Source organism: Pristiophorus japonicus, chromosome 12, assembly GCF_044704955.1.
Source record: "Pristiophorus japonicus isolate sPriJap1 chromosome 12, sPriJap1.hap1, whole genome shotgun sequence".
NCBI lineage: Eukaryota > Metazoa > Chordata > Chondrichthyes > Pristiophoridae > Pristiophorus > Pristiophorus japonicus.
In genome coordinates, this window is record NC_091988.1 from 52,153,805 (window position 1) to 52,225,893 (window position 72,089).

At 44.8% G+C, this 72,089-nt stretch overlaps 1 protein-coding gene and 1 non-coding gene across 2 annotated transcripts; one reads left to right on the forward strand and one right to left on the reverse strand.

Annotated features, from left to right (window-relative positions):
* The first annotated feature begins 10,229 nt into the window (after nucleotides 1–10,229).
* Nucleotides 10,230–51,815, forward strand: LOC139276852 (coiled-coil domain-containing protein 3-like). Its single transcript, XM_070894850.1, has 3 exons — nucleotides 10,230–10,852; nucleotides 29,633–29,807; nucleotides 48,205–51,815. The coding sequence occupies exons 1-3, from the start codon at nucleotides 10,497–10,499 to the stop codon at nucleotides 48,496–48,498; spliced, it is 825 nt and encodes a 274-aa protein (XP_070750951.1). The 5' UTR covers nucleotides 10,230–10,496; the 3' UTR covers nucleotides 48,499–51,815.
* trnap-ugg (transfer RNA proline (anticodon UGG)) lies at nucleotides 24,210–24,281 on the reverse strand. Its single transcript has one exon. It is a non-coding gene; the product is annotated as a tRNA-Pro (tRNA).
* Nucleotides 51,816–72,089: the final 20,274 nt, after the last annotated feature.

The following is a 72,089-nucleotide window of genomic DNA, read 5'->3' on the forward strand; positions in this document are numbered from 1 at the left end:
TGGATCTTGATGATGTCACTCTTCACAGTCGTCGCCCTCCTGCACCAACTCACGCTGTACCATGAAGTGGCATGCCTCCACCCTGCCCATGGCCGCCGCTCGTTTTACGGCCCCGACCTGCTGCTGATGTTCCCTCACAGGTCGGGGCCTCCATGCTGCCCATGGCCACCAATCCCCATTCCTTTAATGGCCCCGACCTGCTGCTGATGTGCCACAATCCACAAGTTCAGGGAAAGAACTTAGACTGGATAACCTCTTGTTGGCAGGCGCAGATATGATGGTAAGTACTTCAGAGAATCGAATGCGGCCAGAGTGATCTCCTGGAGTAGTTTCGATCACCTGGATGGGTCGGAAAGGAATTTTCCCTGATTTTTTTCCCCAATTGGTCTGGGTTTTTATCTGTTTTTTTTGCCTCTCCCAGGAGATCACATGGCTCCATGTGGGGTGGAGTGTAAAATGTTGCAATGCATGGGGTGGCGCGGTTGTGTGGGGACGGACTGGTTGGGCCAGGCGCTCTTTACCTGTCTGCCATTGTACATTGTTCATAGGTTTATATGTAACCTTCAGGTCTGCTGACTGAGGGCCGTGTGGCTCTTTGTCGGCCGGCGCGGACATGATGGACCGAAATGGCCTCCTTCTGCGCTGTAAATTTCTATGTTTCTCTGTTTCTACGTTATGCTGATAGGGTTAGATGAAGGGTGGGGGGAAACTCGTGTGGAACATAAGCACCTGCATGATCTAGTTGGGCCAAATGGCCGTTTTCTGTGCTATACATTCTATGTAATGCAAAGTGAATGTGCCATGATAATATGAACCTGAAAATGAGACAAGATAGTCCATGAATCTAATAATGATTTGTTGATTAAAATTGCCATTCTATTTTGGTTTCAAGACTTTGACATCATGTGCCTCTGGATTTGCCTGACCTCATCTGATCTATGAAACTAAGCAGAGTCAGATTTGATTAGTACTTGGTTAGGATACTGTAAGCTTTGCCTGTGGCCACACTGCTCTGAATGTGTCTGATCTCTGAAAGTAATCAGAGTCAGGCCTGTTCGGTATTCAGTTACGAAATACTGCCTGTGAATATCAAATGCCGCAGCCTTTATTCCTTCACCCTAATGTGACAAATGTAATTTAAAATACCTTATGTTTAATTTGGACAGACCATCTGTCATTGTTAGTGGTGCCACTTTCATGTGCAGGAAGAGGGAAGAGATTGTAAATGCTTCTGATGGCATTGGGGAAGCACAGTGTACAACAACAACAACACCACCTTGCATTTATATAGCACCTTTAACGATGCAAAACATCCCAAGCTGCTTCACAGGAGCCTTATCAAACAACCGTTGACACTAAGCCACATAAGGAGATATTAGGAGAGATGACCAAAGGCTTCGTGAAAGAGGTATGTTTTAAGGAGTATCTTAAAAGAGGAGAGAGAGGGAGACAGGCGGTGAGATATAGGGAGGGAATTCCAGAGATTAGGGCCTAGGCAACTGAAAGCACGATCGCCAATGGTGAAGTGATTAAAATCAAGGATGCATGAATTGATAGAGCTCAGAGATCTCGGAGGGATATAGGGCTGGAGGAGGTTCATCACCATAGGCAGTTCCTCGGAATCGAGGAAGACTTGCTTTCACTCCTGAAGTAAATTCTTTGGTGGCTGAACAGTCCAACACGAGAGCCACAGACTCTGTCACAGGTGGGGCAGACAGTCGCCGAGGGAAGGGGTGGCTGGGACTGGTTTGCCGCACGCTCCTTCTGCTGCCTTCGCTTGACTTCTTCACGCTCTCGGCGTTGAGTCACGAAGTGCTCAGCGCTCTCTCGGATGCACTTTCTCCACTTAGGGCGGTCTTTGGCCAGGCATTCCCAGGTGTCAGTGGTGATGTCGCACTTTGTCAGGGCGGCTTTGAGGGTGTCCTTGTAACGTTTTCGCTGCCCACCTTTGGCTTGTTTGCCATGAAGGAGCTCCGCATAGAGCACTTGCTTTGGGAGACTCGCGTCTGGCATGCGAACTATGTGGCCTGCCCAGCAAAGCTGATCGAGTGTGGTCAGTGCTTCAATGCTGGGGATGTTAGCCTGGACGAGGACATTGATGTTGGTGCACCTGTCCTCCCAGGGATTTGTAGGATCTTGCGAAGACATCGTTGGTGATATATCTCCAGCGACTTGAGGTGTTTTCTGTACATCGTCCATGCCTCTGAGCCATACAGGAGGGCAGGTATTACTGAGCTTGGTGGTAGATTTGAGGGCCTGGTCTTCGAACACTCTTTTCCTCAGGCAGCCGAAGGCTGCACTGGCGCACTGGAGACGAAGTTGAATCTCCGGATCAATGTCTGCTTTTGTTGATAAGAGGCTCCCAAGGTATGGGAAATGGTCCACGCTGTCAAGGTCCGTGCCGTGGATCTTGATGACTGGGGGGCAGTGCTGTGCAGCGAGAACAGGTTGGTAGAGGACCTTTGTCTTACGGATTTTAGCGTAAGGCCCATGCTTTCATATGCCTCAGTAAATACATCGACTATATCCTGGCGTTCAGCCTCAGAATATGCGCAGACGCAGGCGTCGTCTGTGTACTGTAGCTCAACGACAGAGGTTGGGGTGATCTTGGACCTTGCCTGGAGGCGGCGTAGGTTAAACAGCTTCCCACTGGTTCTGTAGTTTAGTTCCACTCCCGCGGGGAGCTTGTTGACTGCGAGGTGGAAAATGGCAGTGAAGATTGAGAAGAGAGTTGGAGCAATGACGCAGCCCTGTTTGACCCCGGTCCGGGCGTGGATTGGGTTTGTAATGGATGCATTGGTAAGGATCACGGCCTGCACGTTGTCGTGGAGCAGGCGAAGGATGACACAGAGATTAGTGGGAAAGTGGGTTGTATAGAGGACACAGAGAGGTTGCAAAGAGATTTGGATAGGTTAAGCGAATGGGCTAAGATTTGGCAGATGGAATACAATGTCGGAAAATGTGAGGACATTCACCTTGGAAAAAAAAACAGTAAAAGGGAATATTATTTGAATGGGGAGAAATTACAACATGCTGCGGTGCAGAGGGACCTGGGGGTCCTTGTGCATGAATCCCAAAAAGTTAGTTTGCAGGTGCAGCAGGTAATCAGGAAGGCGAATGGAATGTTGGCCTTCATTGCGAGAGGGATGGAGTACAAAAGCAGGGAGGTCCTGCTGCAACTGTACAGGCTATTGGTGAGGCCGCACCTGGAGTACTGCGTGCAGTTTTGGTCACCTTACTTAAGGAAGGATATACTAGCTTTGGAGGGGGTACAGAGACGATTCATTAGGCTGATTCCGGAGATGAGGGGGTTACCTTATGATGATAGATTGAGTAGACTGGGTCTTTACTCGTTGGAGTTCAGAAGGATGAGAGGTGATCTTATAGAAACATTTAAAATAATGAAAGGGATAGACAAGATAGAGGCAGAGAGCTTGTTTCCACTGGTCGGGGAGACTAGAACTAGGGGGCACAGCCTCAAAATACGGGGGAGCCAATTTAAAACCGAGTTGAGAAGGAATTTCTTCTCCCAGAGGGTTGTGAATCTGTGGAATTCTCTGCCCAAGGAAGCAGTTGAGGCAAGCTCACTGAATGTATTCAAATCACAGATAGATAGATTTTTAACTAATCGGGGAATTAAGGGTTATGAGGAGCGGGCGGGTAAGTGGAGCTGAGTCCATGGCCAGATCAGCCATGATCTTATTGAATGGCGGAGCAGGCTCGAGGGGCTAGATGGCCTACTCCTGTTCCTAATTCTTATGTTCATATGTTGACAAACATTTGGGGGTATCTAAAACGGAGGAGGACGCTCCATAAACCCTCGCGATTGACAGTGTCAAAGGCCTTTGTAAGGTCGAAAAAGGCCTATATAAGGGCTGGCTCCCTGCACTTTTCCTGCAGTTGTCGCGCTGCAAAGATCTTGTCCGTTGTACCCCGTAGCGATAGGGAGGGGCCATGGAGGGATTTGAAAACAAGGATGGAGAATTTTAAAAGTGAAGCATTGTCGGACCAGGAGCTAATGTAGGTTAGCGAGCACAGGGCTGATGGTTGAATGGCCTTTGTACTGGCTTTTACAAAGCAGAAAAGGGTGCAACAAAAACTTACTTTCCTCCCATTAGATTCATAATCCTAAATCTTAGACGATTACTTCTGATTATTTCCATTTCTTCCTGTTTTGCAAATTAAAAGCATTATCTTCCTGACTACATCCAAAACAAACATTTTATTTATAATATACCCATTTTGTTTCCTCAAAGGATTAAATTTAATGGAACTTTATCTGCTATGAATTCAGAGCTAATAAGAAAGCAGAGTAATTGAATGGAAAGAAAATGGGGATGGACCAAAAGGAGATATTGAGAGTAGTCTACTGGGAAAGAGAATTAGCAAATGGGTTAAATTGTTCCCTGATGATTCAGCAGTGTAACAGTGAGTAAATGTACTCTAGTCTCTCAGGAGACTGCTCATTACAGTTTAATTATGTCTTAATGGCTTCACGTTTACTGGTTCAAGTGATATAATCCTTCAGTTCACAGTTTTAATATGCTAGTAACTTGTACAGAAAGCTTGGGAAATATCATTATGTAGCAAATATGTCTCCCAAAAACTTGACATAGAATAAATTATATTGTGCACTTTGTGCTGTTGTGTGTGTAAATACATCAGCCATTTTGTGCACAGAAAAGTCCCACAAACAACAATGAGGTAAAAAGAGAGTTGGGGCTGAAATTGCCCTGCACAAGATTTGCAGTGCATAATTCGAACTAATAGTTCATTTTGCGCCGGTGCAGAAAACTCTGGAGTCAGCACGAATTTGCCTTCTTTTGAAGAACAAAATGGTGGGGGCGGTAATCGTGTGTTCATGCGGCACGCTCGGGAGCATGTGACAATCAGTGCCGCGTTATTCACATCAGCACGGCGCTGATAACACTGATGCTGATGTCAGCACATCGCACCACAGAACCACAGCTGACACAAGTATATTCTGGCTAAATGGGATTTCTCCTCAGTACATCGGGTCAAGTTTTTAGGTTTGCTCAGCGACTAAGGGCAGTCTACAGAGGACTATGGTGGGCCCACTGCTATTGACATGAGCCATAAATGATTAGAAAAGGATACTTCTAGCAAGGTGAATCAAGAATGTTACTTCAAATTAAGCCAGGAAAATAGGACCAGAGAAGACATAAAGAAATGAGTGAAAAGTAAATTTAGAGACCATAAAAATCTTTACAAAGTGCGTAATGTTTGGAATACTTTACCAAGCAAAGAAGGTGATCTGAGCAGCACCTTTAGTGCTGTCCACTGGGCCACCAGGAAGGGTGTCAGCTGGGTCTTTAAGTGTGGCCGGGACACAACAGCCACCACAGCTTCTCGCACCGAGAAGATGAAAGTGAAAAAGCCCCGCGCAGGCCTCACTCCCGCAGGACAATTTCCCCCACGGGGCGCAAAGGGGTCGGCGCAGGGCAGTAAAGGGTCAGAACGCACGGCGATGACATCATCGCCGGAGCGCAGCACAAACCCCTATTTGCCCGCCGACCCCCAGGGGCAGTCTCGGGGGGAGCCCTCCATGCGCAGCCCGGGCAAAAACCTTTTAGTGCACCCTTATCGATGGCCACCGGCACTAACTGGCCTTTCGGGGCAATTTCGGCCCCTTAATCTTTCTGGTCGTGTTGGTTGAATGAGGAATCTTGGCCAGGAGAGAATTCTTTACTCTTCTTTGAATAATGCCATGGGATCTTTAATATCCACTTGTATCACACCACTGGAACCTCTTTTTAATGTTTCATCTGAAAGATAACACTATTAAAAATGTAGCACTTATGCAGTACTGCATTTAAGTGTCACCCTAGATTATGCGCTGGAGTCCTGAAGCAAAATTAGACCCACAATCTTCTGAATCGGAGCCGAACTGACACAGTAGAAATAATGTCCATAGTACTCCAGCTCTGGCCTGTTAGATTTGTGCTGGGTTTGGGTTGGATTTGGCTGGGAATGTGCTTGGGAATGGACGGTGTTGGATCCTCACCTCTAACCCCTTCTGCAGAGGGGAGTCCAGTAGTCTGCAATGCATTCCCCCATATGTGGGCAGGGACATGCAAAATAATTTAAAATGAGGGAAGCACAGCCTCCAGCATGCTTCGCTCTGCATGCCCTTTTTGAATTCTGGATGGAGCGGCTGTTTGTTAGGCCCCAACGCCCAACGTTTAAATTTAATCTCTGAGGGGGCTTGGACTTTACCTTGAGGGACCACTGTGCAGTCACTCTGACAGCACAGGCCCCGTGAGCAGCGAGACAGTTTTCAGCAGAAAGGAAATCTTAATTTTACGGAGGTTGGCTCAGAGGTTGCCTCTTTCTTGCTTTACAACAGGGCCCTGACGGCCTTTGTTGTCACTTTGTAATCCTAGTTCAGCACCTGCTGCGATCCCATATTGGATATGCTAATGAACTTGAGTCAGAAATGTGACGGACCGGGTGGATATCTTCAAGGCAGGTGAAAGTCCTACCCCTCTGGAGATACCTGTCAATCAGAAAGCCGAGGCTTTCCGTTAAGGTTGAAGGAGCTTTGAGATGCACAGAGATGACATAAAATGCAAGGTTGTCTGGGGTTAGATGAGGGTTTAGGTGAGGGTTATGTGCATTTGGAATTTTGTGCAAGATTATGAGTGTGGAATTGATTACAAGATTACATTGGATTAGGAATAAGAGCAAAAAGAATGTGCATAGGACAGCATCATATGGGCATTAGATGAGATGTAAGGTGATAGGAACATTGTAGTGTGGGATACAAAGTGCAGAGTAAGGTCGAGATAGAGGTGGAACTGGGTGATGTGGTGTGAATATAAAAGATGCGAGGGATGAGAAGCTATTTGGTTCATTGAAGTTCATCCTTCTAATAAATTAACTCTTCCAGCATGGCATTGAATTACATTTTGAAAGTGCCAGTGTTTTTTGCCTCTATTACTTTGCTTGGTAAAGCATTCCAAATATTACGAACTTTGTAAAGATTTTTTTTGGTCTCTGCTCTAAATTTACTTTTCACTCATTTCTATATGTCTTCTCTGGTCCTATTTTCCTGGCTTAATTTGAAGTAACATTCTTGGTTCACCTTCCTAGAAGTACCCTTTTCTACATCATTTATGGCTCATGTCAACAGAAGTGAATCCATATTAGTCCTCTATAGACCACCCTAAGTCGCTATCCCTCAAACAGGGCTTCAGCAACCAGCTAGACAGTGCAAATATAAAAACTTGACACTATGCACTGAGGAAAAAACCCATTTCACAGAATTAAGGGGCCATATGCATGTGTCAGCTGTGGCTCTGTGGGTAGCACTCACATGTCTGAGTCCAAAGGTTACCCCAGAGACTTGAGCGTAACAGTCTAGGATGACACTTCAGTGCAGTACTGAGGGAGTTCTGCACTGTCAGATGTGCTGTCTTTGGATGAGATGTTAAATCGAGACCCCATCTGCTCTCTCAGATGGACATAAAAGATCCCATGGCACTATTTTGAAGAAGAGCAGGGGAGTTATCTGGCCAATATTTATCCCTCAATCAACATCACAAAAATACAGATTATCTGGTCATTATCGCACTGCTGTTTGTGGGAGCTTACTGTGCACAAATTGACTGTCATGTCTCCTACATTATAACAGTGACTACACTTCATAAAAGTACTTCATTGGCTGTTACTGTGCTTTGGGAAGTCCAGTGGTCGTGAAAGGAACATAGGAACAGGAGTAGGCCACTGAACCCCTTGAGCCTGTTCTGCCGTTCAATGAGATTATGGCTGATTGCGACCTAACTCCATATACCCACCTTTGGCCCATATCCTTTAATACCTTTAGTTAATGAAAAGCTATTAATCTCCAATTTAAAATTAACAATTGATCTAGCATCAATTGCCATTTGCAGAAGAGAGTTCCAGGCTTCTACCACCCTTTGTTTATAAAAATGTTGCCTAATTTCATTCCTGAAAGGTCTGGCTCTAATTTGTAGACTGTGACCCCTGGTCCTGGAATCCACAACCTCTATCGACCTTATCTGTTCTCGTTAATATCTTGAAAGCTTTGATCAGATCGCCCCTTAACCTTCTAAAATCTAGGGAATACAAACCCTAATTTGTATAATTTCTCCTCATAATTTTTTAAAATTCATTCCTGGGATGTGGGTGTCACTGGTAAGGCCAACATTTATTGCCCATCCCTAATTGCCCCTGAGAATCCTTGAAGTCCAGGTATCATTCTGGTAAAGCTACACTGCACCCTCCAAAGTCGGTAAATCCTCCCTAAGGTGTGGTGCCCAGAATTGCTCACAGTACTCCAGGTGTGGTGTAATCAGGGCTGTGTATAGCGAAAGGCGCTGTAAAATGCAAGCCTTTCTTTTTATGCAGCAATTCTGAATGGTGAAGTAATTAATTGTAAAGCTTAACGATGTACAAGCGGGAAAAACATGCTCTGGGTAGTACTGTGCTTTGATTGTTATGGTCTCTCTGGTTCAGTTGATTTAGAACAAGAAGGGTGGGTTGCAGTTTTGAGTGCACTTCCCATTGTTAATAATCAATGTTAAGGCAAAGGTTTTTAGTGCAACTCTCAACAGCAAACATAAATAGGAGTAAGACAAGTGTGACCTTATCCATGTGGTGAAATTCTATTTAAAATGGAGTTGTTTTTCCGAGCGATCGTGTTGATTGATGTGGAGTTTAAACAGTGCCATGAACGCGTTTGGTGTGATTATGGCAAACTTGATGTTTGCAAGAAAGAAAGATTTGCATTCATATAGTTCCTTTCATGACCACCGGATGCCCCAAAGTGCTTTACAGAGGTACATGCAGAGGTTTGTAGATGTATTTAACAGACAAGAGGAAATCACCTGCCCTTTATCTTTCTCTCAGCAGCAGAAATACCGAGCAACCGTTTTGTACAAGAAGAGTACAGTAGGTAGTGAAATATCAGCAGTGTGGGAATGTCAGACCGTGTTCATGGCACTGTTTAAACGCCACACCAAGCAACACAATCACTCAGAAAAAACTCCATTTTAAAAAGAACTTCACCATGTGAACTAGGCCACACTTGCCTTAATCCTATTTTAGCCTGGGCCAAGAGTTGCTATTTCCTGAAATGAGCTATTGACCATATATCTGCAGCATAACTAAGACCGCCTATTTCCACCTCCGTAACATTGTCCATCTCCGCCCTTGCCTCAGCTCATCCACTGCTGAAGTCCTCATCCATGTCTTTGTTATCTCTAGACTTGACTATTCCAACGCAGTCCTGGCTGATCTCCCACCTACCCTATGTAAACTAGGTGTGATCCAAAACTTGACTGGCTGTGTCCTAACTCGCACCAAGTCCCGCTCACCCATCACCCCTGTGCTCGCTGACCTTCATTGGCTCCCGGTTAAGCAATGCCTTGATTTCAAAATTCTCATCCTTGTTTTCAAATCCCTCCATGGCCTTGCCCCTCCCTATCTCTGTAATCTCCTCCAGCCTTACAACCCCGTGAAATATCTGCGTTCCTCTAATTCTGCCCTCTTGAGCATCCCTGATTATAATCGCTCAACCATTGGTGACCGTGCCTTCTGTTGCCTATGTCCTAAGCTCTTGAACTTCCTCCCTAAATTTGTCCGCCTCTCTACCTCGCTTTCATCTTTCAAGACGCTTCTTAAAACATACCTCTTTGACCAAGCTTTTGGTCATCTGCCGTAATTTCTTCTTATCTGACTCAGTGTCAAAAATTTTTTTGTCTCATAATACTCCTGTGAAGCGTCTTGGGACATTTTACTATGTTAAAGGCACTATATAAATACAACTTGTTGTTGCCTTTCTCCTTTACAGGCACTGCTGTGTATTCGTGGCATTTTCTGTTTTTATTTCAGTTCCCCCCCTCCCCCCCCCTAAAAAAATGCAGTTTCCCTTTTTAATTTTAAACAAGCGAGGTAGATCGTTCATGCGCAAGCTTAGATTACTGTAAAAAAAATCCAAAAACTAGCCGAATGAAGTTATTCGAGGTCCAGGCAGTCCATAATAACCGGAGCTCAATGTCTTTATTGCAGTTCTGACAGCCCATGAGAACAGAGCCAGGATTTGAACGCGTGCCATGGCTGCTCCGGGTGCGCTGTCGCTTTAAGAAAATGTTGGCGATTCAAACCCCTTGAAAACTGATCTTGCTTCTGTGAGGTTTTAAAAAAAAGGATTTCCATTCAGTGCCCGGCGACAGATTAGCCACAAAAATCACACAAATTCGGCAACGCAGACGGACCTCGTTAGACGGGATTCGATTTGCATTTTAAGAAGCTCTGTTAAAGGATGCAGAGTGGGCAGAGAATACTGAAGGAGGGAGCAGGGAGCGTGTGTACAAGTTGGTGAGGTTTGAAGTGGATCCCCTCCCCTCCCCACACGCACACTTACTCGACAGACTGCTATCTGGAGAAGACTCTCTCTCCCTCTCTGTGTCTCTCTCTAACCCTCGCCACTGCTGGATTGGGACTGTGACAGAATGAGGTGGTTATTCACAGTCCTGGCACTGGCTGTCCTGGGAGGAAGCTGGGGCTGTCAGCTGCCCCACGACTGGAGACCACAAAGTGAGCCGTGCCGAGCCGAGCTGGCCGAAATCATCGTCTATGCCAAGGTGCTGGCGGTCTACAAGGACACGTACAGCGTGCACAACTACCTGCCCTGGCAATATGACACCGACCTCTTCTACTCCGCAGAGGTGGAGCTGCTGTGTGACCAGGCGTGGGGCAGCATGTTGGAGATGCCAGCCGGCGCCAGGTTCAACTTGACCGGGCTGGGCTATTTCCCTTGCCACTCTTACACGGTCATGGAGAACAACACCTACTATTTCTTCGTCAGGTAAGGCTATCTGCTGCATACTGAGACAAACGCGGGGTGAGGGGCAATGGGGGGGTTGGATGCAGTCCTCAATACCAAGTGCTGCTCCCTCATGGTCAAAACCAAAACATGTCACCATCCCCTCAAATTGATGAGCACCTTTTGGGCAGATCCGTGTTTGTTTCTCTGACACTTTTCCTTTGGGATATGGGGCAGGGACAGGAACTTCAGGGAGTCCCGCCACACTACCAGTTTAATCACAAAAAGTTTGTCTCCGAGCACTTAATACCAAACCGCGCCTGTTCAAATTCCTTTCGTGCATGTGCGAGTTGTTTTACTTGCTGGCTGCCTTCTTGGATCGGGGAAATCGGAGGTCTTCGGATTCTGAATCGTTCAGAATGGAATTAGGATCCAATCCCAGCTGCAGCAGCAGAATGGGAAATGTGCAAGTCCTCCATCTCCTTGCACACGGCTGCAACCATGACCAATCGTTTGAACCAGTTCCCCATTGGATAATGTTGTAAAGAGATGGGGTTTACCAAGGTGTTTGGTCTTTGGGAGGGTTGCAACCGAAGAGCTGGCTGGAGGTAGCGGTTGAAGATGTTTCTGATCTCGAATGGAAGTGAATATTCTCATTTACTTCTGATGGAATGGGTGACGTTTTTAATCGATTAGATAGAAAGGTTTCTGGGCAAATATTAAAGAGACTGAGATGGTTCATGCAATGAGCTAGAGAGTTGGATCTCCTTCAGCCTCACAATCCCCCGAGATGTCTGCGCTCCTCAAATTCTGCCCACTTGAGCATCCCTGATTATAATCGCTCAACCATTGGTGGCTGTGCCTTCAGCTGCCTGGTCCCTAAGCTCTGGAACTCCCTCCCTAAACCTCTGTACCTCTCTTTCCTCCTTTAAGGTGCTCCTTTGTGCCGTAACCTGCAGGGTTACAGACCTAGAGCTGGAAAGTGGGATTAAACTGGATAACCTCTGGTTTTGGTCATCTGCCGTGATTTCTTCCTATGTGGCTCGGAGTCAAATGTATTTGTTTTGTCTTAAAACACTCCAGAGAAGTCCTTTGGGATGTTTTATTATGTTAAAGGTGCTACATATATACAAGTTGTTGTTGTTGTTGATATTTCTGCTTATTTGCCGAGGGCAGAGGGTTTTCCCGTCACATGGAGGAGAGGAGCGTTTCTATCCAACAAATAGCAACATGGCATTGTTTCCGTCTATCTAATGGAGATGAAATGTCCCTTGCCATCAGTTGGCGATGAGGAAGTTTACGCAGAAACTTGCTTCCAGCTATCAGATTGGGATGGGAAAGTTTCTGCCTGTCTGATGGAGATGTTTTTTTGTACCATCAGATGCAGATGTTCTTTTCTAACTGATGCAGATTTTTCTGTTCATCGGACTGAGATGTTTATATTTGATGCAGATGTTTCCTCACATCAGATGCAGACGCTTCTGTTTATTTGATGGAAATGTTTATATCTGGTGGAGATGTTTCTCTTCATCAGATGCAGATTTCTATCCATCAAATACAACCGTTTGTGTCTGTCTGATGGAGATGTTCCAGTCTGTCTGATGCAGATGTTTCTATCTGATACAGATGTTCCAGTTTGCTAGATGCAGATATTTATATCTGATGCAGATGTTTCTGTCTATAAGATGGATATTTTTTCTGTTAATCAGACACAGATATTTCTGTCTTGCTGATGGAGATGCTACCTCATGGAAATGTATTTTGTCCATCTGACAGAGATGGAATGTTTTTACCCATCTGATGAGATTGGGATGGGGAGGAGGTTGAGAATAGGGATGTTTTTGTCCATCTGATGAGAATGGAATGCGGATGAGGATCAGAATGTTTTATCCAGCTGATGAGAATGGGATGGGGATGGGAATGGAGATGGGGATGGGAATGGGAATGGGGATGAGAATGGGGATGCTGTTGTCTGTCTGATGGCGATAAGGATGTTTTGGAAATCACTTACCTTTATGCATATCCAAACATGATTGGCAATAAAATGGAAACTGGATTTCATCAGAATATGCTCCATGATGTTCATTGTTCATTTGAGAAATAATGGTGTGAGATGGTACATTCCAATGGTGAAACTCTGCATCACAAATATAACTGGTCCTAACCATAGGTGTTGTGGCAGAGTACAGGAAACAGCTTGCAAAACAGCAATCAAAAGGCTTTTTGATGCTTTTCTTTCCATTTCATTCTATCTATTGTTTGAAAACCAAATAAAAGTTCAAAGTGGCCTCTGAAGATGACAATCTCTCACCTGAAAATTAAATCATTATTGGCCTTTTAATTGAAAAACTTTGATATGATTTAAGGCAGGCCACAATTAGAGATTGGCAAGTGAGAAGTGAATAGGCTGTGTGTTTAGAATGTGCTCCTGCCTGGCACTGGTCTCCCTATTATCCCTGGGCACACATGCCATCCCAGTGTGGGGCCAGTGATGGCTTGAGACTGGCACACTGCTAATTCAGACTGCGCTTTAAAAAAATATATTCATTCATTAAAGGATTGTGGTGGGTGTGGCTTGCAAGGCCAGCATTTATTGCCAATTCCTAAATGCCCTGGAGAAGGTGGTGGTGAGCTGCCTTCTTGAACTGCTGCAGTCTGTGAGCTGAAGATACTTAGGGAGGGAGCTCCACGATCTTGACCCAGCGACGATTAAGCAACAGTCGATATATTTCCAAGTCAGGGTGGTGTGTAACTTGAAGGGGAACATGCGCCTTCTGCCCTTGTCCTTGCGGGTTTGGGAGGTGATGTCGAAGAAGCCTTCATGAGTTGCTGCAATGCATCCTGTACACACTACAGCCACGGTGCGCCGGTGGTGGAGGGAGTGAATGTTTAAGGTGGTGGATGGAGTGCCAATCAATGGGGCTGCTTTTTCCTGGATGGTGTCAAGCTTCTTGAGTGTCGTTGGAGCTGCAAATGGAAAGTATTCCATCACATATGTGCTTTGTAGATGGTGGAAAGGCTTTGTGGAGGCAGGAGGTGAGACACTCATAGAAAACATAGAAAACATAGAAAATAGGTGCAGGAGCAGGCCATTCAGCCCTTCTAGCCTGCACCGCCATTCAATGAGTTCATGGCTGAACATGAAACTTCAGTACCCCATTCCTGCTTTCTCGCCATACCCCTTGATCCCCCGAGTAGTAAGGACTACATCTAACTCCCTTTTGAATATATTTAGTGAATTGGCCTCAACTACTTTCTGTGGTAGAGAATTCCACAGGTTCACCACTCTCTGGGTGAAGAAGTTTCTCCTCATCTCGGTCCTAAATGGCTTACCCCTTATCCTTAGACTGTGACCCCTGGTTCTGGACTTCCCCAACATTGGGAACATTCTTCCTGCATCTAACCTGTCTAAACCCGTCAGAATTTTAAACGTTTCTATGAGGTCCCCTCTCATTCTTCTGAATTCCAGTGAATACAAGCCCAGTTGATCCAGTCTTTCTTGATAGGTCAGTCCCACCATCCCGGGAATCAGTCTGGTGAATCTTCGCTGCACTCCCTCAATAGCAAGAATGTCCTTCCTCAAGTTAGGAGACCAAAACTGTACACAATACTCCAGGTGTGGCCTCACCAAGGCCCTGTACAACTGTAGCAACACCTCCCTGCCCCTGTACTCAAATCCCCTCGCTATGAAGGCCAACATGCCATTTGCTTTCTTAACCGCCTGCTGTACCTGCATGCCAACCTTCAATGACTGATGTACCATGACACCCAGGTCTCGTTGCACCTTCCCTTTTCCTAATCTGTCACCATTCAGATAATAGTCTGTCTCTCTGTTTTTACCACCAAAGTGGATAACCTCACATTTATCCACATTATACTTCATCTGCCATGCATTTGCCCACTCACCTAACCTATCCAAGTCGCTCTGCAGCCTCACAGCATCCTCCTCGCAGCTCACACTGCCACCCAACTTAGTGTCATCCGCAAATTTGGAGATACTACATTTAATCCCCTCGTCTAAATCATTAATGTACAATGTAAACAGCTGGGGCCCCAGCACAGAACCTTGCGATACCCCACTAGTCACTGCCTGCCATTCTGAAAAGTACCCATTTACTCCTACTCTTTGCTTCCTGTCTGACAACCAGTTCTCAATCCACATCAGCACACTACCCCCAATCCCATGTGCTTTAACTTTGCACATTAATCTCTCGCTGCAGAATACCCAGCCTCTGACCTGCTCTTGTAGCTACAGCATTTATGTGGCTGGTCTAATTAGATTTCTGGTCAATGATGAACCCCAGGATGTTGATAGTGGGGGATTCGGCAATGGTGATGCTCCTTTTTTAATCTCACAATACTCCAGTGAAGTACCTTGGGACATTTCACTACGTTAAATACAAGTTGTTTAATGTCACGGGGAGATGGTTAGTCTCTCTCTTATTGGATGATGCCACAAATGTTACTTGCCATTTATCAGCCCAAGCCTGGATCTTGCTGCACACGGGCACAGACTGCTTCATTATCTGAGGAGTTGCCAATGGAATTGAACACTGTGCAATCATCAGTGAACATCCCGACTTCTAAGCTCATGATGGAGGGAAGGTCATTGATGAAGCAGCTGAAGATGGTTGGGCCTAGGACACTGCCCGAGGAACTCCTGCAGCAATGTCCTGGGGCTTGTTAATATACTCCTATTGCGTAGCATACTTAATTCTCCAGCTGCCTGAATCCTCTTTGCAGTTATTATCATTTTAATGACACTTTTAAACATTTAGTTGAAGTCTAGTAATGCAAACAAAATATCTTCGAAATTAAAGCTCCCCCCGAGAGAATTTGGCTTGTTTTTAAAGAGGGAAAAAACAACAAGAAAAGTATGTTTCTCCGGGAATTTCAATGAGACATGTAATTAACATATTTCCCCCTTTTCATATAGAAACAGATTTCAACACAGTTACATCGTTTTAGTTTAAAATATGCAAAAAAGCACTGAACTGAGTTTCAGTTCAAACTGTCAACTGGTTTCAAAGGATTTCACCATTATAACTGTCGAGCTGTCGAGCCAGAAGGAAAAATTGGGTATAAGCATATCAAAGCAAACATGTCATCTTATCTGTCACCAGGTTAAGTTCACCATGTGAGGAAAGAAAAACTGTCATATTGGTAGCACTCTTCCAGTCTGCCATGTTTATATTGCTTTTGCAATCGTTGCCAACCTGGGGAACCAGGAAAAGCCTAGCAACAGTCTCAAAAAAGATGGCAATTCAAAAATAGCCCCAAATATATTGGTCAGAATTGACAGTAACCAGCAAACAAACAACGCCTGCTGTTTACCAAACTTGCCCTTGCCCGGTTAATTCCCACGAGCTTTTACAGGGCAAGTTGCTGCAAGTGGGACATCCAATTGGCCCAGCGCCCTTTACAGGGCACCTGGGACCTGTGCAAACAGGGTATGCAACTGTGTATCTTCTTGACCAATCAGATTGAAGAATTGTTAATGAACAGCAGTGTCTGAACCAGGAAGTATCCGTTAGAATAGTGAATTCAATGTCAAATCAGATACAGGAAGGGAAACAAGAGAGGGAAATAAAGAATGGATTAAGAAAGAGAAAAAAAGAGACAGAAATAAAAATTTAAAAAAAATAATCATTCTTTTAAAATTAAATCGCCAACAACAATTAAAAGCTGAAGGAATGAGACTCCAAAAAGTTAATTTTCGTGCCAGAAAGAGTAATTAAGACATGTACATTATTAAAAACGGTATTTAACCTGAAATGGACAAGCCCTAACTTTCTGTGGTGAGTTTAGTCCATATCTACAACGTAAGCATAAGAACTTCATGTCATTCAATACATTTGAATGGGGAGCCAGATTGCAACATGCCGTTTTTGCGTCCGTTTATAGCGGATCGGCACAACTCGGACAGCAACTTTTGCGTTTAACTGTGCATCTGCAGTCGCCTGAAGTTGCTGTTCGATTTGCACATAAATAGCAGTGAGCACCATTACCCTCACCGTTATTTTTTACAGTAAATTCTGGCCCATGAGTGCAGTGCGGCCCCAGCTTTTCATAACTTAAGATGCTTGTACAACACAAGATTGTAGCAAAAATTCCAGGGATTATCCCTCATTTCCTGCATTAAAATTGTTGTGCACATGTATTGGTATTTTGCTGCTTAACCTGATTGTTAAGTTGTTTTGAAACTATGGGCTGGATTTTTGTTTGAATTGCATATCTGTGAGTGGTGGGACGGTAATGGGTCGCGATATGCTTAGCGCCAGGGCGGACAGCTTCCAGTGCCCTGCTGGAAAATATGGTGCCGGCTTTGCGGTGGCGCTTAGCAGTACCGGCCGGGTGTGTCGTGCCGATGTGCAACGCCCCCGGTTTCAACAGTGATGCGATATTTGCTTGGAACAGCATCTATAATGCCCCATAGTGAGACCGCCAGAGAGAGCTGGCAGTTAGAGCTGTCCCTGGGCGCTAAGGGAAGGAATGATTGAAAAAGCTAAGTGAAATTGATATTTGTTTGGTATTTTTTTGCGATTCGCCTTTATTTGGGGTGAATATGTTATCAGGAATATTTTTGTCCGGATTTTTTTTGTTGCAGGGAGGCCTCTCTTAGGGCGCTCCGAAGCCGGCTCTTCAGCAACGGATTTTCAGTTGCTCACCTGGCCTTGCACCCTAAGAGCTTTCCTAAGTGTTCTACTCCACTCTCAGGGCGCAGCATCCGAAGTTTTTGGCTGCCGTCGCAAACCATTTCCGGTGCGAAATTTACCGACCTGCCACCATTAGCGCCCTAAGAAGCCTCCAACTGAAAATTCAGCCCATATGTTTCTCAACGTGTTATGGAGACTTGCTTCTCTCTCTCTCTCCCAGTTGATCCTGGGAATTCTCCTTCTCTTCCCCTCGATTCCTCAGTTCATGCTGGTATTCACCTACTCAATTCAGTGTCTCCTCCCTCAGTTCACATCATGTTGTATTCTCTTCCTTCTCCCTCTAGTGCACGCGACCACTCTTCACCCTTCTGATCTTAAGATGCTGATTAACCACATGAAAAGCATTTTTATCATGCCAACTCATAATTTGAAATTGAAAGTAATTACTCGGAGTGCTCGGTATTATTATTTTAAAATTGGAATAATTATTTTCATGTGCTCTAAAATGCATATTTTCTGGCTACTTACAGAAATCCCTCAAAGCTATCATTATATAATGCACTCAAATTGCATTGCGGGAACCCTACTTATCAAAAAATTACACTTTGATGTTTCTATAGTAATAGCATCAATTCCTCTTTATTATAAACAAGGCAGCCAAGTTTTTAAAATTAACTGTCTCTGTTTTAATGAAACCTCTCAACAAATTTAGTCAAATTTTGCTTTGCTTTAGTAACATATCATCAATCATGTAATTGGACCACTGGGCAAAGTAGAGCATTAATACCATAAATAACACAGAGAGACCACCTAGTAAAATATATTACACTAATGCCATCAATCACACTGCAAAACTGCTGGACAGGGCATAGAGCACCAATACACATTAAGTGACTTCATAATCCTACATTATTTCCCACTCCACTGGTTAGATGCAGGTGAGAACTCCTTTTACACTGGCCCAGCAATGATGTTTGAACGAATATTCTGGGATCACACCCCACAATACATCGGTACACTTCCCAGAGGTCTGCATTTCGAAAACCCTTGAGCAGGGTTGTACGATAAATGGTTGTTCTCTATTAATGCTTGCTGGAGAATATAAAAGAACACAAGAGATTATTAATCAAGATGGGGCTACTTGTTCCAGAAACTGTATCTTTCAATAATCTGTGTTTGCGTGACCAGGAAAATTTACAAATGCTCTCTTTATTATGTTCTTATTAAACATACAGGGGTATCTGACGATTCGGAAAGATAGACAAGAAGGGAAAGGAGGTGGGGTAGCTCTGTTAATAAAAGATGATATCAGGTCAGTTGTGAGAGACGATATTGGCTCTAATGAACAAAATGTTGAATCATTGTGGGTGGAGATTAGAGATAGTAAGGGGAAAAAGTCACTGGCGGGCGTAGTTTATAGGCCCCCAAATAATAACTTCACGGTGGGGCGGGCAATAATCAAGGGAATAATGGAGGCATGTGAAAAAGGAACGGCAGTAATGATGGAGGATTTTAACCTACATATCGATTGGTCAAATCAAATCGCACGGGGTAGCCTGGAGGAGGAATTCATAGAATGCATACGGGATTGTTTCTTAGAACAGTATGTTACAGAACCTACAAGGGAGCAAGCTATCTTAGATCTGGTCCTGTGTAATGAGACAGGAATAATAAACGATCTCCTAGTAAAAGATCGTCTCGGAATGCGTGATCACAGTATGGTTGAATTTGTAATACAGATTGAGGGTGAGGAAGTAGTGTCTCAAACGAGCGTACTAAGCTTAAACAAAGGGGACTACAGTGGAATGAGGGCAGAGTTGGCTAAAGTAGACTGGAAACACAGACTAAACGGTGACACAATTGAGGAACAGTGGAGGACTTTTAAGGAGCTCTTTCATAGTGCTCAACAAAAATATATTCCAGTGAAAAAGAAGGGCGGTAAGGGAAGGGATAACCAGCCGTGGATAACCAAGGAAATAAAGGAGAGTATCAAATTAAAAACCAATGCGTATAAGGTGGCCAAGGTTAGTGGGAAAATAGAAGATTAGGAAAATTTTAAACGACAGCAAAGAATGACTAAGAAAGCACTAAAGAAAGGAAAGATAGATTACGAAGGTAAACTTGCGCAAAACATAAAAACGGATAGTAAAAGCTTTTACAGATATATAAAACGGAAAAGAGTGAATAAAGTAAATGTTGGTCCCTTAGAAGATGCGAAGGGGGATTTAATAATGGGAAATGTGGAAATGGCTGAGACCTTAAACAATTATTTTGCTTCGGTCTTCACAGTGGAAGACACAGAAACAATGCCAGAAATTGCTGGTCACAGGAATGTGGGAAGGGAGAACCTTGAGACAATCATTATCACTAGAGGGGTAGTACTGGACAGGCTAATGGGACTCAAGGTCCTGATGAAATACATCCCAGGGTATTAAAAGAGATGGCGGAAGTTATAGCAGATGCATTCGTTATAATCTACCAAAATTCTCTGGACTCTGGGGAGGTACCAGCGGATTGGAAAGCAGCTAATGTAATGCCTCGGTTTAAAAAAGGGGGCAGACAAAAGGCAGGTAACTATAGGCTGGTTAGTTTAACATCTGTAGTGGAGAAAATGCTTGAAACTATCATTAAGGAAGAAATAGCGGGACATCTAGATAGCAATAGTGCAATCAAGCAGACGCAGCATGGATTCATGAAGGGGAAATCATGTTTTACTAATTTACTGGAATTCTTTGAGGATATAACGAGCATGGTGGATAGAGGTGTACCGATGGATGTGGTGTATTTAGATTTTCAAAAGGCATTCGATAAGGTGCCACACAAAAGGTTACTGCAGAAGATAAAGGTACGCGGAGTCAGTAGAAACGCATTAGCAAGGATAATGAATTGGCTGGCGAACAGAAAGCAGAGAGTTGGGATAAATGGGTCCTTTTCGGGTTGGAAATTGGTGGTTAGTGGTGTGTCACAGGGATCGGTGCTGGGACCACAACTGTTTACAATATACATAAGTCACCTGGAAGAGGGGACAGAATGTAGTGTAACAAAATTTGCAGATGACACAAAGATTAGTGGGAAAGCGGGTTGTGTAGAGGACACAGAGAGGCTGCAAAGAGATTTAGATAGGTTAAGCGAATGGGCTAAGGTTTGGCAGATGGAATACAATGTCAGAAAGTGTGAGGGCATCCACCTTGGGGGAAAAAAACAGTAAAAGGGAATATTATTTGAATGGGGAGAAATTACAACATGCTGCGGTGCAGAGGGCCCTGGGGGTCCTTGTGCATGAATCCCAAAAAGTTAGTTTGCAGGTGCAACAGGTAATCAGGAAGGCGAATGGAATGTTGGCCTTCATTGCGAGAGGGATGGAGTACAAAAGCAGGGAGGTCCTACTGCAACTGTATAGAGTATTGGTGAGGCCGCACCTGGAGTACTGCGTGCAGTTTTGGTCACCTTACTTAAGGAAGGATATACGAGCTTTGGAGGGGGTACAGAGACGATTCACTAGGCTGATTCTGGAGATGAGGGGGTTACCTTATGATGACAGATTGAGTAGACTGGGTCTTTACTCGTTGGAGTTCAGAAGGATGAGGGGTGATCTTATAGAAACATTTAAAATAATGAAAGGGATAGACAAGATAGAGGCAGAGAGGTTGTTTCCACTGGTCGGGGAGTCTAGAACTAGGGGACACAGCCTCAAAATACGGGGGAGCCAATTTAAAACCGAGTTGAGAAGGAATTTCTTCTCCCAGAGGGTTGTGAATCTGTGGAATTCTCTGCCCAAGGAAGCAGTTGAGGCGAGCTCATTGAATGTATTCAAGTCACAGATCGATAGATTTTTAACCAATAAGGGAATTAAGGGTTATGGGGAGCGGGCGGGTAATTGGAGCTGAGTCCACGGCCAGATCAGCCATGATCTTGTTGAAAGGCGGAGCAGGATCGAGGGGCTAGATGGCCTACTCCTGTTCCTAATTCTTATGTTCTTATGTTCTTATCTGTATACTGGATTGACCATGGTCTTACACTACAATATCTCTCTCTTCTTAAATGGCCAAATATTCAATGTGGACCAGAATGTACACAGGTTAAATAAAGCATCTAAAATATTTAGTTGCAATTCAATCAAATTATGAAGGACAAAATGATTTTTCATAATACTATCAAATAGGAATAAGGGTGGGGTTGTTTGAACCAGGATGCCACTTCATACAAATTGGCCTACTTTAACCACTCGTGGTGTGAATAGGCATCAAAGCATACCTCTCGAACCTTATCACAGGTGTCCATGTTACAATTTTACAAGTTGTAACACAGTGAAGAGAGGGAAAGGTCTCACGCCTTTGCTTTATCTGATTTTTGCTTTAGGGTCAGACTAACATTCCTTACCCTGAACGTTGCACGAACCAGCTGCTTAAAAAAACCCTACTAAACATACACATTTAAATTAGGGCAGAAACTGGAAAAAGGTAGTCCCACTGCTCTCGCAGAAACTGGGAATACAGTGGTATCTTTCCTTGTAGTCTCCTGAAATGGGGAACAATGTTTTCCTCTCATTTCCCACTCTGAAGAAGGACCTTTCTCTGGACATCCCAAAATGTGACACAGCCAATTAATTTATTTTTTGAAGTGTAATCATCATTGTTATGGAGACAAACACAGTAGGCAATATGTATAAGGCTAGATCATAAAAACAGCAAGTGAATAAATGACCAGATAATCTGATGTTGGTGATATTTGTTGAGAAAAGAATGTTGGCCAGGATACCAGGAGAACTCTCTGCCCTTCTTCGAATAGTGCCATGGGATTTTTTACAACTGTCTAAACAAGCAGGTAAGGCCTCAGTTTATCATTTCATCTGAAACTTAACAGGACCAAAATTCAGGGTCCGAATAAGGCCCGTTACCACCGTTTTGCGGCAGCCATGTGGCAGAATCGAGTGGCCACCGCATTGCAGTTGATGGGCCGCCTCGACCTAAGTTTACATAAAAACATAGAAACATAGAAAATAGGTGCAGGAGTAGGCCATTCGGCCCCTCGAGCCTGCACCACCATTCAATAAGATTATGGCTGATCATTCCTTCAGTACCCCTTTCCTGCTTTCTTTCCATACCCCTTGATCCTCTTAACTATAAGGGCCATATCTAACTCCCTCTTGAATATAGCCAATGAACTGGCATCAACAACTCTCTGCGCCAAGGAATTCCACAGGTTAACAACTCTCTGAGTGAAGTAGTTTCTCCTCATCTCAGTCCTAAATGGCCTGCCCCTTATCCTAAGACTGTGTCCCCTGGTTCTGGACTTCCCCAACATCGGGAACATTCTTCCTGCATCTAGCCTGTCTAGTCCAGTCAGAATCTTATATGTTTCTATGAGATCCCCTCTCATCCTTCTAAACTCCAGTGAATAAAGGCCCAGTTGATCCAGTCTCTCCTCATATGACAGCCCAGCCATCCCTGGAATCAATCTGGTGAACCTTCGCTGCACTCCCTCAATAGCCAGAATGTCCTTCCTCAGATTAGGAGACCAAAACTGAACATAATATTCCAGGTGGGGTCTCACCAAGGCCCTGTACAACTGCAGCAAGACTTCCCTGCTCCTATACTCAAATCCCCTTGTTATGAAGGCCAACATACCATTTGCCTTCTTCACTGCCTGCTGTACCTGCATGCCAACTTTCAAAGACTGATGAACCATGACACCCAGGTCTCGCTGCACCTCCCCTTTTCCTAGTCTTCCGCCATTCAGATAATATTCTGTCTTCGTGTTTTTGCCCCCAAAGTGGATAACCTCACATTTATCCACATTATACAGCATCTGCCATGTATTTGCCCACTCGCCTAGCCTGTCCAAGTCATCCTGCAGCCTCTTAGTGTCCTCCTCACAGATCACACCGCCACCAAGTTTAGTGTCATCTACAAACTTGGAGATATTACACTCAATTCCATCATCTAAATCATTAATATATATTGTAAAGAGCTGGGGTCCCAGCACTGAGCCCTGCGGCACTCCACTAGTCACTGCCTGCCATTTTGAAAAGGACCTGTTAATCCCGACTCTCTGCTTCCTGTCTGCCAACCAGTTCTCTATCCACGTCAGTACATTACTCCCAATACCATGTGCTTTGATTTTGCACACCAATCTCTTGTGTGGGACCTTGCCAAAAGCCTTTTGAAAGTCCAAATACACCACATCCACTGGTTCTCCCTTGTCCATCCTACTAGTTACATCCTCAAACAATTCCAGAAGATTTGTCAAGCATGATTTCTCTTTCATAAATCCATGCTGACTTGGACCAATCTTATCACTGCTCTCCAAATGCGCTGCTATTTCATCCTTAATGATCGATTCCAACATTTTCCCCACCACCGATGTCAGGCTAACCGGTCTGTAATTACCCGTCTTCTCTCTCCCTTCTTTTTTAAAAAGTGGTGTTACATTAGCAACCCTCCAGTCCATAGGAACTGATCCAGAGTCGATAGACTGTTGGAAAATTATCACCAATGCATCCACTATTTCTAGGGCCTTAAGTACTCTGAGATGTAGACTATCAGGCCCTGGGATTTTATCGGCCTTCAACCCCGTCAATTTCCCTAACACAATTTCCCGCCTAATAAGGATATCCTCAGTTCCTCCTTCTCACTAGTCTTTCGGACCCCTAGTACATCGGGAAGGTTATTTGTGTCTTCCTTTGTGAAGACAGAACCAAAGTACTTGTTCAATTGGTCTGCCATTTCTTTGTTCCCCAAAGAGGGCTCGTCCGGGATTTGAACCCGGGACCTCTCGCACCCAAAGCGAGAATCATACCCCTAGACCAACGAGCTGATTTTTCGCGGGGATTTTTTGGCCTGTCCCCACTTCCGCCCCGCTGCTGCCGACCGCCACAAGCATGTCATCAAAATACGCACCGCAGCTCTCCCGCACCTCCAGAACACTCCGACCCAAATTCAAATTAAAAAAATAAATGCCCCGTCACGCGGTGCCCCCGACAGCTTTCTCTGTCAGTGCACCTTCTCCTAACTGTGCGGCCTGGCAGCGCGGCAACCCTTCAAGGGGAGGGTGCACTGCCGCGGCCGCCACGTTTTTATTTTTGCCAGCCGACTTCCCAATTGGCTGGCAAAGTATTGCCCCAGGTTTGGCCGGGCCACTGACAGGCAACCTAGGCCGCTGGCCCGGCCAAAATCCTCCCTGGTGACCCAGTGGCCGAAGGTAAAATATCCCCGATTCTCTCCCCTTTAATGGAGGAGAGAGAGCATGGTGACGCACACGTGCAGTTACGTCACCATCGCTCCGCCGCTGCGATCCCATCCCAACTTTCACTCCTCTGCAGGACGTACCGCCGCACTTCCGCCCCCACTATGACTCAATTCCGGACCAACATCAAAAAAAATTTCAAAGTGCTGAAAATTGATCCAGAGGCTGCCCCATCGCTCCTGGCGGGAAAAAAAAAAATCGCTGGTGCGCCAGAATTTCGGCCTCAGCATCTCTGACATTGCAGCACACCTTCAGTATTGCACCAGAGCATCTTTCTACAAGCCCTGGATTGGGGCTTGAACCACAACCTTCTGACTCAGAAATAAGAATTCTACCAATTGAGCCAAGCTTACATTATCAGATTCCCTCCCTATGCATCAAGAGCTAATCCAAACCTATACCATTGGTAAGGCCACCTTTAGAATACTGTGTTCAATTTTGCGTGCCGTACATTAGGAGGGATGCCAAGTCAATGGAGAGTGTGTAGAAGAGATTTAGTCAGATGATAGCAGAGGGAGAGGCTTTAGCTACGAGGAGAAACTGGACAAACAGGGCCTCTTTTCATTAGACCAAAGGAGGTTAAGAGGAGATCTTAAAAAATGTAGGGGCCTGATAAGATAAATTAAGAGAATTATTTCCAGTGGTTAATAAATGGGTAAGTAGATCGCATAAATGTAATCCTGTCACCAAGAAAATGAAAGATGAAATCGGGAGATTTTTAAATAATATTTAGTTAGTTAATGCCCTATCACGACCAATGGTGGAAGCAAAATCATAAGAATAACTTTTAAAAGGGAAGTGACCAAAGGTTTGAAAGTGAGAAATTGAAAGTGTTACAGGGAGGGGGCAGGGGAGTGGGAAAAGGTGGATAGCTCAGAGAGGTAACAAAGACACGGATGAGTTAAATAGCTTCCTTGTATGTCAGCTGTGGCTCAGTGGGTAGCACACTCGCCTCTGAGTCCGAAGGTTGTGGGTTTAAGTCCCATAGCCTTGAGGAGGAATTCATAGAATGCATACGGGATTGTTTCTTAGAACAGTATGTTACAGAACCTACAAGGGAGCAAGCTATCTTAGATCTGGTCCTGTGTAATGAGACAGGAATAATAAACGATCTCCTAGTAAAAGATCCTCTCGGAATGAGTGATCACAGTATGGTTGAATTTGTAATACAGATTGAGGGTGAGGAAGTAGTGTCTCAAACGAGCGTACTATGCTTAAACAAAGGGGACTACAGTGGGATGAGGGCAGAGTTGGCTAAAGTAGACTGGGAACACAGATTAAACAATGGCACAATTGAGGAACACTGGAGGACTTTTAAAGAGCTCTTTCATAGTGCTCAACAAAAATATATTCCAGTGAAAAAGAAGGGCGGTAAGAGAAGGGATAACCAGCCGTGGATAACCAAGGAAATAAAGGAGAGTATCAAATTAAAAACCAATGCGTATAAGGTGGCCAAGGTTAGTGGGAAACTACAAGATTGGGAAAATTTTAAACGACAGCAAAGAATGACTAAGAAAGCAATAAAGAAAGGAAAGATAGATTACGAAAGTAAACTTGCGCAAAACATAAAAACAGATAGTAAAAGCTTTGACCGATATATAAAACGGAAAAGAATGACTAAAGTAAATGTTGGTCCCTTAGAAGATGAGAAGGGGGATTTAATAATGGGAAATATGGAAATGGCTGAGACCGGAAACAATTATTTTGCTTCGGTCTTCACAGTGGAAGACACAAAAACCATGCCAGAAATTGCTGGTCACGGGAATGTGGGAAGGGAGGACCTTGAGACAATCACTATCACTAGTGGGGTAGTGCTGGACAGGCTAATGGGACTCAAGGTAGACAAGTCCCCTGGTCCTGATGAAATGCATCCCAGGGTATTAAAAGAGATGGCGGAAGTTATAGCAGATGCATTCGTTATAATCTACCAAAATTCTCTGGACTCTGGGGAGGTACCAGCGGATTGGAAAGCAGCTAATATAACGCCTCTGTTTAAAAAAGGGGGCAGACAAAAGGCAGGTAACTATAGGCCGGTTAGTTTAACATCTGTAGTGGGGAAAATGCTTGAAGCTATCATTAAGGAAGAAATAGCAGGACATCTAGATAGGAATAGTGCAATCAAGCAGACGCAACATGGATTCATGAAGGGGAAATCATGTTTAACTAATTTACTGGCATTCTTTGAGGATATAATGAGCATGGTGGATAGAGGTGTACCGATGGATGTGGTGTATTTAGATTTCCAAAAGGCATTCGATAAGGTGCCACACAAAAGGTTACTGCAGAAGATAAAGGTACACGGAGTCCGAGGAAATGTATTAGCACGGATCGAGAATTGGCTGGCTAACAGAAAGCAGAGAGTCGGGATAAATGGGTCATTTTCGAGTTGGAAATCGGTGGTTAGTGGTGTGCCACAGGGATCGGTGCTAGGACCACAACTGTTTACAATATACATAGATGACCTGGAAGAGGGGACAGAATGTAGTGGAACAAAATTTGCAGATGACACAAAGATTAGTGGGAAAACGGGTTGTGTAGAGGACACAGAGAGGCTGCAAAGAGATTTAGATAGGTTAAGCGAATGGGCTAAGGTTTGGCAGATGGAATACGATGTCGGGAAATGTGAGGTCATCCACCTTGGGAAAAAAAACAGTAAAAGGGAATACTATTTGAATGGGGAGAAATTACAACATGCTACGGTGCAGAGGGACCTGGGGGTCCTTGTGCATGAATCCCAAAAAGTTAGTTTGCAGGTGCAGCAGGTAATCAGGAAGGCGAATGGAATGTTGACCTTCATTGCGAGAGGGATGGAGTACAAAAGCAGGGAGATCCTGCTGCAACTGTACAGGGTATTGGTGAGGCCGCACTTGGAGTACTGCGTGCAGTTTTGGTCACCTTACTTAAGGAAGGATATACTAGCTTTAGAGGGGATACAGAGACGATTCACTAGGCTGATTCCAGAGATGAGGGGGTTACCTTATGATGATAGATTGAGTAGACTGGGTCTTTACTCGTTGGAGTTCAGAAGGATGAGGCGTGATCTTATAGAAACATTTCAAATAATGAAAGGGATAGACAAGGTAGAGGCAGAGAGGTTGTTTCCACTGGTCGGGGAGACTCGAACTAGGGGGCACAGCCTCAAAATACAGGGGAGCCAATTTAAAACCGATTTGAGAAGGAATTTCTTCTCCCAGAGGGTTGTGAATCTGTGGAATTCTCTGCCCAAGGAAGCAGTTGAGGCTAGCTCATTGAATGTATTCAAATCACAGATAGATAGATTTTTAACCAATAAGGGAATTAAGGGTTATGGGGAGCGGGCGGGTAAGTGGAGCTGAGTCCACGGCCAGATCAGCCATGATCTTGTTGCATGGCGGAGCAGGCTCGAGGGGCTAGATGGCCTACTCATGTTCCTAATTCTTATGTTCTTATGTTCTTATAATCCCACAACATGGACTCGAGCACAAAAATCTAGGCTGACACTCCAGTGCAGTGCAGAGGGAGTGCTACACTGTCAGAGGTGCCGTCTTTCGGGTGAGACGTTAAACCAAGGCCCTGTCTGCCCTCTCAGGTGGACATAAAAGATCCCATGGCACTATTTTGAAGAAGAGCAGGGCAGTTAACCCCAGTATCATAGCCAATTTTCATCCCTGAATCAACATAACAAAAACAAATTATCTGGTCATTATCACATTGCTGTTTGTGGAGCTTGCTGTGCGCAAATTGGCTGCCGTGTTTCCCAAATACAACAGTGACAACACTTCGAATAGTACTTCGTTGGCTGTAAAGCACTTTGAGATGTCCGGTAGTTTTGTGAGTTGCTATATAAATGCAAGTCTTTCTTTCTGTGCTGGCAAAAACAATTCTATGTGGGTAATTTTAACTTTGTTGCTAGGTGCAAAATGGGTGATAGCAAATGGCCAGCCCATTTTGCACCTCTCCCGATTTCCCAGTACTCCAGGTTTCCTCTGTTAACGCTGTTTCTCTCTCCACAAATACTGCCTGACCTGCTTAGTATTTCCAGCACTTTTTGTTTTTATTTCAGATTTCCAGCATCCACAGTATTGTGCTTTTGTATTAATATTACCACCTTCTGATTCTAAATATGCATCAAACTCTTTATGGACCCTAGGACGTAGAAATGGCAACCGTCCGTCCCCCTTAGAAAAACTGATGCGTGTTCTTACCCCATTCCCTCTCTGGAGACACTGGCTGTCTCTTCCTCTTGCTGCTTCCTTCCTGCAGAAACTTCTTGGAATAGTTTATCTTCCTTCTTCTCCACAGGGAGCAGACTCTGCCCCTTCTTCCTCTCTTGCCACCCTTTCTTAGAAACTAGGCCTACCAGTTTATGGTAACAAAATGTCAAATTCTGGTTTTATTACATGGTATGCCAGGACTTTTTTCTGGTATTTTGAGAATTTCATCCCACAATTCCATCTGTTTGTAACTGGAGCCATTGGTTAATGGTACCCAAATAAGTCAAATTCTGTTCTCATTACATGTAAAAGCAGGCAGAGTCCATTGTTGCTCTTATGTCAAAGTCCCACAGATGTTGAAGGGAACCGGGAGTTAAATATCGGGAATAAAAACCGAAAATGCTGGAAATCTCAGCAGGTCAGGTAGCATCTGTGGAAAGGAAACAGGGTTAACGTTTTGGATCGATGACCCTTCGTCAGATGCTGCCTGACCTGCTGAGATTTCCAGCATTTTCTGTTTTTAATCCAGATTCCAGCATCTGCAGTATTTTGCTTTTGTGTTAAATATAGGGACCCTGAGGTTCTCGCACGGAGTACACAGCTCTGTCAAACTCAGAACACTCAGCCGCTGCAGTACCACAGTGCTGTAACACATGGCAAGGGGCAGGACGTAGGGAGATTATTTGAATATTTTTTGTGCAAGACTATGACATTTTATTCTATTTCAGGCTGGATGAGAATTACAACATTGTGCCGCACGGAATCAATTTCCAGGATCCAATTTTCCCAGACACTACCGAGAACAAGCGAATGTTTGCAAGTCTCTTCCAGTTCTCCAACTGTACCAGTGGCACCCATCATCACACCTACACGCCCGAGTGGGAACTGCAAGAGGATAATCGGGTAGGGCTTTATTGAATGATCTGTACAATTAAAAAGTCCACGCCTAGAAACTGGCTTTTGCTGCGCCCGTTTTACAGGCGTAAAATGGGCACTTAAGAGTCCAATATGGCGGGCGTCAGCATGCACTCATTCTGCGCTGAAAGTGCACCACCTGCCATATTGGTTAGGGCTGCTCAGTAGACGGCCAGGGTGTGTGCCTGAAACAGGTGTTAGCTCCATTACATATGCAAGCCGGGGGTCCTCATGCCTACTTCAGACCTCTTTGCCAAATTGGACTACGATTGACCTCATCTTTGCCCATGCATGCGATGGTCAGTTTCTTCAGGTGCTCAGCAACCTAACCAGCAGTCCTTAAAGGGACCACTGGAGGCTGCCAGCCGAAAGATTGAGCAGGAGTCCCTCTACCTCGCCAGACTCCGATTTGGACATGTTTCAATTTCTAGGCCCTTGTGTCTTGCCACATGTGTCACGTCACAACTCCAAAATGTTACATGTCTGCAGAGCACAAAATCATGATTGGCTCAACTGGTTGCTTGTGAAGTTAGCAAGCGTCTAAATGTTAACAAATTAAAAATTGGTTAAAAAGTACCAATGAGCAACGACTAACCAGCAGAACGGCAAGCAATTGAATCCCTAATATTTGTGTAATAAGGCAGAGAGAAGAAAAAAGTGTAATTTGAATAACTGGGAATAGGAGGTTTGGGGAGGAAAGTTATTAGCTTCTTCTGCAAGTTTTATAAAGTTTGGGAAATTGTATTGCAAATATTATGGGGCCGAAATTGCCCCGCGCTGGGTGTGGGGTGGGCATTTCGCTAAAGGTGTATTTTTTTTCACTGGCCCCGGTGCGGATTTGGGCTCTTTAATTAAAAAAAAATCAATGTTGCCTGCGGTAAGGGAGTGTTCCCCCGGCGTTTGCGGGTCACGACGCAGACCACTTTTCGCCGGCAGAGCCTCGGGGACATTTCCGCGCGGGTCGAAGTGGCTGCCGCGCTTATGCACTAACGCATTTGCGCTCCGTTAGCGCCGGCCGCAACGCTAACTAACCCTGCGCAAAGGGGCAATTTTGGCTCCGAATGAGTGCTGGATCTTTCGACAGTAGTAATATTTTTACCTTCTCAAGTCAGTCATATGATACATCACCACAGTAAAGTTATTGTATTAAAGTGAGGGGTGAACTGCTGTCGAACTTAAGGTGCAGCGGGAGCTCGATAAACATGAAAAACTGCATGGAAAATCCACTAATGCCATTACATTATAATGACTTCCTTGTACTTTGATGACATGCTCCTGGTATTACTGGTGTATCAACAATGTGATGCCATACACCTTAAAAACCCATGGTGCTTTTATCTTTCTTATCCTTCCATGTGCACGATACTGGCTTTACCATGCTCAACATATGCATATCCTCTGCGAATCTGTGTTTAATCCAATTTTGCAAGATTTTTTTTTGTGTGCTTGTTGAAGAGCTCCCAGTGGTAAATATAACCTCACAGTACTTGTTTTTATTTGTTTGTAAGAAACAGAGGAGAGGGGAAGAGGATAATTATCTCCCCAGTGTTCGGTTCTTTTCTCCAAACTGGAACCCCAACATGCTAAATGCAGACACAAGTAAAGCTGCTTCGAGTGACTCAGCCAAAACAAAAGGTCCTTGGCTGGAGCAGCACCATCTGAAGTCACTCCACATTGCTGAGGAATTTAAATAAACCAGTGGTCTGGCACCAGGAGCTCTTATTTGATGCATGCACAAAACGAAGGGCTAAAAACAAATTTGAAAAGTATGTTCTGTTTTGATTTGGAAAAGAACAAGTACAGGGTTGTTTGCTTGTGAATAATCTATTTTAAAATTCCAACTGCTTGTCTCTGTACAAGTGACCTCTACTTTCGAGCGATTCATTTTGGTTGATGTGTTTAATTTCAAGTTGGAGTAATGGCAGGGTACCGGGATATTTATAAGTATCTCCTGTGAACTTACTCTGTTGGAGGGAGTTGGTGTGGAAATGTGGGAGGGTGCACATCTACAGTGCAAGAATTTCAAAACAAGTTTGTAGGACATCAGAGGTGGGAACAAAGGGTAATGCTTGATGGGTGTTTTTGTGACTGGAGGCCTATATCCAGTGGGGTTCCGCAAGGCTCAGTGCTGGATCCCTTGCTTATTGTGGTATATATCAATGACCAGTCTTGAATGTTGGGGGTATGATTAAGAACTTTGCAGATGACAGTAAAATAGGCTGTATGGTTGATAATGAAGAAGAAAGCTGCAGACTGCAGGAAGATATCAATATACTGGTCAGTTGGGCAGAACAGTGACAAAAGGAATTCAATCCGGATAAGTGTGAGGTAATGCATTTGGGGAGGTCTAACAAGGCAAGGGAATACACATTAAATGGTATGACGCTGAAAAGTGTAGAGGAACAAAGGGACCTTGGAGTGCAGGTCCACAGATCCCTGAAGGTAGCAGACCAGATAGATAAGGTGGTTAAGAAGGCATATGGAATACTTTTATTAGTCGAAGCATGGAATACAAGAGCAAGGTGGTTATGCTTCACCCAGAGGGCGCTGGAGACTGGAACTCACTGCCTGAAAAGGGTGGTAGAGGCAGAAAGCCTCACCACATTTAAAAAGTATTTGTATGTGCACTTAAAGTGCCGTAACCTACAGGGTTATGGACCAAGAGCTGGAAAGTGGGATTAGGCTGGATAGCTCTTGGTCGGCTGACACCGACACGATGGGCTGAAATGGCGTCCTTCTGTGCTGTAAATTTCTATGATTTTATGATCTTCCCAGAGACAGATGAACCAATTATTTTTGTCTGCCTACCATCCTCTTTTTTAAGATGAACGGGGAGGTAACGAGACAAAAATTGTAACATCCGCCCGCTCCAATTTTCAGGTGGATCTGAATCTAGGCAGCCACGCACACGCAGAAACAGGCAGGGGCCGAACGAATACATTCCAGTAAGGATCCGAGGGCATTTTTTTGGACTCAAACACTATTTTCGTATAAATCAGCAATCACTGCTACTTTCTCAACCCACCCACAAACCGTGGGCTGTATGGTGAAGGAGGCACCCATTTGCAGTGCTACTTAGAGATTATAAGCTGCAGATAGGTAAAGCTCGAAGCAGGTCTGGCAATGACTTCCTTTATTATTTTGGGGTCTTTTAAGCCTTAATGGCTCCTTTAAGTTAAACTCCTTGTTGCTTGATGGGCTCTATATATTTTCGTGCCACTTCAATTTGCTGCTCTGTTGACCTTTTCAACCCTTCCTTTTAAGTTGCTGCTTCGGTGTCTGCCATGGTGGATTTCCTGCCCTCCCAAATGGGGAGCTGCCTATTAGCAGCCTGATTTATAGCTTGTCCAGTCAATGTTAATGAGAGCTGAGCATGAAAATCAATTCGGTCTTCCGTTTATGACAATTGGTGAGTGGAGAGGACGCCCCACCGACCGTCCTACCAATGTACGTCACAAACAAAAATTTTCTCCGGTGAACAAAGTGATCTTTGATTCCTGGGAAATAAATAACTCGGCCCTGAAAAAGCATGGGCCTTCAAGTGCACTCCCATTGTAACTCTGCCAGGAGAAATAGGCTGGTACTTGGAAATGCCAGGTCACAGCCTGCGCAAACAGTTTTTAGGAAGGTCTTGTCCAGTGAGGAATCTCCATCCACCCTAAATATGGTTCTCCTGCACCAGAGGGTGCAGAGCTGGGGGCAGGGACTCCCTGTGATGGGAGTTCCCTTTTTCTTGGCCTTATGCCACCTAGCACAAGTTTGGAGGCCAGTGCAAGATGTGGAGCACCAGCCTCCTGAAAGACACGTGGACCTCACCAGGAGAATCCAGGTTGAGGTTGGGACCTGGACCCCTGATGATTGGGGGAGGGGGGGGGGGGAGGTGTGAATGGGTCACAATAGGTCACTTGGGCGTCTATTCCCCCAATTTTTATGGATGCACTCAACAGCCCCCAGATCAGGGCCCCAAGTTTCCACACGCTACAAAACGGGCGCCCCGCCGAGCTGGGCGCCCGTTTTTCGCGCAAAAAACGGCGCCTGAAAAAAACTGCACGATTCTGGAGTGCCCTGCAGCTCCATGTCTGCTTGGTGCAGCGCCCAGGGGGACGGAGCCTACCATTCGCGCCGATTTTGTAAGTGGGAGGGGGCGGGTACCATTTAAATTAGTTTTTTTCGTGCCGGCAACGCTGCGCGTGCGCGTTGGAGCGTTCGCGCACGCGCAGTGTGAAGGAAACATTGGCACCCGGCCATTTTTGTAGTTCTTTGTAGCTGTTTAATTTTTGAACATTTTTTAATAAAAGCACATTGCCATCAGCACATCAGTACTGAGGCTTCTTGCAGCAGTGAGAAGGCTGCAGGAAGCCCCAGAAGTAGAGGCAGCCGTTTCCCGACGGCCTCTCCCCCGCCCTGCCGTCGGGAATGGCTGCTCAACTTCTGAGACTTCCTGCAGCCTTCTCACTGCCTCCTTCCCCCCCCGCCCGCCGTCGGGAATGGCTGCCCCCTCCCACCCTCCCGTTCGCGGGAACGACATCACACCGCTGAGCTGACTGAAGCACTTTCACACAGGTAGGAAGATGGTTTATTTAATCTTTTCTTTGCTTATAAATGTTTATTCAGGTTGGATTTATTTGTATAATATTTGTATAAGTATAAATAAGGATTTATTGTAGAATTTAATGACTTCCCTTCCTTCCCCCCCCCCCCCCCACCTCGTTCTGGCCTTATTTGTAACCTGCGCCTGATTTTTTAATGTGTAGACAAGGTTTTTTCAGTTCTACAAAAATCTTCACTTGCTCCATTCTAAGTTTGGAGTACATTTTCACTGTGGAAACTTTCAAATCAGGCATCAGTGGCCGGAAACGCCCCCTTTTGAAGAAAAAATTCTGTTCCAAAGTGAAACTGTTCTAACTGACTAGAACTGCAGAAAAAAAAATGTGGAGAATTGCGATTTCTAAGATAGTCCATTCTCCACCAGTTGCTCCTAAAAATCAGGCGCAAATCATGTGGAAACTTGGGCCCCAGATAACTTCCTTCTGCGTTTCCAGAGTCTTTGGCAGTAGGGGAAGGGGGCCCAAGTGACCATCCTCTGAAGGCACACAAGTGGAGACCCCTTTCCCTGCCTTGACCTTGCAACCTTCCTTTTCAGCAGAACCTATTGGTAAAACATTTTAAATTCATAGGATTACATAGGATGTACGACACAGAAACAGGTCATTCGGCCCAACCAGTCCATGCCACCTTTATGCTCCACTCGAGCCTCCTCCCGTTTTTCCTCATCTAAATCTATCAGCATAACCCTCTATTCCATTTTCCCTCATATGCTTGTCTAGCCTCCCCTTAAATGCATCTATAATATTCGCTTCAACCACTCCCTGTGGCAGCGAGTTCCACATTCCAACCACTCTTTCGGTAAAGATGTTTCTTTTGAATTCCCTATTGGATTTCTTCGTGACTATCTTATATTGATGGCCTCTAGTTATGCTCTTCCCCACAAGTGGAAAAATTCTCTCTGTATCCACTCTGTCAAAACCTTTCATAATTTTAAAGACCTCAATTAGGTCACCCCTCAGTCTTTTTGCAAGTGAAAAGAGACCCAGCCTGTTCATTCTTAACTGATATGTATAGCCTCGATTTCTGTTATCATCCTTGTAAATCATCTCTGCACTCTCTCCAGTACCTCTATATCCTTTTTATAACATGGTGACCAGAACTATATGCAGTACTCTAAGTGTGGTCTAACCAAGTTAGGAGGCACAATTGAAAACTCAGTCAAAGGGATGAGTTTTGAGAAAGCTTTTAAAGTCAGGGAGGGAGTAGAGAGATGGAGAAGTTTAGGGAGAGTGTTTGAGGTACAGGTTTACCATAACATCGCTACTTTTCAATTCTATACCTCTAGAAATAAACCCTAGTGCTTGGTTTGCTTTTTTAAAATGGCCTTGCTAACCTGTGTCACAAATTTTAGTGAGTTATGTATTTGTACTCCGAGATCCCTTTGTTCCTCTACCCCACCTAGACTCCCACCCTCCAAGTAATAACTTCCCTCCCTATTCTTCCTACAAAATGCAATACCTCGCATTTATCTGTGTTGAACTTCATTCGCCAATTATATGCCCATTCTGCAAGTTTATTAATGTCCTCCTGTAATTTGTTACAATCCTCCTCATTATTGACTATCCCCCCAATTTGGTATCATCCGCAAATTTAGAAATTGTGTTATTGATTCCAAGGTCTAAATCGTTAATATAAATTGTGAACAACAGTGGTCCCAGCACCGATCCTTGTGGAACACCACTACCCACATTCTGCCACTGTGAATAGCTACCTTTTACCCCTACTCTCTGCTTTCTGTCTTGAAGCCAGCTAGAGATTCATTCTGCTACTTGTCCCCTGACTCCACATTCTCTGACCTTGTTCATCAGCCTATTATGGGGTACTTTATCGAAGTCCTTTTGAAAATCTAGATAAATTACATCTACTACATTATCATTGAATTTTTTGAAGAGGTAACAGAGAGTAGACAATGAGGTTGATCAAGCAAGACTTTCCCTTTTGAAATCCATGCTGACTATTTATTATATTTTTAGTTTCTAGATGTTCTTCTATTTTCTCCTTTGGTAGGGATTCCATTATTTTTCCTACCACCAATATTAAGCTGACTGGTCTATAATTCCCTGGACATGTTCTATTCCCCTTGTTAAATATAGGTATTACATTAGCTATCCGCCTGTCCTCTGGCACTACACATTTTTCTGACGAATTATTAAATATGTTTAGTAATGCCTCTGCTATCTCTTCCTTAGATTCTTTTAAAATGCGTGGATTAGGGGTTTTATCCTCTTTGAGTTTGATTTGTTTATTTTAAATGTACTTATCTCACTACTAATCACATCATCCAATGTCATGTCCACCTGTTCTATCTTCCTGGTAAATATTGAAGCAAAATAACTATTTAATATTTCTGCCATCTCTCCATAGTTATCTGTGCCATGATCCTGTCTAAACCTTAATGGCCCTATTCCCATCCCACACAGCAGTGTCTGGGAGCTAAATCTTTAATTCTTGGAGACTCCAGGACAATCCTGGAGGGTTGGCAACCCTAATCAAGCGGCTGATGAACCATCAGAAAATGGGAAAGGGAAAAGAATTTAAAACTGTTTTAAATTGGAGAACAGTGAAAATTTAGAGCTAACAGGAGTAATTTTGAAGGTGTGGTGCACTGAATCTGCAGGATGGTAGACGAGAGAGGGAGGAGGGTAGCTGGTGTGCAGGCGTGTTGTCGGTGTAGGGCAAGGGAGAAAATAGAGTCCAAGGCTCGTTAAAGAGGCTGAGGCCCAAGAAGCAAAACATTAATGAAACTATTAAGAGTAAGGAAAGACAATTACAGGAGTAATGTTGGATACATTTGTATGAAAGTATAATTTTTTTTAAAGTTTTTATTTTGTGAGAAACTTTATTTTGAGTCTTGGATATTTGAGTTTATGAGAAAGGAAAATGGGAAACAGAAGGTTCTTCAAAATATTTGAGTAATTGGTTTAGTTTGTTGTCTTAGTTAGTTTGAGTGCTTAAAAGGTGTAAGTCCAAAGAATAACAAACCAAGAACTTTGATGCCGAAGAGTGACAGAGGAAGTGTGGGACCAGAGAGAAAGGAAACACGTGTTACTGTACCATTTTCAGTATATTACAAAATAAATACAAAGCAATCTCCTGTGGTGTTAATATACTGTTTCATAAGGACTGTTATACCATGTAATGCACAATGTATTATTGTGCTGTTACAGTGGAATGGTGTCCATTTTAAAGCTACATGTGGGCTGGATTTTCGGCTTTGATGATTTCGGGGCGGTAATGGCGGCGGTGCATTAAAGTTTGCGCACGGGAACAGTTTGCGCCTCAGTAAGTAACATTGGGCAGCTGTACCCTGGTCAGGGGGCTAAGGGAGGCATTGTACACCTCTCTTGGGCGCTAACATGGGAAAATCCTGAGCTAAGGAGCCACGCCAGGAGTGCTCTGAGAGATGCCTGGGGAGGGTGCAGGGAGGACTCCTTAAAAAAAAAAGCCACAAAAATGTTCCCAAAGCAGTCGGGCAGTCCGGGGTCGGCGAGAGGCGGGAGCAGTGTCGAGGGGCAGCGGCCTATAAAGGCTCAGCAGTCGGGCAGTCCGGGGAGACGGCGAGAGGCGGGAGCAGTGTCGAGGGGCAGCGGCCTATAAAGGCTCAGCAGTCGGGCAGTCCGGGGAGACGGCGAGAGGCGGGAGCAGTGTCGAGAGGCAGCGGCCTATAAAGGCTCAGCAGTCGGGCAGTCCGGGGAGACGGCGAGAGGCGGGAGCAGTGTCGAGAGGCAGCGGCCTATAAAGGCTCAGCAGTCGGGCAGTCCGGGGAGACGGCGAGAGGCGGGAGCAGTGTCGAGGGGCAGCGGCCTATAAAGTCTCAGCAGTTGGGCAGTCCGGGGAGTTGGCGAGAGGCGGAAGCAGTGTCGAGGGGCAGCGGCCTATAAAGGCTCAGCAGTCGAGCAGTCCGGGGAGTTGGCGAGAGGCCCAGCCGGTGCAGCTGCAGGGAGAGAAGGCAAAAAAGAAGTAGAAAGAAATCGAAAGGTGATGTCACAGCCAAGGGGGTAAGTGATTGGCTGGTGATTGGTGAGTAGTTTTTCTTTTTCTTTTCTAGATCAGTAAGTAACCTCTTAGCATTGTTGTTGCCAATTTAAGTGTATCTAAGGGTTAAGTCATGGCAGGAGAGCTCGGACACGTGTTATGCTCCTCTTGTACTATGTGGGAGCTCAGGGACGCTTCCGGTGTCCCTGACGACTATGTGTGCGGGAAGTGTATCCGCCTGCAGATCCTGACGTGCATTGCGGCACTGGAGCTGCGGGTGGATTTACTTTGGAGCATCCACGATGCTGAGAATGACATGATTAGCACGTTTAGTGAGTTGGTCTTACCGCAGGTAAAGTGTACACAGCCAGATAGGGAATGGAAGACCAACAGGAAGAGCAGTGCAAGGAAGGTAGTGCAGGGGTCCTCTGCGGTCATCCCCCTGCAAAACAGATACACCGCTTTGGGTACTGTTGAGGGGGTGACTCATCAGGGGAGGGCAGCAGCAGCCAAGTTCATGGCACCGTGGCTGGCTCTGCTGCACAGGAGGGCAGGAAAAAGAGTGGGAGAGCGATAGTGATAGGGGATTCAATTGTAAGGGGAATAGATAGGCGTTTCTGCGGCCGCAACCGAGAATCCCTGGTGCAAAGGTCAAGGATGTCTCGGATTAGGTGCAGGACATTCTGAAAAGGGAGGGTGAACAGCCAGTTGTCGTGGTGCATATAGGTACCAATGATATAGGTAAAAAACAGGATGAGGTCCTACAAGATGAATTTAGGGAGCTAGGAGTTAAATTAAAAAGTAGGACCCCAAAAGTAGTAATCTCAGGATTGCTACCAGTGCCACGTGCTAGTCAGAGTAGGAATCACAGAATAGCTCAGATGAATACGTGGCTTCAGGAGTGGTGCAGAAGGGAAGGATTCAAATTCCTGGGGCATTGGAACCAGTTCTGGGGGAGGTGGGACCAGTACAAACCGGACGGTCTGCACCTGGGCAGGACCGGAACCAATGTCCTAGGGGGAGTGTTTACTAGTGCTGTTTGGGAGGAGCTAAACTAATATGGCAGGGGGATGGGAACCTATGCAGGGAGACAGAGGGAAATAAAAGGAGTCAGAAGCAGAAGCTAGAAAGGAGAATAGTAAAAGTGGAAGGCAGAGAAACCCAAGGCAAAAAACAAAAAAGGCCACATTACAGCAAAATTCTAAAGGGGCAAAGTGTGTTAAAAAGACAAGCCTGAAGGCTCTGTGCCTCAATGCGAGGAGTATTCGGAATAAGGTGGATGAATTAACTGCGCAGATAGCAGTTAACGGATACAATGTGATTGGCATCACGGAGACATGGCTCCAGGGTGACCAAGGCTGGGAACTCAACATCCAAGGGTATTCAGCATTTAGGAAGGATAGACATAAAGGAAAAGGAGGCGGGGTGGCGTTGCTGGTTAAAGAGGAAATCAATGCAATTGTAAGCAAAGACATTAACCTAGATGATGTGGAATCGGTATGGGTGGAGCTGCGGAATTCCAAAGGGCACAAAACGCTAGTGGGAATTGTGTACAGACCATCAAATAGTAGTGGTGAGGTTGGGGACAGCATCAAACAAGAAATAAGGGATGTGTGCAATAAAGGTACAGCAGTTATCATGGGCGACTTTAATCTACATATTGATTAGGCTAACCTAACTGGTAGCAATGCAGTGAGGAGGATTTCCTGGAGTGTATTAGGGAAGGTTTTCTTGACCAATATGTCAAGGAACCAACCAGGAAGCTGGCCATCCTAGACTGGGTGATGTGTAATGAGAAGGGACTAATTAGCAATCTTGTTGTGCGAGGCCCCTTGGGGAAGAGTGACCATAATATGGTAGAATTCCTTATTAAAATGGAGAGTGACAAAGTTAATTCGAAAACTAGGGTCCTGAACTTAAGGAAAGGTAACTTCGACGGTATGAGGCGTGAATTGGCTAGAATAGACTGGCAAACGATACTTAGAGGGTTGACGATGGATAAGCAATGGCAAACATTTAAAGATCACATGGATGAACTTCAACAATTGGATATCCCTGTCTGGAGTAAAAATAAAACGGGGAAGGTGGCTCAACCATGGCTAACAAGGGAAATTAAGGATAGTGTTAAAGCCAAGGAAGAGGCATATAAATTGGCTAGAAAAAGCAACAAACCTGAGGACTGGGAGAAATTTAGAATTCAACAGAGGAGGACTAAGGGTTTAATTAAGAGGGGGAAAATAAAGTACGAGAGGAAGCTTGCAGAGAATATAAAAACTGACTGCAAAAGCTTCTATAAATATGTCAAGAGAAAAAGATTAGTAAAGACAAACGTAGGTCCCTTGCAGTCGGATTCTGGTGAATTTATAATGGGGAACAAAGAATGGCAGACCAATTGAACCAATACTTCAGTTCTGTCTTCACGAAGGAAGATACAAATAACCTTCCGAATGTACTAGGGGGACAGTGGGTCTAGTGAGAAGGAGGAACTGAAGGATATCCTTATTAGGTGGGAAATTGTGTTATGGAAATTGCTGGGATTGAAGGCCGATAAATAGTCTGCATCCCAGAGTACTCAAGGAAGTGGCCCTAGAAATAGTGGATGCATTGGTGATAATTTTCCAACAGTCTATCGACTCTGGATCAGTTCCTATGGACTGGAGGGTAGCTAATGTAACACCACTTTTTAAAAAAGGAGGGAGAGAGAAAACAGGTAATTATAGATCGGTTAGCCTGACATCAGTAGTGGGGAAAATATTGGAATCAGTCATTAAGGATGAGATAGCAGCGCATTTGGAAAGCAGTGACAGGATCGGACCAAGTCAGCATGGATTTATGAAAGGGAAATCATGCTTGATGAATCTTCTGGAATTTTTTGAGGATGTAACGAGCAGAGTGGACAAGGGAGAACCAATGGATGTGGTGTATTTGGACTTTCAAAAGGCTTTTGACAAGGTACCGCACAAGAGATTAGTGGGCAAAATCAAAGCGCATGGTATTGGGGGTAATGTACTGATGTGGATAGAGAACTGGTTGGCAGACAGGAAGCAGAGAGTCGGGATAAACGGGTCCTTTTCAGAATGGCAGGCAGTGACTAGTGGAGTGCCGCAGGGCTCAGTGCTGGGGCCCCAGCTCTTTACAATTTACATTAACGATTTAGATGAAGGAATAGTGTGTAATATCTCCAAGTTTGCAGATGACACTAAACTGGCTGGCTGTGTGAGCTGTGAGGAGGACGCTAAGAATCTGCAGGGTGACTTGGACAGGTTAGGTGAGTGGGCAAATACATGGCAGATGCAGTATAATGTGGATAAATGTGAGGTTATCCATTTTGGGGGCAAAAACACGAAGGCAGAATATTATCTGAATGGCGGCAGATTATGAAAAGGGGAGGTGCAACGAGACTTGGGTGTCATGGTTCATCAGTCACTGAAAGTGGGCATGCAGGTCCAGCAGGCGATAAAGAAGGCAAATGGTATGTTGGCCTTCATAACTAGGGGATTTAGGTATAGGAGCAAGGAGGTCTTAATGCAGTTGTACAGGTCCTTAGTGAGGCCTCACCTGGAATATTGTGTTCAGTTTTGGTCTCCTAGTCTGAGGAAGGACGTTCTTGCTATTGAGGGAGTGCAGCGAAGGTTCACCAGACTGATTCCAGGGATGGCTGGGCTGTCATATGAGGAGAGACTGGATCAACTGGGCCTTTATTCACTGGAGTTTAGAAGGATGAGAGGGGATCTCATAGAAACATATAAGATTCTGACGGAACTGGACAAGTTAGATGCGGGAAGAATGTTCCCGATGTTGGGGAAGCCCAGAACCAGGGGACATACTCTTAGGATAAGGGGTAGGCCATTTAGGGCTGAGATGAGGAGAAACTTCTTCACTCAGAGAGTTGTTAACCTATGGAATTCTCTGCCGCAGAGAGTTGTTGATGCCAGTTCGTTGGATATATTCAAGAGGGAGTTAGATATGGCCCTTACGGTTAAGGGGATCAAGGGGTATGGAGAGAAGATGGGAAAGGGATACTGAAGGAATGATCAGCCATGATCTTATTGAATGGCAGTGCAGGCTCGAGGGGCCGAATGGCCTACTCCTGCACCTATTTTCTATGTTTCTATGTTTTTATGTTAAATATGGAAATCAAAACTGCAGGCAGTATTCCAGGTGTGGCCTCACCAATACCCTGTATAACTGTAGCAGGACTTCCCTGCTTTCATACTCCATCCCCTTTGCAATAAAGGCCAAGATTCCATTGGCCTTCCTGATCACTTGCTGTACCTGCATACTAATTTTTTGTGTTTCATGCACAAGTACCCCCAGGTCCCGCTGTACTGCAGCACTTTGCAATTTTTCTTCATTTAAATAATAATTTGCTCTTTGATTTCTTTTCTGCCAAAGTGCATATCCTCACACTTTCCAACATCATACTCCATCTGCCAAATTTTTGGCCACTCACTTAGCCTGCCTATGTCCTTTTGCAGATTTTTTGTGTCCTCCTCCCATCTTTGTATCATCAGTAAACTTGGCTACGTTACACTCGGTCCCTTCTTCCAAGTCGTTAATATAGATTGTAAATAGTTGGGGTCCCAGCACTGATCCCTGCGGCACCCCACTAGTTACTGATTGCCAACCCGAGAATGAACCATTTATCCCGACTCTCTGTTTTCTGTTAGTTAGCCAGTCCTCTCTATCCATGCTAATATATTAACCCCAACCCTGTGAACTTTTATCTTGTGCAGTAAGTAATCTTTTATGTGGTACCTTGTCAAATGCCTTTTGGAAGTCCAAATACACCACATCCACTGGTTCCCCTTTATCCACTCTGTTCGTTACATCCTCAAAGACTTCCAGCAAATTTGTCAAACATAACATCCCTTTCATAAATCCATGCTGACTCTGCCTGACTGAGTTATGTTTTGCCAAATGTCCTGCTACTGCTTCTTTAATAATGGACTCCAACATTTTCCCAACCACAGATGTTAGGCTAACTGGTCTATAGTTTCCTGCATTTTGTCTGCCTCCTTTTTTAAATAGGGGCGTTACATTTGCAGTTTTCCAATCTGCTGGGACCTCCCCAGAATCCAGGGAATTTTGGTAAATTACAACCAATGCATCCACAATCCCTGCCGTTACTTCTATTAAGACCCTAGGATGCAAGCCATCAGGTCCAGGGGATTTATCCGCCTTTAGTCCCATTACTTTACTGAGTACCACCTCCTTAGTGATTGTGATTGTGATTGTGTTACGTTCCTCCCCACCTATAGCCCCTTGACTATCCACTGTTGGGATATTTTTAATGTCCTCTACCGTAAAGACTGATACAAAATATTTGTTCAGAGTTTCTGCCATCTCCATGATCCCTATTACTAATTCCCCGGTCTCCTCCTCTCAGGGACCAACATTTACTTTAGCCACTCTTTTCCTTTTTATTTACCTATAGAAACTGTTGCTATCTGTTTTTATATTTCGTGCTAGTTTACTTTCATAGTCTATCTTCCCTTTCTTAATCTTTTTTTTAGTCATTCTTTGCTGGCTTTTAAAACTTCCCAATCTTCTGTTCTCCCACTAGTTTTGGCCACTTTGTATGCCCTTGTTTTTAATTGGATACCGTCCTTTATTTCTTTAGTTAGCCACAGATATCTATCTTTTCTTTTACACCCTTTCCTCCTCACGGGAATAAATTTTTCTTGCGAGCTGTGAAATATCTCCTTAAATGTATGCCACTGTTCATCAACCGTCCTACATTTTCATCTATTTTCCCAGTCCACTTTAGCCAACTCTGCCGTCATACCTTTATAGTCTCCTTATATTTAAGCTTAGTATGCTTAAATAGATCCAACTTTCTCACCCTCCAGTTGCTAAAACATATGGGATCCTGGGTTTTAGAAATAGAGGCATAGAATACAAAAATAAAGAAGTTATGCTAAACTTGTATAAAACACCTGTTTGGATCCAGCTGAAGTATTGTGTACAATTCTAGGGCTGAACTTTTGGCCAGGAGTTGCTCTGTTTGTTTTGGAGCAACTTGATTTTTCTGGAGTATCTTAAAAATCCCCATTTTGCACATTCAATTTGCGCCAGTGTAAGTGAGTTAGTTAGGATTTTTTTAGTTTTTTCTCAAAAGAGGGCGTTACCAGCCACCTATGCCAGTTTTGGCCTTTTAGGCCACTTTGGCCAGCTAATAGTTACTCCAAATCTACTTAGGCCAGCGTATGTGGCCACTGCAGAAAACCCTTGCAGGTAGGTACATTGGAGGCCATTCAGCCTGGGATAGGGGCGGGAAGGGAAGCGGAGAGGACCTTGCACCAAGACTTGCAAAGCACTAAACAAAGCTCAAAAAGTAATAAGCATTCAAGAAGAAATAAAAAGTAGAACTAAGTTCTACCTTCATTTGAAAACTCGGCCCGGGAAGGCACTCACAGGCTGCAGGAAGCAAACTCACTGGACAGGCTGCAATCGGCTGCAGCAAGGGCAAAACACAAGCAGCTACTTCAACAGTGGGCCGGCCGGTGCAGGAGGCCACTCGGCCAGGGATAGGGGCGGGATGATCAGGAGACCACTCGGCCAGGGATAGGGGCAGGAACTGCTGACATCGGAGCACACACAGGCTGCAGGAAGCAAACTCACCGGACAGCAAAACACCAGCAGCTACCATTCCTTTTAAAAATGGCTGATTGCCAAATTTCGCCGCTACTGTGCATGCGCGGACATGGCGACCCGACTCTAATGTGCATGTGCAGACGTCCCAGCACTGTTTTCAGCGCAGGACGATGGCTCCGCCCCCGACTCGACTAGCCATGCTACGCGACGACCAAGGAGAGACCGGACAGCGGCCAAAGTGGGGAGCGATTTTTTCAGCGCACTTATGAACGGAGAAAAGTGTCACATCTCCGGTAGGTGCGCTGAAAAAGGGAATGGGCCAAAATTGAGCCCCTAGTCACCACACTTTAGGAAGAACATGAAAGCTTTGGCGAGGATACAGAAGAAATTTACTAGAATGGTTCCAGGGCTGAAGGATTACAGTTAAGTGGAAAGACTGGAGAAGCTGGGGTTGTTCTCCTTAGAGCAGGGAAGGCTAAGAGGGGATTTGACAGAGGTGTTTAAAATCATGAAAGGTTTAGACAGTGTAAATAAAGAGAAACTATTTCCAATGGCTGAAGAGTCGATAACCAGAGGGCACAGATTTAAGGTGACTCGCAAAAGAACCAGAGGCGACATGAGGGAAAACTTTTTAACGCAACAAGTGGTTAGGATTTGGAATGCACTGCATGATAGAGTGGTGGAAACAGATTCAATCGTAGCTTTCAAAAGGGAATTGGATAAATACTTGGCAGAGAAAAAAATGCAGGGCTATCAGGAAAGAACAGTGGAGTGGGACTAACTGGATTGCTCTTCGAAAGAGCCAGTGCAGACTCGATGGGCCAAATGGCCTCCTTCTGTGCTGTACTGTCCTATAATTCTATGATAGGGGATTTCTTACCAGTGTCCTGGTCAATATGATGATGATGATGATCCCTTAACCAACACTTAAAACCAATGTTCTGGTCATTCGTTGTGGGACCTTGCTGTGTGCAAATTAGATGCCACATTTGCTGTATTGTAACAGTGACTATACTTCAAAAATGCTCCATTGGCTGTAAAGCACTTTGGGACATCCTGAGGCACTATATAAATGCAAGCTCTTTGAAAGTTACACAGAAAATAAATTTTTATATAGATAGATGTGATAAACAAAATGTGGATATATACACACATAGCAACACATTAATTTGTGATGTACTTGTTGCGGTTTCTTGCTGTGAGTCTGATTAGTGATATATAACAGGTTTCACTGACAACACTGCAAAGATAGAATACCACCAATGAGTTCCCGAGACCAATTTCCTTCCTAAGAAAGTTTTGTATGATGGTACAACTTTTATAACTTTAAGAAGGAAGCTGGAACCTAGGGACACACCAGAGCAGAGAGCACAATCCAGACCCAGGGACACACCTGAGCAGAGAGCACAGTCCAGAACCCAGGGACACACCTGAGCAGAGAGCACAATCCAGAACCCAGGAATCTATATCTACACAAACAGCAGAGTCCAGAGCCTGAGGAATTGTTTCCATTTAAAAAATTTGCTCAAGAAAATGGAGACATTTATCGTGTTTTTGTTGGCTGCAGTATAGCAACCCAATGTAGTTCATACAGAATGTTTTCATCTCTGATAATGATCAACTGTTTTTAAGAGGAAACAGTTGTCTTTGATTTTATCTGTGCTTGACAATAGAATGTGGATTGATCACATCCTGCCTAAGGACTATATGTTTTTTTAAGTGTCGTGCATAGTTTCATATAGATGTTGATATTAATCACAGTCCCAGAGACTCCCATCAGAACTATCAAGTATCCTTAAAGCACATCCAAAAAAAGAGGTTACAACCTTGTTTCTGATGGTGGGGAACTGAATTGATATTTGTAATATGAGGGGGGTGGGAGGATTGAATCATTCAATGTAAATATCAAAGAATTGTCAGTCTTTATAAATATTGGGGGAGGGAATCATTCCTTGTAATATTGGGACTGAAACGATCATTGCAATATAGAGGGAGTGAATCAATCATTGTAATATAGAGGGATTGAATCAATCAATCATTGTAATCAAGAGAGATTAAATCATTCATTGTTATAGAGAGGAACTGAATCATTCATTGTAATATGGGGAATGGAATGAATCACTGTAATATGGGGACTGAATCAATCATTGTAATATGGCAGATTAATAGGTCAATGTAATATGGTGGGTGGGAGTGAATTGAATCATCCTATGCAAGAAGGAGAGGGCCGAGTCAATCAGGGTAATACCGGAAACGATGCGAATCACTTGGTGTAATATTGAAGAATAGCACAAGTTATCGTAATGTTAGTGGAAGGTGATACATAAATTGGATAAGAAACTTTTAGTTTATACTAATCAATATTATTCATATAAGTAGATGTAAGTATAAGTAGATATGTAAGCTGAGTCTCTTTGGAGTTGACAGCACTGTAAAATGAAATACTTGGTGATGGTAGTTTGGAGCCGTCAGTCATCTATCTTAGAGTCAGTAGTCCAATATCTGACGGATGCTGGTCAGCAATATTCCATTAATGATTGACCAGCCAGCCTGGCTCACGAATGGAAGCTGGTGGCTCATATCTGTTACTGGGGCCTGAGATTCTTCCTATTTCTCTCCAGATAACACAGTCATTCAATGTTCAAAAGGATAGGGCGATCCTTGCTCGACGAGCAGTAGGAAGCTTATCAGTATACTGTACTAGTAAGCTGTGCAGTTTTAGCTGGTTAAACTCTAGCATTACCCCTGCACACTCTTGAGGTTTCTAAGCCTTGGATCTGCTAACATACACCAAGTTCTTTGGACTTGGGTAAATTGGATGTGTCCATATGGGGAGAGAGTGTGCACTCTGTATTGGCCAAGCAGAAATTTTGCATCTATACATTTCTCAGTAGCTTAGTTTGGAGACTCTTAAACATGGTGATGGTCAAACATCTTGTTGACCAAAAAGAAAATACAAGTGGTTATAGGCAGCATTAAAATGTTTCAATTGGTGATATTTTAAGACCAGTGGTAACCTATTTATTTTAAAGGTTTACTGCCAATGTTAAAATCTAGTATTATGATTCTCACTACTTTTATATTGAATAGATATCTACTTTATAATCATTTTACCTTGATATCCTATTAGACCCGCTGTAAAAAACCAGAAAGTTGTTACAATATCTTGACGTCCTGAATTCTCTGCCTTCAATGTCTCCTGCAGCTCCTGTGCTCAACTGTGCAGAAGGCGCTTTATGAAGAGGAAGATCGTGTGCGGAAGCTCTCCCTGAAAGTGAGATCTCTTGAAAAGGCTAACAACCACCTGCGTGAGAAGGTGAAGAGGATTAAACGCTCCCTTCGGCAGGTGAAAAAAGAGAGCAAGAGAGAGGCGATCCTCATGAAGCAGCTCTTGCAGAAGGAACAGAACAAGGAGAGAGGAAAGTTGAATGCCAAACAGGACACTGGCAAGCAGATCCTAAAGAAACCAGTCAAGAAAACAGTTAGCCATAAACTGTAAGGTTGCAGACTTACTAGTTGTAATAGTCTGTAAATCAGAGATATAATGCTTCCATAACCAAGTGGGAACACAACACACGTGGAAACCGCCTACACTATAGTGGCTATCTGGTGCCAGTAGCACTATAGTGTAGTGAAGGAGACAAAATGCATGTGGTTTGGCTCTCACAGTGGCATTATATTATTTGGGCATTTTAAACCAACTTTTTGTTTTTAGTTAACACTCTTGTAAGAGTCCACATTAAATTAGATTGGAGCAGGATGAAGCAGGCATGGGTCCCACAGCACAAAACTAGCCAATGTTTTGTTACAATTATCATTAAAATGGCAATCTTACGCAGAGAAACAGTGGCTGGTGTGGAAAACACAACAAATTATACCAGGGCAATGGTTCATGATGTACTGAGGCTGGGAGGAAGCATATTATTGGTAAAAGGAGCTTTACTCTGTCTAGTCCATAATGTACTGACCATTGGAGTATTTAATGCAGACATTTGATTTAAAAATGGAAAAATATCCTATGTTCTAAAATTGACTTCTCTTACTAAGCAAAAAAATTGCATATTAAGTGCATGAATTTATTTTCCAATCTCTCGTGATTGAAGTGGCCACTGTGTAAGTAAATAGTAAAGCTCAGAAACACTTTAAATTGGAGAAAAAGGCACAAACAGTGTATCATTAAATATAAATGGTTAACAGGCTACCATGTAAATCACTTCTGCTTTTCTCTTATAGTTAATCACCTATTCTGAACTCCTTGGGTACAGTAAATTGTCACCCTTCTGCAATTCTGTATCTATATCATATTAACTGTCTGTTATTCTCCATGTAACTCCCCACTGTAGAACTGGAAGAGGTTGCTGAAGTCTATGAGTGAGAAAATGGCCTGGCCAGAACACTCCTACCACAGGCAAAGGCTCTGTCATTAAAAACTTCATTAATATTTTTAAGTGAAATTGTTAACTACCATGTTAAGTAATTTGATTCAAGTCCATTTGAAGATTGTTGTGCCTGCTGGCTCTCCCTGTCCTCAAATACGGCCAGTTAACTTGAAACACTCACCTGCTTGAATCCAGTGCACAGTGTTCAGATGGCTCTGTCTGTGATTACTTTAGATTTGGTAGATTGCTTCCTGCCATGACCACTTTTCATCTGTGCGCTTATAATGCTTTTAATTTCTTATTTCTTTGCTTGACCAGAACAGATTTAGCTGGTCCAGATTTTTTTTTGTTTCAGAATTTATAGCTTAGATAGAAAATGCTGCAGTTTATACACAAGTGTTTTCTCCTGGAGCTTGGCAACTTTAGCGGCTGGGTGGGGGGGGCAGGGGGGTTATCTTAAATTGCAGCCATTACTCCTGGAGCACAGTAACTCACGGGAGGAATTCTCCTGCTGCGATTAATCATTAAATTTATCAATTTCTGTGGTGAGGGCGTATAATACACTGATTAAACTCAGTGACTTACAGGAGGGGCTATACCACAATGATTATTCTGGGCTTATTCAGTTAATTTGGGACGAGCTTATTCCTCTTGGTTTAAGAAGGGAGAACCACATATCTCGCCTTTAAGAAAATGGTTAGCAAACTTTTGCTTTCATTTATTTAGAAGCACACGATGCAATGACATTAATCACAGTGAAATAATAATGAAATGGACAGAAAGATCCTGATGAACCTTTACAACAACAAAAAAATCCTTAGAAATAAGGATATTATTTAAAGGTTAACCGTGCATTTGTGTTAAAATTTTCATTGACGTACTGAATTGTTATAATTGATGTAAAAGTATCACTGACACACAATAAGTGATCTCGGTGGTTGCACAAATGTAGATTAGTTACTGATTATTAAGCAGTACAGTCTTGATCCAAGTATTAATAAAACAGTTCTCACCTTTTCTAGCTTCTTGCTTTCAAAGTCTACTTCTTTTCTGATTCTAAAGTACAAATTGAATGAAGAATATAGGAAAAGGGAAGTTAGGACTTCTGTATGGCAGTGTGGTGGGGCAACATTAACTACATTGGTATCCTAATATATTAAGACTGGTAGGACTCCTGTTCCTCAGCTCCTGAGTTTCTGGTCTTAGAGGAAGCAATGAGTGGAGACTGAATACTGTCCTCACAAGGAGCGGGAAAGCAGAATCACTTGACCCACTCCATGCCACCTCTTCACACCATCTTGTTGAGAGCACACCATGCATCTGCCTTCTCAGCTAGTGAAAGACCTTATGGGAGAAAACAAGTAACTAATAAAATTGGATTCCAAACAAAATAAGATAAACTATGGCTCACTGGGTTGTACTCTCACCTCTGAATCAGAAGGTTGTGGGTTCAAGTCCCATTCCAGGGACTTGAGCACATAAATCTAGGCTGACATTGCAGTGCAGTGCTGAGGGAGTGCTGCAATATCGGACGTGCCATCTTTCGGTTAAACCGAGGCCCTTTCTGCTCTCTCAGGTGGACGTAAAAGATCCCATGGCACTATTTCGAAGAAGAGCAGGGGAGTTACCTCATGTCCTGGCCAAAATCTATCCCTCAAATCAACATAATATCTGGTCATTATTACATTGTTGTTTGTGGAGCTTGCTGTGCACAAATTGGCTGCTGTGATTCCGACATTACAACAGTGACTACACTCCAAAAGTACTTTTTTGGCTGTAAAGCGCTTTGAGATGTCCGTTGGTCATGAGAGGCGCTATATAAATGCAAGTCTTTCTTTCTTACTAATCTTTACAGTAAGTGGATTGTGTCCTGGATCCTTCCAAACTTGCAAATTGAATGAAAAATGAAGTACGAGGGAACGATGTGGATAAGTGTGAGCAACAGAACATAATCTAAAATAATGGTTTTCTGAAACACAGGCCATGATGGTGGTTCTGATGTAAATGGGAGGAGGGAAGAAGGCTGTTGGGGGCACACCCAATGGTGGGGCGAGAAAGGGGAAGTTAGACATATCTAATCAATCAGATTAAGCACATTGAAAAGCACAGTAATGAGGAGATGCAACATGGGCAAAGTAGAAAAGAAAATGGGGATCAAAATCCAAGAGGCAAAAGTGGAATAACTTCTTTATTTGCTGTGATGGAAAATGTATGTATTGACAATATATTATGCTGGAAAGTACACTCAAAGGTTTAAAGCTAAAATGCTGGCAGTACGTACATTCCTTGTAAAATGATGTGGTTAATTGTTGTTTTAGCCACTATTGAATGTGACCTCTAATGGAGTTTCCATCCCACATGTGTGCCTCTTAGAGCTCTTATGGCTATTTGCCATTGTGCTTCAGTTACTATATATTCTGTCTATAAATTACACTTGATCAGCTTTTTTGTATAATAATAAAGAGCTGCACAAATCACTGAAAGATTTATTTAACAAAAGAATTAACTTCAGAGCCTGACCTTTCTTTTCATCAATCCATGGAGGCCTGTATAATCGCTACACTGGTTCTGTTCACATGCTTTGTGCACAGAACATTTCGGCACAGCCTCACTGACTGGAACATTAGTTCAGCTTCCTTGTATCACACACGATTGCAAAACGTCACACCACAGACTGATGAGAAAAGGGTGAAGTAGAAAATGTATACATTATTATTAGGCAGCCTTTCATTACGGGAATACAAGTGAAAGGTTGTTAAATCCAACTGCTGCTCCTGTACCAGGCTTGCATGGACCTGAATAGATAATCTAGGCTGACACTTCAATGCAGTAATGTGGGAGTGCTGCACTGTCGGAGTTGCCGTCTTTCATATGCGACGTTAAACCGAGGCCTCATCTGCTTATTTAAGTAGATGTAAAAGATCCCATGGCATTATTCGATGAAGTGCAAGAAGATCTCTCAGTGTCCAGACCAACATTCATCCCTCAACTAACACCAGAAAAACAGAGCATCGCGTTATAAATATCATGGCTGTTTGTGGAATCTTGCTGTGTGCAAATTGGCTGCTGTACTTGTTTATATAATATTGATTACTACTCAAAAGTATCATCATCATAGGCAGTCCCTCGAAATCGAGGAAGATTTGCTTCCGCTCTAAAAATGAGTTCTCAGGTGACTGTACAGTCCAATACTGGAATTACAGTCTCTGTCACAGGTGGGGCATACAGTCGTTGAAGGAAAGGGTAGGTGGGGAGTCTGGTTTGCCACACGCTCCTTCCGCTGCCTGCGTTGGCGTCAAACGTTATTCCTTGGCTGACACACTTTGGGAGATTCTGACATTGTGAAAGGTGCTATATAAAGGCAAATAAATGAAACAAATAAATGAAACAAATAAAGTTGACCCGATCAATTGTCAATGTGATCTCTGTAACCCCCTTCTCCCATTGTCCATTCAGTCCCAATGCAGGTTTTGGTCCTCTCCTCCTCCCCATTAGTTTAGCTCCTGTGTGTGTTTGGTCGTGTGTTTGTCTCCCCCATCTCTGATATGGTTCCTTGCCAGGTCCTTTCCCCATCAGTTGGTTCTGTGCTGATTTGGTTACCACCCCTGTTTGTTTGATTCTTTTGGGTATTTTTGATTTTTTCATGTGATTTCTAAGGTGCACATTGATGCTATTGAGGGAATGCAGCTTCTGCTACTATAAATGTGTATTGTGTCACTAAAATCTCGCTAAAGGTCTCAGGGATTTAGCTGCAATACGTGGTCGCTGCCCAAGGATATTGTCCTCGGTCTCTGACTGATGATCTCATTCAGCCCATTTACTTGTCGCACAAATGTTAGAAATTGGAACTCTTCAGTTTTCTTAGAAAATATTAAGTTCACTGGGCTGCTGGTTATTGGGATCCCATACCTAAAATAAAAATGGGGCAGATGACAATTTTACCCCCTGTTATCCCACTGGATGAGTTCTCGATTGCTGCCTGAAGCAGGTTTCTCCCCGACCCTGCAGACAGAGTCCTCCTGGGCAGCTCCTGACCTCTAAGCAGGTTGTCTGATTGTTCTCGACTGGGAGCCAAGGATAGGAAGAACTGAAAGAGGGAAGGCAGGAGAGATGCAGAAAAAATGTAGCTTTTTAGAATTTGCCTATTGCCCTCCAGGTGTTAGGATGCATATAAATATCCAGGGGCCCAGGAGAGGCGAGAGTTCGGGGCCCAGAACAGGTGAGGGCTCAGGGGCAGCACGGGCCAGCCCACTGTGCGCACTAGGTCTGTGCAGCAGAGTTGGTCTCCAGTAGTCTTGTTTAATCCTTGCCACTGGACCAAGACCTAGCTCTGTCAAGCCCGTGTGGTGGCTGGTGTACAATGGCCACCACACGTTAAAAAAAATCCACGCACAGGCATCTTCCACCCTTCAAGATGTAGTTTGGGATCTAGAATATTAGGTCCTTCATTGAAACACCTGTGAACTCATCCCTTTTCGGCATGGAAGCAAGTCATCCTCGTTTCGAGGGACTGCCTATGATGATGATGATGATGATGATGATAAAGGCAAGGTTTTTCTTTCTTATCCTTAGAATTTAATTCCTCAGACTCATCATTGCATATGGACCGAGAAACAATTTAATTTGCAGAAAATTGGTTGCTGCTTTTTATCTTTCTCCTTCGGACAGGTATCCCAAGTGTGCAAAGCTACAAGCATAGAAACATAGAAATTTACAATGCAGAAGGAGGCCATTTTGGCCCATCGTGTCCGCGCCAGCCAGCGCAGAGCTGCACGGCCCTCGGTCAGCAGCCCTAAAGGTTACATATAAATCTATGAATAATGACGTAAAGGCAAAGAGAACCCAGCCCAACCAGTCCGCTCCACACAACTACAACACTCCTTATACTGAAACCTTCTACACTCCACCCCAACCAGAGCCATGTGATCTCCTGGGAGTGGCAAAAATCAGATAAAAAACCCAGGCCAATTTAGGGAGAAAAAAAATCTGGGAAAATTCCTCTCGACCCCATCGAGGCGATCGAAACTAGTCCAGGAGATCACCCTGGCTGTATTCTATTCCCTGTAGTACTTACCATTATATCTGTGCCATCCAACAAACGGTCATCCAATCTAATCCCAATTACCAGCTCTAGGTCTGTAACCCCGCAGGTTACGGCACTTTAAGTACCCATCCAACCATCCCTTAAAAGTGGTGAGAGTTTCTGCAATCACCACTCTTCCAGGCAACGAGTTCCAGATCCCCACAATCCTCTGCGTAAAGAAGCACCCCCTCAAATCATATTTAAAGCTTCCATCAACCACCTTAAAACTATGCCCCCCTCGTAATAGCCGCCTCCACCAATGGAAAATGGAAATAAATCCAGCAGCATGTCTTGTTCCTCTTTGTTTTGTAGGACCCTGTGCCATGTTTTTCATAAATTTCTTCATCTATTTGGCAGCAAGCCCTGTAGCTGGTTGGCTCAACTGTTTGCCAGCCATGTTGCCCCCGTACCTTGACTCACTCCTCCCACTTACCAGCAGTGCATCCTCTTCCTGACTCACCTCTCCCGCATCCAGCTGTGCTTCATATCTCCTGGCACACACGTCCGTTCTCCAGCTAATGTTCTTGGCTTGCTCACCTTCCATTCCAGTGCGCTTTCCTTGGCTCACTCATCCTGCTTTCCACCAGACCGTCCTGTTCCCTACTCACTCATCCTGCATTCTTACAGTTGCCCTGATCCACGCCAAGTAGAAAATTAGTAAAAGGTAACGAGCCGTATCAAAAAAAACCTGGAAAACAACTGGCATCTCAAAAGTGCCCCTGACACTGGCAGCATCACCAGCTGCATTGCCCATGCTCCCATCACACCTCAAAGCCACACAGCTCCTGCACCACAAATACTTGAGGATTCAGGGAAACTTCACGACTGCCATTGGCTTCTCTTCGTTCCTTGGATCTACCCGTGCACCATCTTGGCAGGTCAGACAGGTAGTAAGCCTGCACAAGCAAACATGTGTGCCAGGATCCCAGATGCCGGCGTATGATTTATAACTTTCCCCTAAAGCCCAAAACCCTGTTAAATTCACATCAGCCAAACAACAACCTCACATTTAAATTGTGGCTGCTACCTCACTTACAGCACACCAGAGAGCAATTCCAATTCCAATAGTCACTTTGAGCGAGACAGTCAAAGGAAACAGCAGCATATGAGCATTGCAAGTGAGCCACAGCGGAACGTGTGACTACCTCAGCACAGCCCAGGGTACTTGAATCCTTGATGTTCTTAATCTGCAAACATGGACACTGCATTTAAAATGTTAACATCCGTGTCAGCTGTAGCTCAATGGCTAGCACTCTCGCCTCTGAATCAGAAGGGACTTGAGCATACAAAATCTAGGCTGACACTCCATTGCAGTACTGAGGGAGCACTGCACTGTCGGAGGTTCGGATGAGACGGTAAACCGGGGCACCGTCTGCTCTCTCAAATGGACGTAAAAGATCCCATGGCACTATTTCGAAGAAGAGCAGGGGAGTTTCCTGACCAATATTTATCCCTCAATTAATATAACAAAAACAGATTATCTGGTCATTATCACATTGTTGTTTGTAGGAGCTTGCTGTGCGCAAATTGGCTGTCGCGTTTCCCACATTACAACAGTGACTACACTCCAAAAGTACTTCATTGGCTGCAAAACGCTTTAAGATGTCTGGTGGTTGGGAAAGGTGCTATACAAATCCAAGTCTTTCTTTTAAAACCTCAAAGATGAACAGTTGGCATTTAGGCAAAGAAACTTTAAATGGGATTTTAAAAAAGGACATCACGATTTCCAACCAGCTTGATACCAGCTAGTTTTGTTAATTGCCTTTAATCTTGCTTCTTGCTGTCCGCAGCGGGGTTTTTTCAGTCTCCTGATTCTCTCACCTGCTTTCCCGCTGCAGTCTGTCTCTCATCAGAGAAGAAAAAGGAATCCAATCTTACTGCAGAGTGTGCTGTCTCACCAAGGAATAGGGCACGGTCAATTCAACTGGTTGGGTGGCTCCGGGGCCAGCAAAAGCCCAGTGGTTTCAGTGGAGGCAGCCTGGAGGCAGCTCGGTGCTGATTTTGAAGTACATGCCTACAGCTTCCCTGTGTGTGCAGCTGACAAGGAAGGCTGCCCATCAGTAGCATGCTTTCGGAAAATCGGCCCTCCAAGTGCCCAGTAACCCAGCATCAGTATGAATTTACACTTCCTGCACTGTCCCAAGAACTCAGAGCAACTAGTATGAAATGCTGCCTTGCTGGTGTTGCCACATCCCAAGAACAAATTTTTAAAAATACATGGAGCTCAATTTTCGCCACCAATGGGCGCCGTTTTTTTTGGCACATGGTGGCCTTAAGTACCGTTCAGAAAAACCCTACGTTAACTTAAGAAAATTGGCACTCAGGTCTGTATCGGAGCTGTTTCTTTGCAGTTTAGTCTTGCTCATAAAGATAGTTTATAATGATCATGTTAAAGTGCATTCCTTTTTCATCTCTTTACATTAAAGATGACTTGTTTTGGTGTTGGCCCCCCGCTCCCAGTCCCGGTCCCGCTGCAATCCCAGGCAATCCCCTCCCCTCCTCCGCTCCCCTGCTGCTGCAAGCCCTGGCCGTGGAACTTCAACTCGCAGGTGGAGCTTCAGCCTTCAGTGTGTCTGTCGTTACCCTGGCAACCTCCCTCAGTGTCTCTCTCGTTACCCTGGCAACCTCAGCTTTTGGCGCAGACTTGAAGCTCCACCCCCAGATTTAACTTCGGGTACTGCAGCACAAAAATGAAATTTTACTTTGGCGGAAGTTCCAATTTTTTTTTTTCAGTGCAGTTGGGCACAAAAAAAAATCAGCCGTTAATCCTCCTGAATGCCAAAAATTGGCAAAGAGGAAAATTGAGCCCTTTAGCTTTAATTGAGCACTGTGATTATCACCCGTGCTATGCTACTGACTAAAAAATGTAAACATTCTAATTGCACCTGCTTTCAGACACAGAGACACAGACAGAGACAGGCACAGAGACAGAGACAGACAGACAGACACAGACTGACACAGAGACAGACACAGTCAGACAGACAGACACAGAAACAGACAGACACAAAGGCAAACACAGAGGCAAATAGATGCAGAGACAGACAGTCGCAGAGACAGACAGGCACAGGGACAGGGACATACAGAGACAGACACAGAGAAACAGATCCAGAGACACAGTTACAGAGACAGATAGACATAGAGACAGACAGATACAGAGACAGACATTGGGGTAGACAGACACAGAGACAGACAGACACACACTGAGGTACATTTTCAACTTGCTGCCCAAAACTGGAAATCAGTGGAATTTGAATATCAAGCGGTTTCTATGATGAGCGGCCAATCCACAGCGCCAGTTTTACATCCAGGCAGCAAGTTGATAATCTACCCCAGAGTGCCTTTCCTCATTTAATTTCTTTTGCAAATAAAAAATGAATAATTTGATGTTTGATAGCTTATGTACCACCAGTGTTTCGTTGATAGCAATTAGAATGTTTCTTATACGTGAGCGCGTGTATGTGTGCACGCAAAAATTAGACAGACAGAGAGATACGTGTCCAGGAACCAATATACATTTATATATATTTCTTCAATTCATCACATCATGGGCATTGTACATACAAATCATTACCTTGAATTTCCACTAGCTGATAATGAAGCTATTTTTTTTTAAATGACAAAATTTCTAAGAAAATAGTGCACTAATATACAATAGTGTTACTTGTGCCTAAATGATCATATCAATGTTTTCCATCATCATCATCGTCATAGGCAGTCCCTCGAAATCGAGGAAGACTTGCTTCCACTCTAAAAGTGAGTTCCCAGGTGACTGAACAGTCCAATACGGGAATTACAGTCTCGGTCACAGGTGGGACAGACAGTGATTGAAGGAAAGGGCAGGTGAGGAGCCTGGTTTGCCGTACGCTCCTTCCGCTGCCTGCGCTTGTTTTCTGCATGCCCTCGGTGACGAGGCTCGAGGTGCTCAGCGCCCTCCCGGATGCTCTTCCTCCACTGAGGGCGGTCTTTGGCTAGGGACTCCCAGGTGTTGGTGGGGATATTGCACTTTATCAAGGAGGCTTTGAGGGTGTCCTTGAAACGTTTCCTCTGCCCACCTGGGGCTCGCTTGCCGTGTAGGAGATACAAGTAGAGCGCTTGCTTTTGGAGTTGTGTCAGGCATGAGGACAATGTGGCCCGCCCAACAGAACTGGTCGAGTGTGGTTAATGCTTCGATGCTGGGGATGTTGGCCTGATCAAGGACGCTAACGTTGGTGCGTCTATCCACCCAGGGGATTTGCAGGATCTTGCGGAGACATCGCTGGTGGTATTTCTCCAGCGATTTGAGGTGTCTACTGTATATGGTCCATGTCTCTGAGCCATACAGGAGGGTGGGTATCAAGAGAGCCCTGTAGACCATAAGCATGGTGCCAGATTTGAGGGCCTGATCTTTGAACACTCTCTTCCTCAGGCAACCGAAGGCTGCACTGGCACACTGGAGGCGGTGTTGGTCCTCGTCGTTGATGTCTGCCCTTGCTGATAATAGACTCCCGAGGTATGGAAAGTGGTCCTCGTTGTCCAAGGCCGCGCCACACCTTTGTGAGAAACCTAAGCTCGAGTTCATGCAAGTTTATTATTGTTAGTGGAAGAGACTCAACAAGATAGCTTGAACATCTAGCATGAACATGTGCCGACCATTTAAAGAAATGTTTACAAATAGCAGCCGGGTTAGCCATTCCGAGAATATGCAAGCACTTGCTACTTGTAAGCCCAGCCTCTTCCAATGAAAAATTACTAAAAATGAAAAGCTCCAGGAAATCATTTTAAGGAGCAATGAAGGTAATCAAAATTGATCATTTTTATATAAAACATCAGAACAAGGCAAAATATGAACTTTGCAATGTTTTCTTGAAGTTGTTCTGAAAACAGAATCATAAATTATAATAGATCTGGAATTCCCAATTTTTTTTAACCTTGTGGGCAAAAATATTCCAGACACTATTGGGATCACTAACATTTTTCCAGGTAATATATTGGGTGCTAGTGATGTGAAGAATGCAGGTATGCTTGAAAAGCTTACAAAACTTCATCATTTTATCTTAAATCCTTTTTAAAAATCTGAATGATCAAAGTTTGGTTACATTGTACTGACGTTGCCAGACATCCTCACCAGCCATCCCATTGCCTGTCTGGGTGAACTTGTCAAGTAGGTGCCAATTATTGGTGGTTCAAAGTCTCTCCACAATACTTCTTTGCAGTGGACAGCCATCACCCGCCTCAGAACTGGTCATGGTAGATGCTGCCACCTTCTCCATAGGTGGAAGATGAAAGCGTCCCCATCATGTAACTGTGGAGCTCCTAATCTGACCCTGGAGCACATCATTGAGCACTGCCCTCAGAAGAAATTCACAGGCAGCCTACAAGATATCCATGCTGTTACTCCGGAAGCTTTGGCCTGGATATCCGACTTCGACATTGACATTTGATTTGTTTTGCTACTACCATACGACGGAAGAAGTGCTTGAATGGAGATGTTGTATTTGGGGGGAACATGATCAGTCTCTATTAGACCCTGGTTTTTCACATCTAGGATCTAGGTTTGAATCTTGCCCAACCTGACCAGATCTTTTGTTTGCTTCAGGACCCTACATTAATGACTTTGTTATGTATGTAATAACTCGAGGTACTGTAAACTAACACAGGTACAAACCTGGTTCTGCTTTATTAGGGCCCAAAATGATTACATTACATGATGGCTTGCCTTTATACCTGGGCCGCACACACATGTGTACAGCTCAATGACCTCCGACAGTGGTGCCACCTGGTGGCTAGTAAACCCAAGCATACATACATGACAATATCCCCCTTTAAGATATTAGTAACAGTCTTTTGAGACAGTCTGGGGCTTTCCGCTCCCGAGTTGATTGTTTCAGTTTAACTCCAGCCTTGGGCGAGCATTCTGAGTCTGTTATGACTGGGGGCTGGGTAGCCGATCTGATGGGAGTGGCAATGACCATGTCAGGGATTGAAAGTCCAGATTCATCGATGACAGCGGAGTCCTTTGATTGTGTCTTCCTCAGACTGTTCCATTTCATCCGTGTGCCGCAGCTTTATCTGATCAACATGTTTCCTGCATGTTTGCCCATTCTTGAGAATGACAATAAACACACTGTTACCCTCCTTGGCCATGACAGTATTGGTGATCCACTTGGGACCTTGGCCATAATTTAGTACATACATTACTAAATTATGTACTAAATTTCGTTAACAGAAATGTCGCGTGACACAGCAGCGCGATCATGATACCACTGCTGACTTTGACGTCTGTATTTAACATGATCGTTCAAGTCAGGATGGACAAGAGAGAGCTTGGTCTTGAGACCTCTCTTCATCAATAGTTCAGCAGGGGGGACCCCGGTAAGCATGTGGGATCTTGTCCTGTAACTAAGCAATATGCATGACAAGCGAGTTTGCAGTGAACCCTGAGTTACACGTTTCATACTCTGCTTGATGGTTTGGACAGCACACTCTGCTTGACCATTAGATGCTTTGAATGGTGCTGACCTCACATGTTTGATACCATTGAGTTTCATGAACTCTTGAAACTCCAGACTAGTGAAGCAAGGTCCGTTGTCGTTTACAACAATGTCGGGCAGACCATGAGTGGCAAACATGACACGAAGGCTCTCAATGGTAGCTGTGGATGTACTGGATGACATTCTATCCACTTGGAGTATGCATCCACCACAACTAAGAACATCTTTCCCAGGAAGGGACCTGCAAAGTCGATGTGGATCCTGGACCATGGTTTAGATGGCCACGACCACAGACTCAGCGGCGATTCCGCTGCTGCTTTACTTAGCTGCATGCAAGTATTGCATTGATGCACACATGATTCCAGATCAGAGTCAATTTCAGGCCACCATATATGGGAATTGGCAATGGCTTTCATCATGACAATACCGGGATGAGTGCTATGTAGATCATATACAAATTTCTCTCTGCCTTTCTTGGGCATAACAGCACGATTACCCTACTGTAAACAATCTGACTGAATGGATAGTTCGTCTTTGCGACGGTTGTAAGGTTTGGTCTCATCACCCATTTGCTTGGGTATGGCAGACCAATCACCACGAAGGATACAACATTTCACAACCGATAATATCGGGTCCTGGCCGATCCAAGTCTTAACTTGTTGTGCCGTGACAGGGGTTCCTTCACTTTTAAAAGCATCCATAACTAACAGTAGGTCTGCAGGTTTTGGGGTCTCCACCTCCAGTGTGGGCAACGGCAGACGGCTCAGTGCATCGGCACAATTCTCGGTGCCAGGTCTATGGCGAATGACATAATCATTGGCAGATAATATCAGCGGCCACCTCTGGATGCAGGACGATGCATTGGTATTGATACCTTTGTTTTCCGAAAACAATGAAATGAGTGGCTTGTGATCTGTTTCCAGTTCAAACCGAAGACCAAACAGGTACTGATGTATCTTTTTAACGCCATACACACAGGCTAATGCTTCTTTTTCTACCATGCTGTAGGCTCTTTCCGCCTTTGACAAACTTTTAGAAGCATACGCAACAGGTTGTAGTTTACCCGACTCACCAGCTTGTTGGAGCACGCAACCAACTCCGTATGATGAAGCATCACAGGCCAATACTAGATGCTTACACGGATCATAATGTACTCAGCAGCTTGTTAGAGCAAAGCAGATTAGTAGCATTCTCAAAAGCTCTATCTTGAGATGGACCCCAAACCCAGTTGTTGCCTTTTCTTAGCAGCATGTGCAGTGGCTCGAATGAAGTGCTCAATCTAGGTAGGAAATTACCAAAGTAGTTGAGTGGACCAAGGAACAAACGCAGCTCCGTCACATTCTGAGGCTTGGGTGCATTTTTGATGGCCTTGGTTTTCGAGTCCGCAGGTCTGATGCCGTCAGCAGCAATTTTCCTCCTCAGGAATTCATTTCCGGTGCCATGAAGACAAACTTTAAACGTTTCAGTCTGAGTCCCACTTTGTCCAGATGATGTAGAACCTCTTCCAGGTTGTTCAGATGTTTGGCAGTGTCACGACCTGTGACCAGGATGTCACCTTGTAACATGACGGTTCTAGAGACGGACTTCAGTAGACTCTCCATGTTCCTCTGAAATATGGCTGCAGCTGAGCGAATTCCGAAAGGACACCTGTTGTAGATAAACAATCCTTTATGAGTGTTGATGCACGTAAGTTTCTTCGATGTCTCGACCAGCTCCACTGTCATGTAGGCCGACGTCAGATCCAGTTTAGTGAACGACTTCCCCCCGGCTAGTGTTGCAAACAGGTCATCAGCCTTCGGTAACGGGTATTGATACTGTTTTGAAACACGGTTGATCGTAACCTTGTAGTCTCCACAAATCCTGAGTGCCATCACTCTTTAACACAGGAACAATGGGGCTAGCCCATTCGTTAAATTCGACCTGTGATATGACCCCTTCATGCTGGAGTCTGTCCAGTTCAATTTCGACCTTCTCCCTCATCAGGTCCGGAATCGGCCGAGCTTTATGATGAACAGGTCTTGCATCCAAGTCCATGTGGATCTGCACCTTGGCTCCCGTGAAATTGCCGATGCCTGGTTCAAACTGCAAGGGAAGCTTGTTCAGCACTTGAGCACACGGAGTATCACCCTCCAACGACAATGCTTTGATATCGTTCCAATTCAATTTTAGTTTTTCTAGCCAATTCTTGCCGAACAGCGTTGGCCCATTGCCTGGAACAATCTATAACAGTAAATCATGAACCGCACCATCATACAACACCTTGACTACTACATTGTCAATTACCGTTATGAGTTCTTTAGTGTACATACGCACTTGGCATTGACTGGACTCAACTTAGGCCTCACCGTCTTAGTATCCCACAGCTTGTCGAATGTCCTCTGGCTCATTATTGATTGACGCGCACCCGTGTCCAATTCCATCGGTACCGGCACACCGTTAAGTTTCACATTAATCATTATCGGTTGCCGCTTAGTTAGGAATGAGTACAACCCATATTCTTCCTCCTCTGGTATCTCGGATTGCATATCCGGATCCACGCTATACTGGCAATCATCCTCCATGTGGTGTGTCGCAGCACTCTTGCTCAGTTGCGGATACATGCACTGGAGATGCCCCAGTCTCGAACAACCTTTACAAATGTACTGTTTCAACCGACACTGATGAGACCGATGATTGCCCCCACAACGCCAACACGGTGAAATCGGATTCATTCCCATTGGCGGACTTTGGGCAGCCACAGGTTTCGCAAATGCAGTCGAGTAGGCCCTGCCATATGCAGCCCTGTCAAATGACGATACAATCTTGTTTACAGTACTTGCCGAGTACTGATTTTTCGATGATCTGCTTTAAGTTTTTGTCCGTCGTCATGCATGCCTGGGCAATCATGATGGCCTTGCTCAATTCCAGCGTCTCCGCCGCCAGTAGCTTATGCAGGATCACCTCATGGTTGATGCCGATTACAAAGAAGTTCAGCAGCATGTCTCCCAACGCGTTTTCGAACTTACACGGTCCAGCTAGACGTCTTAGGGTCGGCAACGAATTCTGATACATCCTGGCCCTCAGAACGAAGGTGCTTGTGGAATCGATATCATGAGATGATGATGCCTTCTTCTGGTTTGGGATAGTCACTTACAGAGCACACAATTCCTCATAGTCCTTGTCCATTGGGCTTGCAGGCGAGAGAAAATTCACGATGAGTCCATTGATTTTCGGACCGCAAACCATGAGGAAGACTGCCCTGCACCTAACTGTGTCAGTGGGTTCCTCCATTTTGTTGGCCACGAAGTACTGATCCAGGCGAGCTACAAAATCTGCCCAGTCCTCTCCCTCCACGAATCTCTCCAGAATTCCAACTGTGCTCATTTTTGCATGCGAAGGTTCTTAAGTTACCTCGTCGCCAAATGTTATGTATGTAATAACTCGATAGACTGAATACTGTAAACTAACACAGGTACAAACCTGGCTCTGCTTTATTAGGGCCCAAAGTGATTACATTACATGATGGCTTGCCTTTTATACCTGGGCCGCACACACGTGCGTACAGCCCAATGACCTCCGACAGTGGCACCACCTGGTGGCTAGTAACCCCAAGTATACATACATGACAGACTTTGTGCAGGCTGGTTGCAGCTTTTGGGTGGGGATCAGCCCACAGCTCAAACTCGTATTAATTGGTATCCTCATGCAGAGAGGCCACAGGTTGGCTGGTGTGAAAAATGGAGAAGTGTCACACTGGTACAGTAGGGGTGCTCCTCCGAGGTCGGGGCGAGATGGATTGTCGGCACAAAGTAAATGGATCTTTCCCTGAACTGGGAGTGCTTGGTGCTGACGTTGGGTACCCAGAATGGAAGGTATTTCATTCCCCAGCATTGCCACACCTCATCTCGATGAACAGAAAATTAACATTTCTTTAAAAAACTCATAAAAGGAAATATTATGCTTGATGAGTCCCCGATGATACAATGAACAAACTATCATTCTGCTGTAACTTTCCAGCAGTCTGGTACAGCACGGCATATTCTATTTCTTTAAGATTTCATTTGTCTCAAAGGATTTCTCCATGGGTTGTTTCTAGTTTATATAGCAGATGTGATCTCCAACCCCATGCTTTACTCTTTTCACTGAATCCCCAAGTTCATGTGTTCTGAGTTTATTAAGTGCATCAAGCTGTGCAGATTCTTCTCAGTTGTTCCCATAAAACACATTATGTGACATTTCAAATTGAGTTGAGCTTATCGAAATAGATAGTCAGTAGAAAGATGGAGTGTGATCTGGTCTGGGGTGTCAGTGCTTCACAGTAATAGGGGTAGCAGATGTAAAGACTTGAAGGTGTGTCTTGCTGTGAGATCAAGGCTAGCTCAGGTAGGGGTAAATGCATCCATCTCACTGTCAGAGTAGAGGAGCTGTTGCATTGTTCACATCATCCTGGAGCTGTTTGCTTTTCCATGAGGGTTTTTCTGTGTTAATTACAAACCATTGGTATGATTTGTGCAGACTCTATTCATAGAAAATAGGTGCAGGAGCAAGCTATTTGGCCCTTCAAGCCTGCACTACCATTCAATATGATCATGGCTCAGTACTCCACTCCTGTTTCTCTCCATATACCCTGATCCCTTTAGCCGTAAGGGCCGCATCTAACTCCCTTTTGAATATATCCAACGAACTGGACGCAACAACTTTCTGTGGTAGAGAATTCCACAGGTTCACCACTCTCTGGGTGAAAAAGTTTCGCCTCATCTCGGACCTATATGGCTTACCCCTTACTCTTAGACTGCGACCCCTGGTTCTGCACTTCCCCAACATCGGGAACATTCTTCCTGCATCTAACCTGTCCAATCCTGTCAGAATTTTATATGCTTTTGTTAGATCCCCTCTCATTCTTCTAAATTCCAGTGAATATAAGCCTAGTCGATGCAGTCTTTCTTCATATGTCAGTCCTGCCAGCCTGGGAATCAGTCTGGTGAATCTTCGCAGCACTTCCTCAATAGCAAGCACGTCCTTCCTCAGATTAGGAGACCAAAACTGCACACAATACTCAAGGTGTGGTCTCACCAAGGACCTGTACAACTGCAGCAAGACCTCTCTGCTCCTATACTCAAATCCTCTCGCTATGAAGGCCAACATGTCATTTGCATTCTTTACTGCCTGCTGTACCTGTATGCCTACTTTCAATGACTGATGTACCATGACACCCAGGTCTCGTTGCACCTCCCCTTTTACGAATCTGTCACCATTCAAATAATAATCTGCCTTCCTGTTTTTGCCATCAAAGTGGATAACCTCACATTTATCCACATTATATTGCATCTGCCATGCATTTGCCCATTCATCTAACTTGTCCAAGTCACCCTGCAGCCTCTTAGCATCCTCCTCACAGCTCACACCACCACCCAGCCTAGTGTCATCTGCAAACTTGGAGATGTTACACTCAATTCCTTCGTCCAAAACATTAATATATATGTAAATAGCTGGGGTCCCAGCACTGAACCTTGCGGTACCCCACTAGTCACTGCCTGCCGTTCTGAAAAGGACCCGTTTATGCCCACTCTTTGCTTCCTGTCTGCCAACCAGTTTTCTATCCATGTCAATACATTACCCCCAATACCATGTGCCTTAATTTTGCACGCTAATCTCTCATGTGGGACCTTGTCAAAAGCCTTTTGAAAGTCCAAATACACCACATCCACTGGTTCTCCCTTATCCACTCTACTAGTTACATCCTGAAAAGATTCTAGAAGATTTGTCAAGCATGATTTCCCTTTCATAAATCTATACTGACTTGGACCGATCCTGTCACTGCTTTCCAAATGCGCTGCGATTACATCTTTAATAATTGATTCCAGCATTTTCCCCACCACCGATGTCAGGCTAACCGGTCTATAATTCCTTGTTTTCTCTCTCCCTCCTTTTTTAAAAAGTGGAGTTACATTAGCTACCCTCCAATCCATAGGAACTGATCCAGAGTCCATGGAATGTTGTAACATGACCACCAATGCATCTACTATTTCGCGGGCCACTTCCTTAAGTACTCTGGGATGCAGACTATCAGGCCCTGGGGATTTATCGGCCTTCAATCCCATCAATTTACCTAACACCATTTCCTGACTAATAAGGATTTCCCTCAGTTCCTCCTTCTCGCTGGACTCTCGGTCCCCTAGTATTTTCGGGAGGTTATTTGTATCTTCCTTACTGAAGACAGAACCAAAGTATTTGTTCAATTGGTCTGCCATTTCCTTGTCCCCCATTATGAATTCACCTGATTCTGACTGCAAAGGGCCGACATTAGTCTTCACTAATCTTTTTCTCTTCACATATCTATAGAAGTTTTTGCAGTCAGTTTTTATGTTCCCTGCAAGCTTACTCTCGTACTCTATTTTCCCCCTCCTAATTAAACCCTTAGTCCTCCTCTACTGAATTCTAAATTTCTCCCAGTCCTCAGGTTTGCTTCTTTTTCTGGCCAGTTTAAATGATTCTTCCTTGGATTTAACATTATTCCTAATTTCCCTTGTTAGCCACCTTCCCCATTTTATTTTTACGCTAGACAGGGATGTACAATTGTTGTAGTTCATCCATGTGATCTTCAAATGTCTGCCATTGCCTATCTACCGTCAACCCTTTAAGCATCATTCGCCAGTCTATCCTAGCCAATTCAAGTCTCATGTCAGCCTTATTGTGTATGCAAGCACTCTCTATGAATGACTCTACGAGGCAAGATTGTAGTATTTGAACTGTAATGACCTTAGTCCTTTATTGCAGCTCTGAGAGTGAGGACACCATGAGGTGAGCTCCCTTTTATACGTGGTTACCTGCAGTGTACAGCTGACCCTTAGGTCTCCAGCAGCAGCACCCGCTGGTGTACAGGTGTGGTGTATACAGGGTAAAGATACATTCAGTGGTCTAGTGTTACAGTACATACATTAACATGCATACATAACAACACTCCCCCCCCCCCCCCTAAGCCTTTCCCAACTACTTATTGCCATGACATGGGTAGGTGATCAGTAGTGGGCTGTGGGAGGTTGCAGTGAGAGTTGTGTGGGTGCCAGATGTGATCCCTGTGCTCGTGGCTGCACTCATCAATTTTATCCCCCTCATACAAAGACAATGTGGGTGTCACTGTTGGAGGATTCCGCAGTGGTGGAGCAAGTGCTATGGGTAAGGTACATACATTGTAGAATGGACAGGTGGTGGTGTTTAGTGATGGACATGGCCACAGGGTTGTGTGGGCTCCTTGTCCTCCATTGGTAGTGGAAGTCTGGTCATACCAGGTTCCGCTGGGAAAGCTGAAGGGTACTGGCCTCTTGCTCCTGCTGCTGGCCCCGGTGGCCAGGGCGGGTAGGGCCGATCTGGGGCAGGTTGCCAGTAGTGGTGATTGTGCTGCCCATTCACCGCTGTCCCTGCAGTGGGTAAGCTCCCACTGTGTGTGTGTGAGCCCTTCCTGGAGCATTATATTGGTCCCGAAAGCGCAGGCTACATGATCAGCTGGCCCGCTGGACCTGGTGTCTCCCACGGGGGGTTTCTTCTGGCATTGACATTATGCCTGTAGAACTCGGTATCATTTATCATTCTATCATTAGCATACATGACACATTGGCTCCGATCGCAACTAGTCAACTTGACATTGTTATATCTCTTTACACTTTCACATTTTGCACTTACAACGCTTTCTTGTGTATCGGTATCTTTGTACAAGGTTACATCTATCACCTTAGCATTACTGGCATCACTGTTTAACAGTACAAACTTGTCACTTATACCACTTTTTGAAGCATTCGTTACATTTCTCCCATTAGCCTTGCCAGCATCACCATTTAACAGTACATTTGTATACCTGAAATCATTTACTATATTTTTATCTTTAATATCACTGGCATCGCTGTGCCTAGAGTGGAACTGTCCCTTTAATTGTTTTGGGTTGCCGGTCTCCTTTAAGAGGGCCTTGCAATTTTTACCCCAATCCGGTTTGCCGCTCGGTAACAGTGTTGCTCCCTCAACACTGCCTCTCGTGATCTGTCGCGGCCATCATAATTCCAGGTGCCTCGGCTCGTGGTAGGCTGCGGTGATCCTTTTCTCCCCAGGTTCTGTACGGACGCCAGGAATCTACCTTCTGCGCCAATCTTCTTCCCTCAGAGTTCTGCCACAGCTCAGGTGGTGAGGTCTGGTCATTCAGGTTGGATCATCTCACCGCAGAGTTGTGCATACAGTCTGTGTCGTCGCCACGCAGTCGAGCTGGACGGTAGGATTTCCAGGTGCTGCGATGGATCCAAGTTTGGGGCCACATGGGATGTCGATCGCCGAGGCCTGGAGGCAGTCATCGCTCTGACTGATTTGCACTTTCTTCATCCATATTCTACCCAGCAGCGGTGGACCATCACCGGCAACGATCCACAAGGGGAGCTTATACATCGCGTCGCCATGGGACACCTGGACGTCCTCGCTGCCAACAACTGGGATGGTACCTTTTGTGTAGGTGAGCAGCTTTGCCAGGATTGGGGACATTTTTGGTCGTTCGGTGGGATTGTCCCAGAGTTTCACAAAGGCTGTCTGATTCATCAACGACTGACTCACCTCTATGTCGATCTCCATCGAGACTAGAACCCCGTTGATTTCCACTTCCATTTTCCACGGGGAACTCTCGGTGGAACAGGTATATATTCTGTACTCCTCTTCCAGGGGCTCAGCAGCTTCGTTTCCATCAGTGTCAGAGCCCGGGTGATCAGCCAACTCTTCAGCGACTTGGTGAGTAAAACTTTTTCTACACATTCGCTGAAGGTGACCTTTAGTGTTGCACCCTTTGCAGGTATAGTCTTTGTATCAGCATTGGTGCGCCCTGCGGTTTCCTCCACAGTGCCAGCACGAGGCTAGCCGGTTGGCCCCATGTGGCGGACTCAGGGTTGCGGGACTAGGGGCTGCATTCTTGCCTCTGAAAGTTGCCACCCTGTTCACTGTACTCGTCGGGTTAGAGTGCTGGGTGTGGGTCATCATCGTTTGGAGTCGCAGGCCGAAATCATGAAGGGCTGGCTCACTTTGATTACCTTCTGCAGGGTGACCGTAGTGTCCGCAGAGAACAGTTTATGGAGGAGGCCCTCGTGGCCGATTCCAATAATGAAGATGTCCCTTGGTGCTTCGGTGAGGTGGTCACCAAAATCACACGGTGCAGCCAATCTTCTTAGATCTGCAGTGTAAAGTCCTGTCCCCTCAGTACAGATTCACACGAGGCATGTAGTGAAGTCAAGGTCACTCTGGACCTGCACCTTTATTTCACAGCTCTGGAATGCTGCACTTGCCTGAGACCTGTCCTTATATACCTGTCTCTTGTAAGTGCACCCCTGGTGGTAAGGTATGCTGGTGGTTACAGGTCATATCTTATTACAGTCATGTATAGCATGTTAGGATACAGTTATATATAATAATGTAAGATACATGACATCACCCTCCCCCAAGGTCTTATTGTCTTTATAGGTTCAGTCTCGCAGGTGGTCTACGCTCTCGCGTGGAGCGTCTGAGTTGTGGTTCAGTTGTTTGCCTTGGTGTCTGTTTTTCTTTGGGTGTGGTTGCTGGTATCTCGCCTGGGCTGTCTGTTTCGATTGGTGTGATTGTTGTTGACTCGCCTGGGCTGTCTGTTGGGATTGCCCTTTCCTCAGGTTGTTCCCTCTGTCTGTCCACCAGGTGTGGTGCGAGTTCCACATTGTAGTCTGCCTTTGGTTCCGCAGTGTTGTTGGTAAATCTGCTTTTGACTTGGTCTACATGCCTCCGGCAGGTTTTGCCATTGTCCATTTGTACTACCAGTAGCCTGTTTCCTTCCTTGCCCGTTACTGTCCCTGCAAGCCATTTGGGACCCCTGCCATAGTTTAGTACAAATACTTTGTCCCCTATCTCATTCCATCTCCCCCTCGAATTTCTGTCAAGGTACTCAGTCAGCTTACGGCGCTTTGCCTCAATGATTTTGTGCATGTCTGGGAGGATTAATGAGAGCCTTGTTTTTAAAGTCCTTTTCATCAACAGTTGCGCGGGAGGGATCTCAGTCAGTGAGTGCGGACGAGATCTGTATGCCAGCAGCAGTCGCGACAGGCGACCCTGCAGCATGGTACCTTGGATTTTAAGCATGCCTTGTTTAATGATTTGCACTGCTCTCTCCGCCTGGCCGTTGGAGGCCGGCTTGAACGGTGCCGTCTTGACGTGATTTATGCCGTGGTCAATTATAAAGTCTTGGAATTCTGCGCTGGTGAAGCACGGACCATTGTCACTGACCAATGTGTCAGGGATTCCGTGCGTTGCAAATATGGTTGCGAGGCTCTCCACGGTGGTGGAGATTGTGCTCGAGTTTAAAATGGTGCATTCGATCCACTTTGTAAATGCATCTACAACCACGAGGAACATTTTGCCCATGAATGGGCCCGCATAGTCTACGTGCACCCGCGACCACGGTTTGGTAGGTCAGGGCCAGGGGCTCAATGGAGCTTCCCTGGGGGCATTGCTGAGTTGGGCACAAATGGTGCACCTTCAGATGCAGAGCTCCAAGTCCGCGTCAATACCAGGCCACCAGACGTGGGATCTGGCTATGGCCTTCATGAGAATGATCCCCGGGTGCTCGCGGTGGAGCTCCCGGACAAATGCCTCTCTGCCTCGCAGAGGCATGACTACTCAGCTGCCCCATATCAGGCAGTCTGCTTGTAGTGATAGCTCATGCATGCGCCTGTGAAAGGGTTTTAATTCCTCAGGGCAGGCATCGCAAGCCTCTGCCCAGTCACCGGTTAGGACACATCTTTTTATTAAGGATAACGTGGGGTCGCTGGCCGTCCAGGCTCTGATTTGGCGAGCCGTTATGGGCGAACCTGTGGAATCAAAGGCATTGATTGCCATGACTAGCTCACAGTCCTGTTCATCAGACCCTTCCGTGGTCACCAGGGGTAGCCTGCTGACCGCGTCGGCACAGTTGTCTGTGCCTGGTCTGTGCCTTATTGTGTAGTCGAAGGACGCCAGCATGAGTGCCCACCGTTAAATTCACGCCGAGGCTTTGGCGTTTATTGCCTTGCTCTCAGATAGGAGGGATGTGAGGGGCTTGTGGTCGGTTTCTAACACGAACTTGGCCCCGAAAAGGTATTGGTGCATCTTTTTGACACCGTACACGCACGCGAGCGCCTCCTTCTCTACTATT

Bases quoted from the DNA above. Each gene is read 5' to 3' on its own strand.
- LOC139276852 (XM_070894850.1), top strand. From the start codon at position 10,497: ATGAGGTGGTTATTCACAGTCCTGGCACTGGCTGTCCTGGGAGGAAGC. The intron at 10,853-29,632 runs GTAAGGCTATCT...ATTCTATTTCAG, and splicing joins ACCTACTATTTCTTCGTCAG to GCTGGATGAGAATTACAACA. The intron at 29,808-48,204 runs GTAGGGCTTTAT...TGTCTCCTGCAG, and splicing joins AACTGCAAGAGGATAATCGG to CTCCTGTGCTCAACTGTGCA.